Source organism: Rattus norvegicus, chromosome 4, assembly GCF_021556685.1.
Source record: "Rattus norvegicus strain SHRSP/BbbUtx chromosome 4, alternate assembly SHRSP_T2T, whole genome shotgun sequence".
NCBI classification, from domain to species: Eukaryota; Metazoa; Chordata; class Mammalia; order Rodentia; family Muridae; genus Rattus; species Rattus norvegicus.
The window spans coordinates 26,897,733-26,969,821 of record NC_141537.1 but is presented as its reverse complement, the minus strand read 5'-3'; the positions used below and the strand labels follow the sequence as shown (position 1 = coordinate 26,969,821).

At 41.1% G+C, this 72,089-nt stretch overlaps 1 protein-coding gene across 1 annotated transcript; it reads left to right on the top strand.

The window, feature by feature from the left end:
- Positions 1-44,259: 44,259 nt before the first annotated feature.
- On the top strand, positions 44,260-66,718 carry Steap4 (STEAP4 metalloreductase). The gene is given in 5 exon segments (NM_001044265.1): positions 44,260-44,385; positions 60,406-60,863; positions 61,464-61,991; positions 63,463-63,627; positions 64,910-66,718. Coding segments are annotated over 4 exon segments (1,413 nt in total). The 5' UTR covers positions 44,260-44,385; positions 60,406-60,407; the 3' UTR covers positions 65,174-66,718.
- Positions 66,719-72,089: the final 5,371 nt, after the last annotated feature.

The window sequence follows — 72,089 nt, the reverse complement described above, 5'->3', positions numbered from 1 at the left end:
ACTTATTCCCAACAGCATATTCTCCTTTTTAACGCACCCAGTTCAATTTGTACTGACAATGGCCTCCTAGGTGTGGAGGCATCCACCAAAGCAGGGGGCACATCTCTAAAAACCAGAAAACAAGAAAAAAAAACTGAGATGTCATAAACTGCCAATAGGTCCTCATTTAGGGGTGAGGAGGGTTCATTAGCCTCTTCATCCATCCATGATGTTGATCAGCTTGATCTTGTGTGGGTCTTGCTCAGGCATTCACAGGTTCCATGACTTAATGAATACAACATATGTATCCATATGTTGGCTTATCCAGAAAATATAGTATGATGGTTTGTATATGCTCAGTCCAGGGAGTGGCACTATTAGAAGATGTGACCCTGTTGGAGTAGATGTGGCCTTGTTGGAGTAGATGTGGCACCATTGGTGTGGGCTTTATGACCCTCATCTTAGCTGCCTAGAAGTCAGTATTCTTCTAGACGCCTTAAGAGGAAGATGTAGTATTTAAACCTGCCTGGATGCTGCCTTGTTCTCTTCTTGATGATAATGGACTAAACCTCTGAACCTGTAAGCCAGCCCCAATTAAATGTTGTCCTTATAACAGTTGCCTTGGGCATGGTGTCTGTATACAGCAGTAAAAACCTAAGACACATGGTTTTGCTTGAATCTCTCCCATCCACTTGCTCTTACAGTCTTTCTGTTATGATCCCTTAGTATTGTGGGAGGGCAAAACACATGGACAATATACACTTCTCATTTGTGACTGAGCAACCCACTTGCTCTCTATACTGACTAGTTATGGGTTTCTGTGTTAACCACTATACGCCGCACAAAGAAACTTGTCTGAGTGCCTTCATAATCTATGTGAGGAGATACCAATCTATAGGACAATTTAATACTTTGTTTATTTGGCAAAATTAGAGAAGTAGGTCCACCCTGGCAACCTGTACTTTCACCAGTTATGGGTTCATGGCCAGATTTTCTATAGAAAACATGAGTTTCCTCTTATAGAAAGGGCCTTAAAGCCAATCAAAATCCTCATTTCCACTCATATCATTGGAATATATTGTCATGCTGGTCATTATTGTAATTTACAGGATTTGCAACTGAATATGACTGTTGATGATGATATTGTCCCCTCTTCCCCCAAAAGCCCACATAACACCTTCCATTACTACAAAAGTTAGTTAGCACAAAAGAGGTGTCTTGGTCAGCAGCAATTTGATTTTCCCATCTCCTATGGCAAAAAAAAGTATGGTGTTTTCAGCAATAGGGATTTTACCATCACATTCTAGCAGGGCAATCAAAATCACTGGGATTCATCTGCATTATTTTGGAGGTTAGGATATCCTTGACAAACAACTGGAGGAGCAGTGTCCTACAACTGAAAGCTGGCTGTTTATTTGGTACCTTATGACATCTGGGAAGATTATTATCCCCTGCGGAGGTAATTCCTATTAAACTTTAAGGTTGGGACAAAAGTGTTCCAAACAAATGAGAACAACATGCAAGCAGGCATACGGATTCATAATATCTGACAAAAGAGACTTCAAACTGAAATTTAATGAGAAGAGGCAAAGAAGGGTACAACATTATAATCACAGGATCAATTAATCAAGGAAATATCACAGCATCAAACCCATACACACCAAATTCTGGCTCGTCCAATTTCATAAAAAGCATAATAATGGAATTAAAGACAGATTAGCATAAACTCAATAACCGTAGATGATTTAACACCCCATTTCTTCAAATTTGTCTATCTGGACAAAAATTAAACAGAAAAAGTTCAGAATAAACAGAAAAGTTACAATAATCCCATTTATCCTAGCTGACTGTTGTGCAATATAACTTAACAGCAAGCAAACTCTAGTATGTGTATAAACTCAGAGATTAAATGATTCATTGCCAAAAGATGAGTGGATCAAAGAAGAAATCAACAAAAAGATTAAAATATTCCTGAAACTAAATGAAATAACCATTATGCAATATAACTTAAAATCAACAGCAAGCAAAACTCTAGTGCATATATAAACTCAAAGAGATTAAATAATTCATTGCCAAATGGTGAATGAGTCAAAGAAGAAATCAACAAAGAGATCAAAATATTCCTGGAACTAAGTGAAAATGAAAACATAGTATAACAATACCCTCAGGAGATACTAAAAGCAGTCCTAAAAGGAAAGTTTATAGCCTAATCACCTACATTAAAAAATAAAAAAAGACAAGTACACAAGTAAATGATGCACCTCAAGAATTTGGAAAGGTGAAAACAAAGCAAACATCAACCCAGTAGACTTGAAGAAACTTCAAAACTCAAAAACTCAAAGCATTTAAAGAAATAGAAACAGAGAACAAGATGAAGATTCGGTGAATGTAAGAGCTGGTTCTTTGGAAAGATACACAAGATTGACACATCCTTGGTGCAACTAACAAAGAAAGAGAGAAAGAGAGAGAGAGAGAGAGAGAGAGAGAGAGAGAGAGAGAGAGAGAGAATATTATCAGAATGAAAAGGGAGCAGAGGAACAGTAAAACAGACACCAAAGAAACACAGACTATTATAAGAGAATACTTCAGAAACTTACTCTATTAAGGTAGAAATTGAAAATAAATGAATGAATTTCTTGATTCTTCCAAACTACCAAAGTTATTTGAATATATATGTGTGCATGCACATGTGCATGAAGCTCATAAAATAGTATTTTCCATACAGCTTTACATTCATTCTTGGTATTAGTTTTCTCTCTCCAAATGCCTTGCCTCACACTTCTGTATCTCTCCTCTATGAAACTCTCCCTGTTATGCTCCATTTCCAGAAATAAGATAAATTTAAAGTTTATAACCTAACCTACTTGTAGAGCCAACAAAATAGCCTAACATGAATACACAAAAATGTCAGAGAACGAAGGACAGATACAGAAAGTCATGTGAGTATGGCTTGATCAGATGAATAGGTGGGGTGTTTTTGAGCATTTTCCCAAGTGAATCTGTGCCTTCAAGTCCATAAGCAAGTAAGTCTGTTCTTGAAGAGTTAAGTCTGTAAGAAATTCTATTCCCCTAGGCTGTCCTGAAGGACAACATCACAGTGTCACTTCGCACTATGCAGTCATTTGGTACTTTTAGCTTCTTTGGAATCTATCTGCTGTTAAAGTTTCTTCCTGATTTTATGTTTTGTGAAATTTAGTCCGCTTAAAAATATTTCAACAATGGCTAGAGAGATGGCTCAGAGGTCAAGAGCACTGACTGCTCTTCCAGAGGTCCTGAATTCAGTTCCCAGCAACCACAGGGTGGCTCCCAACCATCTGTAATGGGATCTGATGCCCTCTTCTGGTGTGTCTGAAGAGACCAACAGGGTACTCATGTACATTAAATAAATAAATTTAAAAATACTTCAACAAATAGGTGTTATGTTTGTTGAATATTTAAGGTCCTGTGAAATATTTTGATTACAAATAAGACCAAATCCTATTATTAAAAATTATATTATAAATAAGGGGGACAAATTCTAAAGGCTTCCGTAAGATGCATGTTTCTTGATACTGTTAGAAAAAAATGAATGAAATAAACTGTTGCAGAGGAATGGAATGATTATCTTTGTCAGCCTACCAGTGTGGATTCTTGGGTATCTTTTAAACAGTAAAAGCAGCATATGGACACTATGAGATTAGAATGTTAAAACTAGAAGGGAAGTAAATATCATCTATTCTAGTCAACATTCCATTTTTTCATGGATGAGAAGGCTGAGGCCGGAAGAGATGAAAGGACTTCCCAATAATCACAGCAAGAGAAGGGCAGATCCAAGAATAGACCCAGGGTGTCCCAATTGCTACTCTTGGTCTTTCCAAAGATTGCACATTATGTGCTGTCCATGCACCATATCCCATCTTACCCACTTAATGGGCAAATGTGATGAAAGCTGAGTATCTGTCTTTGCTGAGCTGAAACAAAAACAGAAAGGGCCTCGGGCAGCTGTGGGAACTTCACAATCAGCCACTGGCATAGGCCAGCCATATGTGAACAGAAGAAAATGTAATCAAATATTATCCAGACTGCAAGGTTTTGATAAGAACCCCTCCCATGTTTTCTTCTCCTTGTGATAAAAATGGAGGCTTTCAGATAAGCCATGTTAGAAAGGACTGCTGGGCTGTGTGGTAAAGCTTGGCAGAAGTATGGTTGTCAAGCATGCACATCACATACACATTTTCTCTCCTTGGTCCCAGAGAAAGTAAGAAAATGGGGAATAGTGAAAAGAGAAAGGGAGGGAAGAAGGAACAGGTAGGAAAGGGGAAGGTGGGGAGACGGAAGAATTGTGTGGGAGCAGAAGGGAGAGTTAGCCTTCAGTCGTGATCCCAAAGAACTTACACAGAAACAGAAAATATTTGGTGTCATAAAGACAGTTTATTAAGTAAAGCAGCAATCTTAGAAGTCATAAATTCTCAGAATTCAAATTACAAGTTTAAAATTTAGGCATTGGTAAATAAATGTGGATCTGACTTTAAGAAAAACTGACTAGCACAGGCTAAGCTGAGGTTCTGGACTGGATCTCCATGCACAGTCAACAGCAGCTGAAAAATCCAGCATGGGATCTTACCTTCTGACCACCCCCCCCCATATAACCTAACATCACTAACAAATGTGAGAATTCAAGGTGAGCATCTATGAACATTCAAAAGTCTCATCCAAAATTCAGCCATAGATCTCAATCTCAAAGTCATGTGATTTAAAACTATACAATTTTACCCATCACGTGCTTAGAATTTAAAATTATGGTGACTCCCTGTGTCCCAGGTGGTGATAAAAGATGCTCTTTTATAGTTTGATTAAGCCATTAAGAAAATCATTCTATTGATTCTTTGTGAGTTTCACATCACGCACCGCCACCTCACTGTCCTATTGTATCTGCCCTCTACCCATGCAGCCCCATCCCCAAAATAAAACACACAAACAGACAAAAATAAACAAAACAAAGCATAGAAAACACCTCTTTGTGGAAGCTGTAATGTGTCCCAGGGTGTCCCACAAGATACCCTTCTGCCCACATCTTCACTTGCAAATGCTCAGTGCAACGTGTCATTGGTTTAGTTTGAGGCCTTTGGCTTCTGTGACGCCATCAATGTTGTGTCCTCTCTGGTATTCCTCTCTGATATCCTGCTATTGCCCTATGCCATGGATGTGCTGCAGCTTTGGATCAGCATGACCATCCCTTTCACACAGTTCCAAGATGATGTACCCTTTGGGGTAGACCAACTTAAAGCCCTGGTTCTGGACCTGTCTGGCAGCTGAGCTGGTCAATATGCCAGGCTCCCTCATCCAAACCACTAGGGCAAGCTCTCCAACACTACTCTGGATAGGCTACCCACTGCCACCATCAGCAGGACATTGAGTAGCTCTTCCTCTCTCATGCCCTCAGGCTGGCTTGCCAGCCCCCATGCCTCCAGAGTCAGCTCAGTTTTGCTACCAGTCAAGGTGAGGGGCCCACTCTCCCAAGTGCTGCAGCTAGAGAGGGGCTGGGTCCTGTCTAGTATCTAGTATAGTTAGTATCATGGTAGTATTTAACTGTGGCCCAGAGACAATAAGCAAATAGGAACCTGGAGAGATGGTGCAGTCATCTTGCAAGCAGCAGGACCTGAGTTCAATTTCCAGCTCCCATGTAAAACGCTAAGCACAGCATCATACTCCTATAATCCCAGCACTGGAGAGACAGATAGAGAAGGATCCCCATAACTCACAAGCCAGCAAGTCCACCCAAGCCACCAGTAACCAAGCCACCAACTCCAGGGTTAGTTGACAGACCTTCTCTCACAAAATAAAATGGAAAGCAAGTGAGGTTTTCCAAGTAAGCTCTCTTTTTCATACATACATATGCATGCACACACACAGAGCAGGGAGGAGAGAGAGAGAGAGAGAGAGAGAGAGAGAGAGAGAGAGAGAGAGAGAGAGAGAATGAACATATGTGGAAAGAGAGCAGGACATAATTTGCATTATGAGCCTTCTTTTCTTTTAATTTTACAAATAATGTAATTATCAATAGCAAGAGACAGACGGATGGATGGAATTGAACTGAAGAATTTGAACAGACTCAATAGGGGTTTCCCCAGGGAGGTCAGCTGGGTATGGACAGTTGCACAGGGAGTCCTGGGCAGGAGAGCGGCTGTCAGCATACATGGAGGACCACAGCAGTCCCAGAGAGAGGAGAGGCAGATGCTGTCCAAAGCAAAAACAATGAATTCACAACTGGGCCTGAGACTGACAGGGAAGAGGAGGGTGGTCGAATTTGGTCCTTTTGAATTCTCGAGTTTCTCGAATGCATGTTGATACAGAATCCGGATCTATAATCAAACCAAGCAGGTCTTAAGACTAAATTTTCATTTTAGTGAACCACACGCCTGCTTCAGGCCGATAAGGTGAGCTGTTGACTGTAAGCAGGTGTGAAAGCTAGTGCAAATAGATCCCCCCTTAAGAACCAATACACAGACTCCTTCGGATGTACCTAACAGTCCTATCATAGAGCAAATGCTGTAAATTCTACATTTCTATTTTCATGTAACTCCAGAGAAACGTAAACTTAACAAAAAAAATAAAACTAAAAACTAAAAAGTATGCATGATTTTTGACAACCAACAAACTAACAATGGCAATACTCTATCTTATGCTCGGATGCTATTTTTTTAAAAATTCCACGTAGACAAAGAGATGGGACCACCGTTCTCTGCAGCAGGGGTAGGAAGAAAACAGCATAATTTCATTCCCAAGGTCTTTGGCAGAAACAGTTAGACATCCCTAGAGACTTCCGGGGCTGTTGACAACTTGTTTCTCTCTAAACCTAAATGCTATTTGCTGTTTTAAAATAAAGTCAGTGTGAGAGTTATGCAATTTACACTTCAGTTACTTTAATCATAATTTTGAAAATATGCCAGTAAACTTTATGGGTCTGAAAACAGAAGGGGCCTTCGCATCACCCCCATTCCTCTCAGTATGTAGCTTAGCTGTGCTGCTACGAGTTCACTGGAGAGCAGTGTGTTCTGTCTGCTGTCCACCAGAGAGATGGGTAAATACATACCTGTGACGAGGCAGGGGTGTCTACAGCAAAGACCATTGGTACATTTTGTTGTTCCAGTGAGTACATTTTGTTGGTTGGCTTATTGGTTGCTTGGTTTGGTTTGAAACCGGATTTAACTGTGCAGCTCAGCTGCCTTCAAACTTACCACACTTCTGCCTCAGCCCTGGAAATACTGGATAGGTGCCACCACTCCTGTCTCCACAGGTTACGTTTTGCTTTTTAAATTTTAATATTATGCACCTCAGAAGGTGGGAGGTGGGGGCACCCTCTATAATGTGCCAGAGACCTGGGAGATGAGAGACTCTCAAGACTCAAAGGGAGAGACTTTAGATGAAATGTCCAACAGGGGAGAGAAAACTTGGAAAATCCATCTCCAGCAGAAGGATAGGGCATCAAGTGGAGGGATAGGGTTGCCATCCCACAGTCAAAAACTCTGACCCAGATTTCCTGTCTAAACGAAGAAGAGACTGAGGGAAAGGCAGTCCAGTGAACGGCCCATCTTGGGATCCATCTCAAGGGGAGGCTCCAAGATCTGACACAATTATTGATGCTACTGTGTGCTTACAGACAGGAACCTAGCATGGCTGTCCTCCTCCAAGAGGCCCAACAAGCAGCTGACTGAGACATACACAGATACTTACACTTAACCAATGGACTGAATTCAGGGACCTCTTTGGTTGAACTTGGGAAAGGCTGAAAGAAGTTGAGGATGAGGGTGACCCCATAGGAAGATCAGCTGTCTCAACAAACTCAGACCCCTGAGATCTCTCAGACACTGAGCCACCAACCGGGCAGCATACACTAGCTGGTCTGAGGTCCCCGACACATATACATCCTCTTGGAAACAGGAAGGAGGAGGAATGGTTGGAGGAACTGTGGGAAGGCAGACCAGGAGGGAGGTAACAACTGGACTGTAAAAAAAATAAAAGTAATAAAAAACACGATACTACCCTTAACCAGTAAATCTATTAGTATTCTAGGTCTTCCCTAGAGGTGGGTTTTGGCCCTCTGCCAATCTAAGTACATGTGACACTTTCTTAAAAGACAATTGGTTGTTGCAGCTTATAGAGAGCAGTACTGGCAGAGTCCTGAACATCCAGTGGCTAAAAGGTAAAGTCGTACTAGACAGAACGGTATCTAAACAGAGGATTATCTGACCCCTCAGTCAATAGCACTGACTATGAAAAACCTCCACCCTGTGTTGTAACAGAGATAATTGTATTTACATTTCTCAGATTTGGAATTCTGGCTAGAACCCACACAGGAAGAAAGCTTCTGTTATCATATCTATTCCAAAGCTTAATTACTATTTTAAGTATATCTTGACTACAATGCTTTAGAAAGTAAAAATGTGATTGTGGCTCTTTTTTCTTTTTTTTTAATGTGCTGGAGTTTAATGTGGTTTGCATTTTTCACTAGGAAGCAGTTTTGTTTGCTCAAACTTCTAAGTCGAAAGATTATGAAAGTTTTAGCAATAAAAACTGCTCGAGAGTTTACAAATTCTTCTCTCATACAAATCACAACCAGAACTGTCCTTAGCCATGACATGCTTTTCTGTGTTGTTGGATGCCTTCTTTGAGGCCATGCCTCAGAATTTAGTCAGATAAATTTAAAGCACAATTAGAACTGGCAGTCATTTTCATCCAGGATGGTTCATTATGTGAAAACACAAGCCTCACCAGTAAGTGTTCACACTCTTATTATAGCCTATTAGTGAAACTGTAATTAAACAAACCAACCAAACATTTTTGTTTGTTTGTTTTAGATTTTAGGACTTAATTTGGGTTTGGTTTTGTTTTGTTTTATTGGATTTTTTTTTATTTAGATTTCAAATGTTATCCCCTTTCCCGGTTTCCCATCCATAAACCCCCTATCACATCCTCTTCCCCCTTCTTGTATGAGGATGCTTCCCCTCTCTAACCACCCACCCCTTCCCACTTCCCATCCTTAACATTCCCCTATCCTGGGGCATAGAGCCTTGGCAGGACCAAGGGCTTCTCCTCCCATTGGTGCCCAACAAGGCCGTCCTCTGCTACATATGCAGTTGGAGACATGGGTCTGTCCATGTCTCTTTGGGTGGTAGTTTAGTCCCTGGGAGCTCTCCAACCAAACATTTTGAACACCTTGAATCTCTCCACCGTTACGCAGAATTTTCTGATTCATGTTTACCGTTCTGAAACAATCTTGCTCTTTTCCAAATAATTTCTCTCGCAAAACAAAAACAAAAAACAAAACAAAACAAATTAAAAAAAAACTTGACAATTTAATCTGAGTCAAGCACAGATAAAAAGTAAATAAAAACCTGACATGAGAATCCATTGACCCCCTTGAACGCCCTGGGGAATCCAACTAAATGAGACCAGTGGGAAAGATAAGCGTGGGAAAACTCAGAACTCTAGACTTGGCGATCTAGGGAGTAGTGCCTCTGGTAAAATAGTACATTCTAGAAGCAACATTTCATTATTGTGTGGAAGGAAGAATAAGTACGATTTTTATCTAAATCTGCCATTTTCTAACATGGAGGTTACAAGTTTAGAAGGAAGCCTTCACAATAACGTGGAGATAACCTGTGTCAACTTATATTAGAATATACTGTTTATATTGATGTCCATGCACATGAATTATTCACAAAATCCTTTCTAAATACCTCCGTGTGCTTAAAGCAGCTTCGTCTTCCCTGGGTTTTGAGCCACACACCACATACTTCACTTGCCTTTGGGAAAAGACTCTCAGAGAGTATCACGCTTTTTTCTGGTTACACTATCCAATGGGTCTTTTCCATGACTTCTTCGCCTTTTAGATGTTGGTCCTGATGATCAGAGCTCTTAACATTTGAAACTAGCTGGCCTTTTACACATAAATCAGTCAACTTATGCCTGACCTATATTCAGAGCCCCCTGCAGGTGCTATCTTTTAAATGGCCCTCTGTCCAGGGATATATACCCATCATGTCACTGACCCTGAGGGACACTGTTGTTTTTCTTACCCTTTGTAGAGTATATTCAGTTCAGTATATGTGAGCTGGATTCTTTCTCGGAGCCAAAGAGGTGTAAAAGCCAACAACAGAAACTTTAGAAGGACATCAGCATGCCCTGTGCTATTTTGTTTCTATGTCCACTGAGATTTTCCTGGATTCAACATTAAAGTTTGCTGCCCTTTTCAAGACTGACTAGAACTTGTGCATACTTTAGCTATTAAGAAAAAAACAAAGGAAGCAATTCTAAGGACAGTGATATCAAATCACTTTTTTCTTGGTTTCAGTGATAATCTTTCTAAATTGTTTATCTGTTAGCAGTCACATACACAGTGACTTTTAATGAGTTTCATGATTAGCCTCTCTAATCATCATCCCTCTCCTGCTGAAAGCTTTCTTTCCAATAAGGGATGCCCCCATCTTGTTTGTGTGTGTGTGTGTGTGTGTGTGTGTGTGTGTGTGTGTGTGTGTGTGTGTGTGATCTGTAAGGTTTAATTATGGTTGCTTGCATGAGCATGAGTTGGGGGTTATTTACCACAGCAAGTGCCACTCTGCAGTAGCGCCACCACTGAAGAAACTGACACCCCAGTCCCCCAGCAACCATTAACTGCCAATAGTCCCTTAGGGATGGGCAGAGTCTCATAAGCCTCTTATCTTTCCATGATGAAAAGGTGAGGGGACTAATCTTATGCAGGTGTTATGCAGGTAACCAGAGCTGCTATGAGTTCCTAAAAGCAATGGCCATCTTGTGGGCGGAAGATGTTTCTGCAAGACAACTCCCCATCATACATTTTTTTAACCCTCACTCCTACCATGTTTGCTGATCATGGAACAGTGACCTAGGTGTCCTGTTTGGGACCGATCCCTCAGAGGTCACTGATTCTCAGTACCTGGACCAGTTATTCATCTCAGCATTGAATATCACTCACTGCTTCTCTGGTGAATGCTGAGAACAGCACGGATCTGTGGCTATAAGCATGAGTGTTTAGAAGGCAGTTTGTCTATATGTCTACTTAGCAAAACGATAGCAGTAGGTCTGTCCCCAGGGCCTATGACCTCTGCAACCTACCGGCTCTTTACCAAGTTTACTATATAAGGCATGAGGTCTCTCCTGCGGTCCAGGCCTCAAGTCCAGTAAGCAAGCTAGCTCTACAATGGTTGTACTACTCTAACAGCTGTGGGAATGTCTTGCTGGCAGGTCATCCTTGCTGAGGTCATCATTGTGTCTCACCACATTCATATCTAGATAAGATATGACTTTTCTCCCCAAGAAACCTGAATGGCACTTTCTACACTATGAAAGTTAGCCAACATGGTTTAACTTCCAGCTCTGTCTGTGTTGCCTTCTCCGTAGGCTGTGACCAAAGAGTGTGGTGGGCAACTAAACAGTAGCAATGGCAACAGTACCCATTGTTTGGGGGTCACTGAGATCTTCTGTGACTGATAAGAGAACTTCCCTACAGTTAGCACTGGGACTTTGTAACGAAACATATGACTTCTGGGATGTGCTTTAGCCTCAGAGTACTTCATTCAAATTTTGTTTTAATTGCATTTTTCAATAAGCTGATTAAATGGCTATGTTCTTTAATGTTGTTTATCACTCCACCTGCTCTGGCCCTTAGGTCTTACTCTCCCGTACCATACCCCACTTAACTGTTTCCATCCCAAGTGTCCCCTTTTCCACATTTACTGTGTGCTGAGGCAGAAGTTTCTGGATAAGTCAGATGATGCAGACTCATGTGATGTTTTGCTGATACAGACTCACATGGTATTTTGATAAGGCAAGACCCATAGGAGGACATGTGATGTTTGGAGAGAGTATAAAGAGGACTGGATAAACAGTTACTGATTGCCTGCATAGTTAGCACTGCAACGTTTTATTGGTCTCACGTCTTCATCATCAGTGATTTTCACTTTGTTGAGAGAGGCACAGCAGAGAACTTCTTTAGGCATTCCAGCTGGTCCCGGTTGCTCCCATTGACTCTGACCAATTTGGTGGAGGCCTGGCTGTTTCTGCTGGATTGTGCTACCGCTGTTGATTCATGTTTGGTATGCTGAGTACACCATCTCTTGTTCTCTGTATTTTGATTGGTTGTGGTTTTTCTGTAATGGTCACAATTTGTCACAAAGCAAAGTTTCTTTGATGAAGGATGAGTACCACAGTTATCTGTGTGTTTAAAGATAAATATTTAGAATGTAGTTAGAGATTATACTGGCTTAGTAAACTTGTAGGTTCTCCTGACAAATGGAGATTGGAATTGCCCCAAGGAACATTTCTAAACAGGTCCACATCCCCTTGTCCTTTTTACCATCTGTCTTAGTTATGTTTTTACTGATGTGAACAGACACCATGGCCAAGGCAACTCTTATGAAGAACATTTAACTGGGACTGGCTTACAGTTTCAGAGGTTCAGTCCATTATCATCAAGGTAGCATCATGACAGCATACAGGCAGACATGGGTCTAGAGGAGCTCAGAGATCCACCTCTTGTTTTGAAGGTAGCTAGAAGAAGACTGGCTTCCAGGCAACTAGAGTGAGTGTATTAAAGTCCACACCCACAGTGACATACCTACTCCCACAAGGCCACAACTCCTAACAGTGCCATGCCCTAGACCAAGCATCTACAAACCATCACACCACCATTTCTCCCCTACCTTTGGATGGTAGGTCCAACCTAGAAGGGGGGTTGAATCATTTCAGAACCCTTATTAAAAGTAGGTTTTGAAAAATGGAAGCCTAAAGTGTTCTGACACCCCCTCTCTCTTAAGAACTTTTCCTCCCCTTTCCTCATGGCTTCTACAGGCACTCCAGATTGTTCAACTACTCTAAGAATTGATTGTTAAGTTCTACGTGTGAGAAAGAACACTTGATGTTTGTCTTTCTGAGCCTGGATTACTCAACATTACATAATATTTTCCAATTCCATCCATTTTCCTGATATTTTTATAATTCCATTTTCTTCACAGCTGAATAAAATAGCTTTCCATATATGGACAGCATTTTTCTTATCCGTCTTATCAGTTGATGGACATCTAGGCTGGTTCTATGTCATGGCTATTATAAATACAGTAGCAATAAAGATGGATCTCCATGTATCTTTGTATTAGGATATAGTCTTTGCTGTGTATGTCCTGAAGTGGAATAGGTACTTTTAGCTTTCTGGGGGACTTCCACACTGATTTCTACAGCAGTTAGACCAGTTCACACTTCCACCATCAGTGAACAAATGTTTTCCTTCCCCCAGGTCCATAACGGCATTTGTTGTCGTTTGGTTTCTTAATTCTAACTAGGGCAAAATAAACCATCAAACAATTGTGATTTGCAGTTCCCTGATGGCTCGGAATATTAAACACTTACTAAAATATTTATTGGCCATTTGTATTTCCTCTTCTGAGAACTCCGTTCAGTTCAACAGTTCATTTTTTAATAGAGTTGTTTGGTTTGTATCCTTATTTCTTTTAACTCTTAGTATATTTTATACACTGATCTTCCAGTAGAGATTGTCCCATACTGAAGGCTGCCTCTTCACTTAATGGTTTGCTCTATAGAGGTTTTATTATTTCATAAGGTCCAACTGTTGGTCTTATTTTATTTTCTGAGTGACTAGGGTCCTGATTGGTTGGGGTTTTCTGTAATGGTCACAATTTGTCACAAAGCAAAGTTTCTTTGATGATGAATGAGTACCACAGTTATCTGTGTGTTTAAAGATAAATATTTAGAATGTGGTTAGAAATTATACTGGCTTAATAAAGTTGTAGGTTCTCCTGACAAATGGAGATTGGAATTGCCCCAAGGAACATTTCTAACCTTTACCTATTCCTCTATCTTCAAAAGTATGACCTACTCTTCCCTCTAGAATTTTCTGGGTTTCGGGCCTACCATGGAGACCTTTAGGAATTGTAGAAACTACATTTTATTAACTTAGTCGTCGCAATTTTTAATTCAAATTTATAATTACCATATAAATTACTCATTTTCTCACTGCTACCAGCACAATCAATGTGATTTCTGAACAAATGAAACTCAAGACGGATGATCAAAATATGAATGCTTCGCTCCTTCTTTAAAAGGGGAACAAGAATACCCTTGGCAGGGAATAGAAAGGCAAAGATTAAAACAGACACAGAAGGAATAGCCATTCAGAGCCTGCCCCACATGTGGCCCATACATATACAGCCATCCAATTAGACAAGATGGATGAAGCAAAGAAGTGCAGGCAGACAGGAGCCGGATGTAGATCGCTCCTGAGAGACACAGCCAGAATACAGCAAATACAGAGGCGAATGCCAGCAGCAAACCACTGAACTGAGAACAGGATCCCCGTTGAAGGAATCAGAGAAAGAACTGGAAGAGCTTGAAGGGGCTCGAGACCCCTTATGAACAACAATGCCAAGCAACCAGAGCTTCCAGGGACTAAGCCACTACCTAAAGACTATACATGGACTGACCCTGGACTCTGACCTCATAGGTAGCAATGAATATCCTAGTAAGAGCACCAGTGGAAGGGGAAGCCCTGGGTCCTGCTAAGACTGAACCCCCAGTGAACTAGTCTATGGGGGGAGGGCGGCAATGGGGGGAGGATGGGGAGGGGAACACCCATAAAGAGGGGGGGGGAGGGATTAGGGGGATGTTTGCCCGGAAACCAGGAAAGCGAATAACACTCGAAATGTAAATAAGAAATACTCAAGTTAAAAAAAAAAAAAAAATATATATATATATATATATATATATATATATATATATATATATATATAAAAGAAAAGAAAGAAAGAAAAACCTCAAACTAAAGACTTAACATGAGAAAAGCCAAGCCTGTATATCTTCTCTATATACCTCAAACTACCTTTACCTCTCCAAGGACATTTCTTCCCCTCAAGAAAGCTAACCGGAAGCAGCGATCTCTCAAAGCTACACAGAGAAGTAAGGGAAGGAGCTCAGTAGATGTTTGGCAGGCTCACAACACTGCTTATTTAGAGCCACATTTTAAATGAAGTTTGATGATCTAGTTTGGCTCAGCATTTTTGGAAACGAGAACACCGTGACTCACAGGAATTGGGGGATTTGCCCACACATAAGCTAGTATGTAGAGCACGGCGAAATTTGAAGTTTTCAAAACAAATTCCTGAGAAAACCAGATCCTTCTTTTCCCTACCCAACCCTTCCCAGGCAAAGCCCTTGCAACTGAAGGCCTTATTGAAGTTATAAGGAAGTTTAGCTTCTCCCCTAAGATTCCCTTAGTCTCTGTAGGTGCTGATCCCCAGAACCTCCCACTCACAAGTCACAGTCTCTAACTCCAACCCTCCCAGATGCTAAAATTAATATGGTTTCCTAACTCCAAACTCCATGCACTTGGCACACCATTGCATGTGAACACAAGGGAAATTTTCTTCACAATAAAGTTGTATCCGCCTGCCAAGTTATCAGGAAATCTTTTAAGAATGCAAAACAGAACCTGTAATTTTAGATCATTGCAGGACAGCCTCAGGATCATGAAGAACAGAGCCTGAAGCAAAATTAAACACCATAAATATTCTCTTCTACTTCGTGTGAAGAGTTGCAAAACTGAGATAAAACCAGTTCCTGCTTGGAAGGACTCTGCAACCAAAGTGCCTGAGAGATCGACTTTCAGGCTGAAGACAGCAGATGCAGGGCTCATACCCAGAAGCCCCTGGCTTAGGCCTCTGGCTACTATTAGCAAAGTGTTTCACCAAGCAAAATGATGCGGTGAGTGTCCTCCCGACCGTTCCACAAAATGTTGCCATTGCAGCCTTCCATCAAGACCTGTTCTCTTGACACACAGACCTCTCCATGCAGGCATACTTCTGCTGCGTTTGCTCCCTTGAGGACACCTAGAGTAAACTGAGCCTCTCACCTTCTTTCACCCAGTAATCTGGGTATTTGAATCGAGGACCCAGAGTGTCTTGATCTCAATAATGGGACACTGCAGAAAAGGAACCACGCAATGTCTGCTGAACCTTACAGCAACTATGCTTCCTGAGGCCCAGATGTATCATCCTTGAGCTTTTTCTATTTTAGTTAATAATTAATTTTTAAAAACCAAAGAAGTTGGCTGGAGCAGTCTAAGTAGAACTCTGCAATATGAAACCAAAAGAACTAAAACTGCCCTGTGCCCTCTCTGAAATTTTCTATAATCTCCAGAAATGTTGATTCTGGCTTTTGGCATAATGAATGTCTATATAAACTCTTTTCCATAAGGAGATATGGAGATATGGAGATAAAAATCAAAAGAAAACTTAAAGAGGAAAAAAATCCACCTGTCTCAATTACATACACTAGGATCACAAAATCACAGAAGTGGGAAAAGTCTGTATCCTCAACAGGATACGTCAGAGTCGATGTCACTGCTTCCCTTTTCATTTCAAAGATTTCTGTGCTTGAAATTAGAGTATAATTATATCATTCTCCCCTTTCTCTCCCCCGCTTCAAACATTCCCATGCACCTCCTCCTCCCCCCCCAGCCACCGCTTACTCTCAAATTCATGACCTCTATTTCTTTAATTGTTGTTACATACATATATTCATGTGTGTGTGTGTGTGTGTGTGTGTGTGTGTGTGTGTGTGTGGTGTTTATGTATCCCAAATATATAAATATAACGTGCTCTAAAACACAATCAGAGCTTCCCAGTATATTTTAAATTCAATCCAGTCTTTTCATTGGCTGGACCCAAATCCTAACTGACCTGCCCTTGGCTACCTCTAACCTCATCTGTGTGGATGAGTTCTTGACCCAGCTCTATGCACATATACTGCTTTGTTTTTCACCCTCAAACACACAACTACATCTGGATTTTTGCATTTGCAGATCTCTACTGCACATTGATATAGCCTACAAATAGCTTTAGAGTACAGATATTTTTCCTTTGGTCTAACTCTTCGGAAAAGCCTTCCCTGAACTCCTACCTAGAAAAATAATATCCCTATTTTATCTTCATATTCCAGTTCATTTCTCTTGGCACTAACATTGTAAAAACTGTTGGCATATTTGTCAATTGTCTGTTACCCCCCACACACAGGATTACAGTTTCAATTATGGTCATGAACTTGCATGCTTTTGCTCACTGTAGACTTCACAGCATTTAGAAGTAAATGATATGTAGAAAGCTCCCACTTTATTCGTTGGATAAAACAAAACAACAGTTGCCTGAAATTTAACATAGAGACATTTCCATTTCCAAGTGCCATGTGAAAATTTGGACTGTGATGACAGTGGTTCAGTCCCTTCTGTTTGGGCATATACAATAGTAGAGGCACAACTCTAGGGGAAGAGTCTTGGGCAGTTTCAGTACACAGGGTTCTCCCACTCCAGTCCTTTCTCACATACACTTGCTATGGACAAGAGCACCCAGCCTTTATAAAGGGAAGAGAATCTGTGAGACACAAAGTGGAGAGGCTCTAACGGCTGTAGCTAGAGCAGTGCAACACTGAGGACTAATAAAGGGCATCCTGACCTTGAGTGCAGAAGGGGAAGGGTAGACTGGAAGGGTCAAAGAAGTTAGACTGATTCATTATCTTGAAGCCTCCATGCTGACATTGTAGGTTTTGTTCTACGTGTCTCTTTCCAGTGTTAAATGGTTTTAATAGCACTGTAATGAGTTTATCTAAAGTTGCAAAAGATTGTTTTTCTCCACCAGTTAGAAAAATAAAAAAGCAGGGAAAGCTAAGTCTTAACACTCACCTAGGTTTCATTAAAATAATAATTGTACATACACACACATATGCACACACATACATACATACAGAGAGAGAGAGAGAGAGAGAGAGAGAGAGAGAGAGAGAGAGAGAGAGAACAACTGGAGACAGACTCAAGAAGGAGGGAGCCCAATGGGAGGAGAAGCCCTTGGTCCTGCCAATGCTGGATCCCCCAGTGTAGGTAATATCAGGGTGGGGAGGTGGGAAGGGGTGGGTGGGGAGGGGAAGCACCCTCATAGAAGAAAGGGGAGGGAGAGGGGAATAGGGGTTTATGGATGGGAAACTGGGAAAGGGGATAACATTTGAAATGTAAATATAAAAATCCAATAAAAAAAGATAGGAAGGGAGGGAGGGAGGGAGAGAAACAGAGACAGAGACAGAGACAGAGACAGAGACAGAGACCAAGAGAGAATTGTCTGTGCCCTTGGATAGTCTAACACTATCCTTTCATGTAACATACTTTAAAATAGGACCTGAATTTCTTCATTTAATGTGTGTTTGTGGCATTTGTGTTTGTAAGCCTTAACATTTTTAGATATGAATCTTCAAACATCTGGATAGAAAGCCCTGGATGTACTCTGTGGATAAAAGAAACTGATGACCATCTAGGAAAACACTGCACTCTTCAGTATTTGAACATATAAGTAGTTAAATATATATATTTGGAAACTTTCACGCAATTAAGATGTTAAAATAAAAACATGAGGACTGTTTCAAAAAAAATAAGAGGGAGCCCAAGTCTTTGTCTGGAAGAGAGAGTAGCAGCAGAAAGTCAGCCATCTTAAACGGCTAACTGAAAAGTACATTAATCTACCCAGAACCTCCTTTTCTTGTCTGCCTAAATGTCAGTGGCTTGCCTATCTTCAGCCTATTTTTCCAAAACTTCTATACACTTTCACCAAGTGAATTCCCTTACAACTACAGTATGAGGTGGGGGAGAGTTTGGATCTGTCTCCTTCCCTAATCTCACCCCACCTGCAAACTAGTTTCTCTTAGGATCAAAGGAAAAGGAAACTTTTCACACATAAAGTTTTGTCTGTGAGTTTTCCAACTTTCAAAACCCACTTGTAAGACTATTGTTCAACTGTCATTTGGATTTACACAGCAATGGTAAACTGGTCTCAAACAATATGATCTCTAAACAAATCTGGCTAGGATACAACAGAGGCACTCATGCCACACAAGATCATGTTCTTCTCCGGCCATGCCTACCCACCCCACTGGGTTCTTGAGTACTTTTGAACAAAAATAGTGCAAAGGCGGGTAGATAAATAGACCTGTATCCTAACTAGTTTGAGGATCATACAAGTTGAATTATTTCACAAAACAACAAAAACATTAAAGATGAATTTTATTCTTATAGAATAAAAAAAATGACTATAATCTCTGATGAACAAAATGTCTATCAAAAGGCTTTAAAATGTACTACTTTCCAACCTAGCAGTTTTACTTCTGGAATTTTTGTAAAGACACTAATCACAGATGTGCAAACAGATTCTGTTAGAAGAAGGTTCAGTTTGCATGTAATTATAATCATGAAAAATTGGAGGTGTCATAAATGTTTCACAATAGGTGCTGAGTGGAACTAGCTGTGAACAAGCTTGCAAAGAGGTACAATGGAGTCATTAACATGATGTGAAAATATTTAGGAGGTTGGGAAGTAATTATAGTATAGTCTTCTATGTAAAATGTATTCTACTTTTAATGCATCATGATGCAAATTTAGTTTAAATAAGTATGTATTTGTACTCAAAAGAAGTCCAGAGGGTAATATAATGAATGTTATTAGATTGCCCTTAAGTATTTGAATTGTATATAATTTTTGTTTGAGTGTATTTATACCTGTACTTCGAAACCATCCATAATGATTGCATATTACCATTTAATAAAAATGCTACGTATTTCAGCATTGTATGCTAAAGAGCATGGCCTTTATGTGCAGAAGATTGAAGAGAAAAGCATCTGTTTACACTGTGACAGAAAATAGTTTGTGTGATACTTCTCAAAGATATGGTCCTGTCTTGCCACCTTGACCTGATAATAAATAACAGTCACTTTTACAATGAAGCAGTGTCAGAGGGCTGTAAGGGGGAACCAAAGCAATATTAATAGTCCAAAAAACACACATGGCGCAAGTGTGAGCATTCTTGACAGAAGGATGCTGATGGAATATTATACAAGGAAGACCAGAAGAATGCTAATAACGATGCCTTCTGAGGTAGCATTCCCAGGCTATGTTTTTGAGTATTAAGGTACTAATTGCTGCACTAATTTCTGGTATACAGTAATACGTTTTAAAGACTAGTGCAACTATATTGATGTAACAACATCACAGGTGGCTCACGAATAAAAATCTGGAAGACATTTCACATTTAAAATCTTATTCCCATCAAATAACGATTCATAAAGGCTAAAAAATTTAGGGGGTAGGCATATCCAAAAATATAAGAACTTTCATTTCTCCTTCTCACAACTTTGACCGTTCCTCGATTTCTTTCCTTCATGTCACTATCATACCAAAAACTACTCTTTTTTTTCCCTGTTTTATGTGGTAAATTTATGGATCTCTTCTCACCTAGCTATAGTACAGCCTATGGTATCTATTTTTTGCTACCTATGGAAAAAAAACTAAAGGAAATTGAGTCTTTGACTCATAAAGCCACTGCTAAGCTTATGAACTCCTTTTCATTCAAATCACACCAACCACGAATCGATTAAAGCAGAAAGGGCTTAGTCTCCGTTTCTGTCTCATTTGTTGCAATGAGGGATGTGATCAGCTGCACTTCGACTGAACCCAAGGGTAAATTTCCTGAGACCTAAGAGTTGGCTGTCAAGGTGGGGAAAGCAAAGCCTCTGCTTTGTGCTGGAACCTGGGAAACTTGGGAGAGCATTCTACCCAGTGAGATTATGCAAGCAGATGCTGGTGGAATACTCCAATGGACAGCAGGTTGGTTTTTCTCTGCTTATTTAGAGTCCCATAACAACCTACCATTGGTGTGTTTTTCTAAATAAATAGCTCCTGGGCAAGAATTTAAATAAATATTAATGGAGAGGCTCAGGAAACTCCAATAATAGACTAGGAAAGGATACAGGAAGGGAAGGCAGCAAATGAGAAACATTGAGTCAGTGTTTTAGGGTTTCTTGTGTAATAAACACTTAGTGGTTAAAAACAAACTTGTATACTCTCTCAGGCCTCTGTGAGCCGTCCATACTTCTGTCTGGGCCTGCTCTGGAGAACTCTACTTTCAGTTGGAACTCTGGAAACTCTAATTGCTCTTCACTATCCAAACACAGTGATTGGCCTGGGGTATTTTAATGAGAAATTCTCACCTTGATATCATCTCTCATCTTCCAAGAGAATGACTTAGACCAGTGGTTCTCAACCTTTCTGGTTATCTGATTCTTTAATACAGTTTCTCATGCTGTAGGGACCCCTAACCATAAAGTTAGGTTTCGTTGCTATTCCATAACTATAACTTCACTACTGTTAGGAATCGTAATGTAAATTATGTGATATGCAGGATATCTGATATTCAACCAAACCTCCACAAAGGGATCACACAAAGGTTGTATACAGCTAGCTTAGACTCCCAGAAGCACTCCTCCCCCCAAAAAAAATTGAAAAAAAACCTTAAATAGCAAATACTTTTCAAGACTCTAATTGGGTTATGCCTGCTAATTGCCCAAGGACAATACAAGCCATGCTGACCAGGTTATACTCTTCAGACAGGGATCTGCAATTGTGCATGAAAAGAGCAAGATTTACCACAACCTGACATACTGAATGATTTGAGCATAATCTGATAAGGGAATTGTGTGTTAAACTAAACTTCAGAATTACTCCATTGGCTATTTATACATGAGCTCCAAGACACTGGAAGGCTTCTCCAGGATGGCAAGAGGACAACCATTGTAGAAGACATTCGCAACTAGAAGTCTCTTAGGGAAGCTGGGCACACAAAGACCATGCTCTGCACTGGCATTTCCTTAAGCTCTATGAGGAATGGCCAGTGGATAAAACCAAACAAGCCAGGACTTGGGTGCTTACCTACGGTAGTACAGGCCTCTCAGAAGAAAGAGAACACCCAGAATCCAAGGTCTCGGAACCCAGGGCCTGGCGTCAGATGTACAAGAGTTTAGCATGGCTACATTCAAACTACTATAAGCACAAACACTCTCACCTCAGAGACACCAGCTTCAGTGGCCTATCTGTGGAAGAATACAAGCTGATAGTGTCTGCAGACACTTTGGGAGAATTTCAAGAGATAAACAAAAGCATGTGGAAGAAACTTCAGAGGTTTGCACCCACAAGGCCCTAGGAGAAGCATAAAGTCTGTCGGCCCACATACATGACAATCGGAATCTTCTGATGCTCATCAATTAAACTTTGCAGTTTCTTACACCCCAACCTCCCAAAAAAGAAGTCTCTTAGGGCAACAAGAATTTCTAAGTACCAAGGATAGTTTTGGGACATAGTATAAACTATGAAACCATGCAAATTTATTGTTAAGACTCATTCTGATATCTGAGGTAAATAGTGTCAATTACTTTCCTTTTTAACTCTAACTCACCTTGCCTTCTTGTTCCTTCCTTCCTTCTTTCCTTCCTTCCTTCCTTCCTAACTTAGGAGACAGTAAAATGCTAAAAGAAGCATTGATAGCCTTCACCTTTTTGTTTAAAGGATGCCATAGTCCCCAGCAAGATCCCATTTCAAACCACCTAAGAATTTAAACTAAGAGTCCACTTAGTTACTAGATACTCTGATGTTCATATATATTGTTCTTCACACAAGAGTGCAACTCTGAGCGTGGCTTGGAACAGTCACACTAATATTTCTGTCATGCCAATGACTATGAACAAGGCAAATACCTCCTGCATGGAAGCAGTACAGAGAATCCTGGTAATATTAAAGCAAACAGATTTGAACCAGGTATTGCCAACTGACCAGTTTTGCATTAGAAATGTAAGTATATCCTGAGAGACACAGCCAGAATACAGCAAATACAGAGGCGAATGCCAGCAGCAAACCACTGAACTGAGAATAGGTCCCCTGTTGAAGGAATCAGAGAAAGAACTGGAAGAGCTTGAAGGGGCTCGAGACCCCTTATGAACAACAATGCCAACCAACCAGAGCTTCCAGGGACTAAGCCACTACCTAAAGACTATACGTGGACTGACCCTGGACTCTGACCCCATAGGTAGCAATGAATATCCTAGTAAGAGCACCAGTGGAAGGGGAAGCCCTGGGTCCTGCTAAGACTGAACCCCCAGTGAACTAGATTGTTGGGGGGAGGGCAGCAATGGGGGGAGGATGGGGAGGAGAACACCCATAAAGAAGGGGAGGAGGAGGGGTTAGGGGGATGTTGGCCCGAAAACCGGGAAAGGGAATAACACTCGAAATGTAAATAAGAAATACTCAAGTTAATAATTAAAAAAAAAGAAATGTAAGTATATGTGTCTTCAAAATTGCTTCTATTCATCGTGGTGGAACTGTCAGGGTTATGAACTCTGAAGCCAGATGTGGAAATTTAAAACTTGACTGACAACAGCCCAGCTTGGAACAATTCACTTCAGTTCTTGGGGTCACACTTTTCCTTCTGTAAAATAAGGGCGTGAATATTTGAGAACCAAAGAACTGTAGTAAACATTGATACTTTTAGTGCAAGACTGCACAATATGGTAAGTACTCACGGTTAGGAGTAGGAAATTATCCTTCCTGCATAATGACTGACAGTTATGCTTGAGCTAATAAGAATTATTTTAGGAGCAAAATACTGGAAAATACATAAATATGGTTTATTTATATCCAGATATTAGCTAATATCTTGGGAAAGGTGACTGTAAAAATTGGAAAGAAGTGGTATTGACCTCAGTGGAGTCTAACGTTTTTCTTAGTGACTCTTAGTAAGAAGTAAATTCCCCAATGAATACAACCATCAATTTACAATACCCACATCCAGACCACGTAAACAAAACAAACTCACACACATACACAGAGAGAAAGAGACAGAGACAGAGACACAGGGAGAGACAGAGAGACAGAGACAGAGAGAGAAAGAGAATGAGAAAGAAAAAGAGACAGAGTGAAAGACATCTCAGAGAGAGAGAGAGAGAGAGAGAGAGAGAGTGAGAGAGAGAACTCAAAATAGCCTTATCAAATAGCATTCACTGTGGTATTTTCAACTCTCTGGTATTTCAGTTTATTAAAACATCACCAAGAATACTATCTTCACTGTCTTGACCTTCTTGAAAAAAAAATACCATAGAACCAAGTCTAATAATTAGACAATTACAGAGGGGGAAATATGCCTTTTATTTCCAGATGATCTTCAGCCAATCTTACCCTGTAGTCAAAGTCCTTTCAGTATGAAAGGGAGTAGAGGCTACTCTTGCAAGCCTCCTTGCAGATCTGTAGCTACCATGGCTACCATGAACACTAGTCTGGTTCCTGGCTACTCCATTGTTCTCAGTACAGAACATGGGGATCAGTGCTCTTGCCTAGAAAAATAGAGCTTCCTTTGATCTAATGCTCTCTTGTCTGTTGTGTACATGGAAGGCATGGAGCCGGAGCAAGGAAGGCTTTTTAAACTTCTAGAAACCTATGAAGAGCCTCCTTCCAGCCCTATCATAAAAATCATGATCCCCTGCTCTTTTATCCAAGTTGTGGTTAAATCAGCATATGGTACAGCATATAAATTAGCTCTTGACAAAGAAGCATGTGACATATTGGGGGACATCAAATACAGGTTTCATTAAGTATGTTTCTCCATGATAAGCGATACCTGGGCCGCATAAACCACCTGAAGCCTGATTCATTTGCCTTTTCAACCTGTGCCAGCTGCACATCAGGAAATTCTAGCTTTAGTCCTGGTGCATGTTTCTTATGTTTCTTAAGTTAACTCTACTCTTGGATGCCCACACTTGCTAAGTTAGAGACCTCACGGGATAGCATTAAACAAGAGCTTTGAGGAGAGAGGTAGAAGTTGCTCACTAACATGGATGTGGATGAAGATTAAGATGCCAGTCGCCTGTATATTGAAGATGACTAAAATATAAATGTCTGTTATTTTACATGATTTTAAAAAAACAAAAAATTTAAAGTACCAAATAAAAGTTATTTTGAGGATTCTGGAGACATGCCCAGTGGTTAAAAGTACTTGCCATTCTCAAAAAGGATGGCGCTTTAGTTCCAAGCGCCCGTGTGATGGCCTACATCTACCTATAACTCCAGTTCAAGGGGATCTGGACCCCTTTTCTGGCCTCTTCATGTACCAGCCACGCATGTTGAACAGTTACATAAGTGCAGCGAAAATGCTAATGCAGGTAAGAATAAAAATAAAATATTTACAAAAATTGTTCAAGAATTGCATTTCTTCTTATGCTTCATTTGAACCAAAATAATTAATTACAAAGAGGTGTCATTTTTATAGTTGCTCCTAAAAAGTATTTATTTAAATGTTCAAATACCTCTCCTGCCTTTACTTCCTGCCTTTTGCAAGTATGTGGACTGATCGGCAGAAACACAAATACTGTCCCTCTTACTCTCTTATTTAATCAAGAGTTTCTGAATATTTCTCCACTTTACCAATGGTAGGGTCTCCCTAACAAACGTCATCTATAAACAAACAATTACTCTTACTAATTCTGGAATTTTGTGCTGAAATGTATTGACTTGAAGCAGTCAAAGGTCATAAAAATACCTGTAAAGAACTTGAATAAAGGGGGGTTGGAAACCCTGACCAACAATTTCTGCTTCATTGCACTTTGATCAAGTGAAAAAAATGAGATTTTACTCGGGTGCCTTTTTTAAATTGGGTGAAGTTTTAAAGCACGGCCATGGTGAAAACGAATGTAGCAGTTCGTTTAACATGTGTCTCTCACTGACCTTGTTGCGGCACACGTCTGGTTCGCCCGGCACATCTTTAATAAAGGATGCTGCACATGAGTGTGCTTTCTTACCTTTGGATGTTTATGTCCTTAGAAGGCACTCAGGCTTCCCCTCTGTGCTTAATGTGTCATGAGAATCTATTTCCAGTCATTCTGTAGCTAGGTCTGCTGCAGCCTTCAATTACCATCGTACGTGTACTTCCTTCCTCTTCCCATCCTATTACCTAGGCAATGCGTTTTGCTAGTAAGAGCTAGGTTACTTCGTGGAAGACTTATTTATAAAAATCTAACTTCAGGCTTTTTATTCAGTCATTGACTATTGCCTTTAACATCTTGGGCTTAATTCTAATTCTTGACATCTCCCTTATTCAAGCACAATACTTTGCAACTTCATCCCACTTGATTGTCAATCTTGTAAAACTAAGGACATAAACTAATGTATACTTTGTGACATTAACTTAATCTAGCACCAAAATAAGTTTCTAGATGAATATCGGAAATAGAAGTTTCTGGGAAAGGAAGAAGTCAAAATATCACTATTTGAGGATGAAATGATAGTATACATAAGCCACCCCCAAAATTCTACCAGAGACAGCTAATAGACAACCTCAACAAAGTGGCAGGATATAAATTAACTCAAACAAATCAGTAACCTTCCTTTATACAAATGATAAAACAGGCTAAGAGAGAAATTAGGGAAACGACATCCTTCACAGTAGCCACAAATAGTATGAAATATCTTGGTGTAACTCCTACCAAGCAAGTGAAAGATCTGTATGACACGGATTTCAAATCCCTGAAGAAAGAAATTGAAGATGGCCTGTGAAGATAGAAAGATCTCCCATGCTCATGGGATTAATATAGTGAAAATAGGCATCTTACCAAAAGCAATCTACAGATTTAATGCAACCCCTATCAAAATTCCAACACAATTCTTTTCCAACATGTAAAGAACAATTTACAACTTCATATGGGAAAAAAAATCCAGGAGAGCCAAAACAATTCTCAACAATAAAAGATTCTGGGGAAATCAACATCCCTGACTTCAAACTGGACTGCAAAGCAACAGTGGTAAAGACAGCATGGTATTGGTACAGACCCAGACAGGTCGATCTAAAAATAAAAGAAATAAAAAAAAAAAAAACCAAAGAATCTTCAATAAATGGTGCTGGTCTGATTGGCTGTCTGTATGTAGAAAAATGAAAATAGACCCATATTTATCACCTTGCACAAAGCTCAAGTTCAAGTGGATCAAGGACCTCAACATAAAACCAGATACACTGGGTCTAATAGAAGAGAAAGTGGGAAACAACCTGGAACTCATTGGCAAGGGGGGAAATTCTCTGAACAGAACATCAATGGCTCAGGCTCTAAGAATAACAATTAAAACAATGGGACCTCATGAAACTGAAAAGTTTTGTAAAGCAAAAGATGCTGTCAATAGGACAAAGTGGCAACCTACAGATTGGGAAAAAAAAACTTCACTAACCCTATATCTGATAGAGGGCTAATATCCAAAATAGTTAAAGAACTCAAGAAGTTACCCTCCAGGGGGCTGGAGAGATGGCTCAGTGGTTAAGAGCACCCGACTGTTCTTCCAGAGGTCATGAGTTCAATTCCCAGAAGTTACCCTCCAAAGAAACCAAATAACCCAATTTAAAAGGTGGGATACAGAACTGAAGAGAGAATTCACAACAGAAGAATCTTGAATGGCTGAGAAACACTTAAAGAAATGTTCAAAGTCCTTGGTCATCAGGGAAATGCAAATCAAAATGACCTTGAGATTCCACCTCACACCTATCAGAATGGTTAAGATCAAAACCTCAAGTGACAGTACATACTGCTGAAGATGTGAAGAGAGAGGAACACTCCTCCATTGCTGGTGGGATTGCATGCTGGTACAACCACTCTGGAAATCAGTCTGGTGGTTCCTCAGAAAACTGGAAATAGTTCTACCTGAAGACCCAGCTATACCACTCTGGAACATATACCCAAAAGATGCCCCACCATATCACAGGGACATGTTCATAGCAGTCTTATTTGTGATAGCCAGAAGATGGAAACAACCTAGATATCCCTCAATGGAAGAATGGATACAGAAAATATTATTTATTTACACGATGGAGTACTACTCAACTATTAAAAATGATGATATCATGAATTTTGCAGGCAAATGGGTGGAACTATAAAATATCATCCTGAGTGAGGTAACCCAGACCCTAAAGGACAGGAGGCATAGCATGTACTCACTAAGTGGATATTAGCCAAGAAGAACAGAATACCTAGCATACAATCCACAGACCTTAGGAAGTTTAACAAGCAGGAAGGCCCAAGTGAGGATGCTTCAGTCCCACCTAAAAGGGGGAACAAAATAATCACAGAAGGATGGAGGGACCTGGGGTTGGAGGACAGAATCAAGTATAGGGAGGGGAACAGAAGAAAACCCCAGAGGGCCAGGAGAATTAATGGGAATATGCAGCCCTGGGGGAGGTGGCTTTAGGAGGTGGGGAGACCCTCTAGAAAGTACCAGAAACCTGGGAGCTGTGAGACTCTCAGGACTGAATGAGGATGACCTTAGCCAAAATGCCCAACAGTGAGGAGAGTGAACTCAAATAGTCCACTTCCAGCAGATAGACAAGTCCTTAAGTTGAGAGATGGGGTTGCCAACCCAAGATCAAACTTTATGACCCAGAATAGTTCCTGTCTAAAAGAACTACAGGGACTAAGGGAAAGGAGATCTAGTGACCCGCCCAATATGGGATCCATCTCAAGGAGAGACTCCAAGGCCTGGCACTATTGCTGATGCTATGGGATGCTTGCAAACAGGAGTCTAGCATGGCTGTCCTCTGAGAGGCCCTACCAGCAGCTGCCTGAGACAGAAGCAGATACTTACACCCAACCATTAGACTGAAATCAGGGACCCCCATGGAGGAATTAGGGGAAGGATTGAAGAAGATGAAGGGAAGGTGACCCCATAGGGCAATCAGCATTCTCAAGTAACCTCAACTAACCAGGACCCCTGGGAGTTCCCAAGACTGAGTCACCAACCAGGCAGCATACACAGGCTAGGGCAGTGGCCTCTCTCTCCCTCCAGGCATATATGTAGCAGACGACTGACTGGCCTTGCCTGAGTGGGAGAAGATACTGTTAATTCCTGGGAGTCTTGAGACCCCAGGGAAGGGGGATGCCTGGTGGGGAGACGGGGAGCACCCTCTCAGAGGCAAGGGAGAGGAAGAATGGGATGAGGAACTGTGGGAGGTAGAACCAGGAGGGGGGTAGCATCGGCTGGAATGTAAACAAATAAAATAATTTCAAAAGAAAAGAAAAAAGAAGTTTCCAGTAATTCTGTGGTTCTGGTGCATAACTCCTATACCAGAAGGACTTGAGAGAGACAGTCAGATATACAAAAAATGTCAAGAATATCACAATGGTCCAGGAAGTGGTGGCACAAGCCTTTCATCCCCAGGCTGGTCTGTAGAGTATGGTTCAGAACAGCCATGGATACAAAGAAAAACCCTGTTTCAATAAAAGAAAGAAGGAAGAAAGGGAGGAAGGAAGGAAGGACGGGAGGGAGGAAGGAAGGAAGGAAAGAAAGAAAGAAAGAAAGAAAGAAAGAAAGAAAGAAAGAGAGAAAGAGAGAAAGGAAGAAAGGAAGAAAGAAAAGAAGGAAATAAAAAAGAACAAGACAATGCAAGCAGCCTTGAGTGGATAATTCTTAAAGCTACCAAAGTCTGAATGGTAAACAACCATGATTACTATGAAGACAGAGGGTGAGGATTAAAACACACACCTTGAAAAGTAAAGCGTTTCCGCAAATAAGGAAATGTGAGCCTTGGAACCCACAATCTCTTTGCAAATAAGGAAGGCATTGATGGGATGTGATTTGCACTAGCAAAGGGATGGCAATAGCTCAGAAGGGGGAAAGACTGGTAGCATTCTGTAAGCTGGCTCACTCAGTCTTCTCTTCTTGGGCTCCTCCTGAAGCCTGTTGGGCCCGTATCCAGGGAACCTTTCAGAGTGACTGACACATGGGAAATTCTTATTGCTATAAGACTATATGGCTTCATCAAGTGGCTTCCAATAACTATTACTTTCTCAACCCCAAAACTCGCTCGGATTGTCACAAAAAGAAAAAACGGAAAGAAAGGAAGCAATGCTATTAAATTAAATTAAAATTAAATTATTAAAGTAAGTCAAAATACCTCATCGTATTCGTTCCTATTTCCAAAATATACTAAATTTGATAGCCAAACAAATAACAAATTTTTCCTAGCACTTTCTGAGGTTCTATTAAAAGTCAGACATTGCCCTAAACACATTATAAATACTAGCTCCTATTATTCTCTGTGAAAAGAGAACTGCCAACCCTCCACTCTGTAATCAAATGTTAAGAAGTAACTTGACTCTGACCAAAAGGCCAGCAAATTCCAGGTCCAGGATGCAACTGGAAACACACACACACACACACACACACACACACACACACACACACACACACAAAAGAAAACAAAAAACCTACTAAAAAGCCCAAGTTTTAGTTTCTGTGTAAGGGGCGCACAAACCCCATCTGCTAATGAGTTCTATTTTATGCTACAAATTTGTAGGGAAGGTAAATCATGAGGATTCATTCCTTAAGCACTTATGATAGATCGTATGCATGCCCTGCCTTCAGCACTCTAAGGGAAAAGAGAAAAAAAAAGAAATCCTGCTCCAGTCCAAAAGCAAACAGACACCACGGTATACGACGCAGTGCTTACAGAACCGTACCCAGAGAGCCCGAGGACACAGAAGTGGAGAAGATGAACAATTTTTTTTTTAAATTTTCAGGGTGATGCCCAGAAAAAATGGTAAAAAGTCAAATATCTTGAGGAACAAATAAACCTTTCCAAATGTAAGTAAGACAGAAGAAAATGACGATTGCCCTTGTGCTTGGAAGGGTTGTGGTTTCTGCTATCACGACTACCACCATTTATCGTGGGAACTATAGGCAACGGCGCTCCACACTAAGAATGTGTGTCAGAAGACCTCTGCCAAGACAAGATTGGAACAGATGCACATGGAAATTGGGAGCGACAAACTAATCTGTAGCCCCGCTCAAGCCCCGTGAGAGCTAAGTATTCTTGGAAATGTATTGCATTTCCTTCGTTTTGTTAATATTCCGTTTGGTGTCCATCGGCTAAATCAAGCCAGGTCTTAAATCCTAACTTCAGAATCTGCGCAAGGCCAGTTAATTGTAACCCATTTGGTAGGACGCAGCAGCAGAGAGGACGGAAAAGGAAGGAAGAGGAAGGATAGGGGAAAAAAGGAAGAAATGGTGGGGCCGTTATTTTATTTCCTGTGACTGCTATCTTATTTGCCAGTTCTCAGAGCCCCACTCTACGCCACCATAGTGAAGGAACAGCTCTATAGCTGAGTTTCAGCTGTGTGCGTAGTGAGTTTGATGAAATGTTTTTTCCAGACCAATATTAGTGCTTTGCTGCTCTGGGGGGAAATGTGGAAACTATGAAGGATTTAGGGTCAGAGGGCACATTCAGGAAGGGATCAGGAAGGAGAGTCATTTGGGAACTGAGAATGAGAGCTGCGACCGTGATGGGAAAAAAACAAAACCCTGGGAAGGAAGCCTGACAGTCACTTAACATCTCCATGACTATGGTGAGATGGTGAGGAAAGGAGATGTCCATGATCCTGGTACCAGCAAGTCTCCAAGAAAAGCATGGGACATGAAGAAATCCAGACAGTATTATGGTGGTGGCGCTGACCCTCTTTAAGGAGGTTGTGGGCAAGTTGTATGTATATCGGAGAGGTCCTGAGAATTGAAAACTGGAGAACAACTACTAAAATTTCAGATAGACTCAGAAATTCAAATATTAGGTGATTTATCGCATAGTTTTTTGACAGAGGGGACATCTTGGTAACAGAAGGGAAAGTGGGTAAAAGAATACAGTGGATGATGGAATGATTAACATATTTTATGTACATGTATGAAACATTATTTTATATAATTAATATATGTTAATAAACATTTAAAAGACGTAGCTGAGAATCTTCATCAGGCTCATGAGAGACAGAATATGTAATTAGGACCAAATAGACAATGAGACCAAATAAGAAGAAATGCTTTACCGGTCCATTGAGAAGGGAGATCTGATCACGACTTTTGTTTGCTTTGCTTTTTCTCTGTATTCTTTTTCTTCTTTTCTTCCCTTTATTTCTCAAATACTTAAGACTTAATTTTAGCAGCGGGAGATTAGGGAAGAAAAACAAAAATCTGGAAGGAGCTAAGAAGCACACACGAGGCTAAGGGGGGAGAAGAGACAGCAGAGAGCACCATGTGGTCCCTCTTCCTGGAGTTGGAGATGGGTCCCTGAATGTGTCATAGAGGGAAGAAAACCCCTGAAAGAGGTAAGGATGAAAATCTGAAGATTGAGTTCAACCAGGATCACTTCAGAGAGTCTGATGAGTGTCTGCATATTCAAGACACAGTGCAATTCGGGGAGGAAAAGGTTTCCAGGCAACAGTCAGTCCAATCAGTCCAATACGATAAGGAAATTCCTTTACAAAGTGCATGTGAGCATGAGGGTGGGTTCTGTAGCTCAAAGACCTAGAATCTAGTGCAGTCTCTGACTGATAGCACAAAAGTCAGCAGGCCATGAAGTATTTGTGACACATACCATAAGGATGGGTAATGGTCTAGGAAGAGAAGGGTCTGGAACAATCATTCTGGGAATTAGAGTGCTGTCCCTACAGGGATCAAAAGGTCACCAGGTCAAGCACCTCCTCCAGTCTCAGCTTTCTGCATGGAACGCAGGTATTTGGTTTTATCTCCTCCGTTGTGCCTCCAGAGTTGACCACATCCACAGCCCAGGCCTGGGGCACGGTCAGCACTTAGGTAATACTATGAATGAGTCAAGGATTCTGCAGCACAAGGTCATATGTATAAATATACATTGGATATTTTTTAAACTAGTTTGAAAAGAAATAGCATTCTACAGCCGTCAGCCCTAAACAGAGGCAAAAAGAACAATAAGCTTTGCTTACACTGAGCAGCCTAGAAGAGGATCCTAACTATGACATATTGGTTCATTTGACCACAGTCAAAAAAACCACGCTACTGGCAGAATAATAGGATACTGTGAAAGCTGGAGTAATATAAACACAGAAAAAAGTCATTTCCACTGGGAAGGAAAAAGCCCTATGCTACCCTTACCACCACATGATTTTCTACTGCCAGAGTTCTGCAAAATTCATGGTGCCTCACAGTTCTAATGTTCAGAGAGTAGTATGCTTCCTGTCTTCAGCAACAGGAACAAAAACAACCAAAAAAAATCACATAAGACCAAGCAATACATGAACAAGGCAGAGTTCAGATTCTCACACGGGCAAAACCAAAACCGGAAACCCGCTTATGAGCAGATTTCTAATGATGAGGATTATAACCCTATGCACCCTTTGGCAAAAGACAAAATAGATAAAACAAAATTTTAAAAACAAACATCTTCACTTTGACAGAGAGAAAAAAATTGAGTTGTTAAACAAAATGTAAAGTAATTAAAGCATACAGACCACAGATCTTCCGAGGAAATGGGAATGTTAGTTACTGTAACTTCTCTCTGCCTTTGAACAGAAATAGAAGAAATAACTCACTTTCTAAAGAAGCAGGTAGTTTTGCTTGAGGCTTTGGTGGTCTTTTTAAAAAGTTAACACTAGTGTTAGCATTTCCGGTGCCGTGTGTGTCTTTGGCAGTCTGGTCTACTCCTCAGAATTATATTGACAAGAACAAAAAGTAGGCTTACAAAAGCTACTGCAGTTGGACTGCAGTTGACAAGCAAGTGAAATACTATCTGAAGCCAGATGTGGCGGTACATACCATAGTCCCGGCATTAAGGATGCTTAGGCAGAAAGACTGCCCATGTTCAAGGCTAGTCTTAGCTACATAGGTGGTTTGAGACCAGTCAAGGATACTGAAGGATCTCTAGGCAACTTGAGCGAGGCAACCAAGGCTCTGGCAGGGCTTCCCTTCTCCCTGATTCCCTCTGCCTTGCTAAAAATCGTTAGATTAAGTTTCTAAAACTGGCCACCAAGGTCTATTATTCCCTTATTTAGCCAATTCCTCCTCCTGGGGCAGACTACTTAGCTGTCAAAGTATTGAAGTCCAGCAATCAAAAGCCCACTTTGACTCACCTAGTTAACATGCCCAATTAAAACTAAACTCTTTATCCTAGCACAGGATTTTCCATTTACCCTTATAAACTACCATTTGCCTATGAGCTCTGTCTGTCTCCTCTCTGTCCCAAGGCAGTTCTTAGTCCCACTCTAGAACAAATGTTACTTACCCCTCTCCTTTGTTCCTCCCCCCTTCTCCCTCATCCTATATGTCCTGTCTTTGTCTCTTAGTCCCTGCTCTTTGTCCTTCTGATACAAATAAATCTTCTTTGTGCTGAGAATTTGGTCTCGGGTGTCTTAAGCAGATATTTTCCCTTCAAGTTCTGAGTTCAAATGTAATGTACTGTGTGTGCGTGTGCATATGTGTGTGCGTGTGCACGTGTGTGTGCATGTGCGTGCGTGTGTGTGTGTGTGTGTGTGTGTGTGTGTGTGTGTGTGTGTGTGTGTCTACATTGCAAGTATCTATTAGCAGAGCATAGTTCTCTGTGGTCTGTGATTTAGAGCCTAGTTCATAGCTAATGAAAATTCTCAGTTGTGGTCAGAGCTTACTGAAGAATCTCCCCATCTGAAGACACAAATGCTAAGCGTTAGTCAATTGACTGGTGTCAGTATTGGGTCCATTTTATGCTAAAGAGTCACAGAAGTGACCTTTATGCCAGATAAAGTCAACACTTGATGACACGTGTAATAGGAAACTCCCATTAGGTAACTGGTGGCTGGCAGTGGGAGGGGGTCTCGATGACGTCATTCCAAACATCCATCCAGTGTTTTCATCTCCTAGAGTTATCGTAACAAATTACCTAAAATAACATATTTACTCTTCCATAGCTCTAGAGGCCAGAAATTCCAAGTCACCATATTATCAGAAGGCAAGCATATGCCTTTAATTCCAGCTTTTGAGAGTAAGAAGGCCAGGGATATAAGTTCAATTCCTGGTTGGGCTACCTAGTTGGTTCAAAGCCAACCTGAATACCTGTCTCAAAAACCAAGAGTCAATATGCTCATTCAACATTAGAGCATTTACTGGTTTGTTTTTGCATCATGATGTCAATGTACCAGCAGGGTTGTCTCCCTCTGAAACCTAGGAGAAATCTGTTCTATGCCACTTCCCTGCCTTCTGATGACTACCAGACACTCATGGTATTGTACTTCAAAGCCACGAAAGCTATATTATTGTTATATGCTCTTTTCTGTGTCTTTGTAGTTCAAATATCTCTCTTCCTTATCTTACAAGGATACCAGTAATTATATTTAGAATCACTTGAATCCAGGATGACCTCCTCTCCAAGTCCTTAACTGATTATTACATCCATAGCTCTTTCCAAATAAGATCATTCACAGGTATGCCAAATCCTGGTACACAGAAAATTCACCAATTACAGTAACTACAGGATTTCCTCAAACTTTCTATAAAATGGTTATCCCGCACATGACGACGTAGAAGAAATTCATGTCAAATAAATTTTGCTCAATATTGGTTTTCACCTAAGCAGCTATGCAGAGTGCATTTGGGGAGTTTAGTAAGCATGGTGTCTTATTGTCTTGATTTGAAAACTGAAAATTCTAACCATGTTTGCTTTAAATACTATTAATATAAGTAATAATACTATTAATATAAATATTAATAGAATCCATTGCTATTAAATACTAATAGTGGCATTTGTAATTTATTCTTTAACAACCTTTTATGGGTAGTGGCTTTGAGACTATTATTGTTAAATATTCTTTCTTGTTGGCTGTGATGACACAGGCCTATAATTCTAGCTACTTGGATAGCTGGGGCATGAGAATGCTAGATCAAGGCCAGCCTGGGCAACCTACCAAGACCATATCTCAAAATTAAAAATTAAAAAAGAGAAATAGCTCAGTGATAGAGCACTTACTATCATACTCAGGGCCCTAAGTTTGATGCCAAGCATTGCCCCATAATACGATAGACCCCTTCCTCTGGGTTTTAGGAAGAATCTTTTTTTCAAATCCAAGAGCTTAGGTGAGTATGCTGGGTCCCTTGTGTTTCCTTCCCTCTGCTTGCTTTACTAAGGGCATCTGAGTCTTTGCTCAGGAGATCAGACATGTGGGCTGTCACTTCCCACTGATAGCGACAATAACCTGTCATTCCTAGAAAGGAAATTTGGGTGAGATTTGACAAACTACTTCACACCAAAAACTACAATAAAAACTTCACTTGCTGTGAATGCTCCTTTTGGCGAACACCTATTGTGCAAAGGCTGCTGAATGTAAGCCCAGTGTTGAAATAGTTGTGATGTAGGGTTTTAATTCACCGCACCAAGCCATAGATACTATAACGTAACTCGCCTCTAAAGATGTTTACCTTTGTGGCCTTTCTCATGTAATCACAGATTACAAAATCCAAGAAATTAAGAAGTAGGGATTGTTTTAAAAGAATCCTTAGACAATAGCCCACTCAAAGCAGATATTGGAAGAAGGCTAGGAGAGTGAGCCAATTAGTTTTGTCCCCTCTCTTTGTACTAAAGTGTATTTTACTCCCATCAGTTGAGAGTGCATGCCTAATCCCCTCTTCCGGCAGTCATGTACAAAACAGAGTTGCCAGTTTCAAAGAATCAGAGCTCTCTCCATGGCTGCTGTACATTTTCCATGGCACGAGGGGACACAATCATCTCTTCCACATAATGAATTATGCTCGACATCCTTCCATAGCCTGCTTACAACTGCGGTCTCCCCAGACTTAGGGGAAAAAACTCACTACATAAATGGTTTCAGAAGGGAAAGGCCCAGGAACTCTATTGTATTTTCACAAAATGCTTTTGCAGACATAGGAGATATGGAGTTGAGAAAGAAGTAATTAAATGAAAAGGTTACAGATGAAAAAAAGAAGTCTGAAGAAAAAAAAAGGAAGCAGAACCCTGGGAATAGCAAGAGATAAAGTAGCTAGAGGCATTTGGCCTTTTCTGAACAATTTTAACACAAGAACGTTTGGCAATTGGAAGAGGTGGTTACTGGAGCATCCTGCTTCTCGGAGTGAAGCGAGGCTTTAGTTTCACGAGTGTGGTTTTTATTTAAATGGTTCTCAAAGGCATCAATTTGTACATTATTTTTACATGTTTCTATCAATCCATTGCTACACTTCATTCATTCTCTCCTTCCCATGTATTGAGACCCTACTATGTGCCAGCCACCATTCTAAGTGTTTTATATGTGGCAAGATATAACTTGTATGGAAAATGAAATAAGCATTGTTCTCAGGGCTCCAGACTGCCATGAGAAAGACAAGCAGTAGAACTGATAAGTTGGTTACACTCTATTGAAAAGTAAGATTGCTGTGCACATAAGAGAGAGCATGGGAAGGAGCTGGGCACATGGTCTGCCCTGAGACCTGCTTCATTAGAGTAGCCCAGGCAAGGTTGACTGGCTGACTACTAAACTGCCTTACTGTTTGGGTACATGGTGTGTGTGTGTGTGTGTGTGTGTGTGTGTGTGTGTGTGTGTGTGTGTGTAAGCACCCACATAATAGAATGTAGAGGCCAAAGGTCACTGTCCTGCATCTGCTTCATTCACTCTCCATTTTATTTTTTAATTTCTCCTTCACTGTTTAACTCATGTGTACAGGTGATTCTGCCTGTATGTATGTCTAGGCAACAATTGCGAACCTGGTACCTGTGGAGGCCAGAAGAGGACATTATATCACCTAGAACTGGAGTCATCCACAGTTGTGAGCTGTTGTGTGGGTGCTAAGAATCAAACCCAGGTCCTCTGCATGAGCAGCTGGTGCTCTTAACTGCTAAGCCATCTCTTCCGCCCTTCTCCACTTTAACTTTTGGAAACTGCATATTTCACTGAGTCTCAAGCTCACCCATTAGCCAGGCTGGCTGGCCAAGTACCTAGGATCCTCCTAGCCATTTTGGTACAGGGATTACGGACTTATGCTGCCACACCCAGACCTTCACATGGTTTCAAGGGGAATCGGTCTTAGGTCTTCATACTCAAGCAAATTTACCTACTGAGGTGTTTCCATAGCCTTCTCAACTTGTAGGTATTTTTAAAAAATACTCACGTATGTCCATGTATCAGTATGAATGTGAGTGAGGTATGGGAATCATGGGAAAAAAAACCTCCAGTGTTGGCCCTTGCCTTTTACCTTGTTTGGAAGAAGAGTATCTTATCATGCACTGCTGAATATGCAGGGCCAGCTGATCTGCAGGATTCCAGGAGTTCTCCTGCCTCTGCCTCCGCTGCGTTGTAGGCATGCTGGAATTACAGAGCTTGCACCATATCCAGCTTTGTAGGATCTGAACAACTATTCTCATGTTTGCAGAGCAAGTGCACTATCCGCTGAGCTGTCTTCCTAGCTCTCCACTCATATTTGTAAGACATAAGCACACAGGCTTTTATATGTACTAAAGTAACTTCATGAATATAGCATCACCACGTCTTTAACATAAATAGGGGTATTCAGTGTCTGGGAGAAAAGGCTTTCTAATCCTTAAAGGAATGTTCCTTAAAGTCTTAAATTTTACAACTGCCCTTAAGTTCACTAAACACATTATTACTTTTTTATTTATAAGAATATTATAGGCATAGAAACAAGCAATAATGGTTAAGTCAATTGTTTGGGAAACACTAAGACTGTAAATGAATCATCGATATCTGTAATCAGACCAAAGACTGCCATCAGGAGGGCAGGAGTGTTACCATTATCATTAAAGCAATTCCCTACCAAAAATAACTCTCAGCAGGTAACTGGTCTTTACAGTCTAAAGGCCACAGGAAAGACAGCCTGACACTGTCTCTGGCTGGCCAGTTATCTCCCCTCCTTTGGGCAGTTTCATGACAATTTAACCTTACTGAGAGTTCAGAGGACCACACTGGCCAGGGAGGACATTTTACTTTGTTTTGGTATGGTTTCATTTTCACCTCTTCTTTCATATGTGAAAATCCAACCTTCGGTTACTGGCAAAAGGACAAAGTGGCTGAACTGGAATTGGCTCTACCAATGACAATAGTTCCAGTACAAGCAGTGGCCACCAGCCAGATGGATTCAAACATCCCCAAGGAGTTGGAAGCATGGCTATATACCAGGAGTGTGGGGCAGCACTGAGTTGATCTGTGTTCAGGTTTTTATACTACTTAAAGGACGCTTTGATCCATACCAATTTCATTTATCAAATAGGTAACCTAAATTTTTCCCTACCTCTACAAACTATTTTGAACAACTTGTTCTTTGATAAGATCCTGACTCCCTTTGAGGTTAGCTGGCACTCTTTGAGCCACCTTCAGATTGTTACTGATGACGTTACTGGTGATGCCTTGACCATTGCTGTACCAGTGGTTCAGATGCCTCCGAAATTAACAGACTCTCAAACTGGGGAGTTAGAGACCCACAGGAAGGGGACAAGGCTTCACTCCCCACTTTTATCCAAGAAGTAACTGAAGCCGTTTTCCTCTCTAGGTTTTATCATTAAAGAAACATGTATTTATTTACCCCACAGGCTCAATTGGAGTTCTTTTACCTTCTCTTGTGGCATAGTCTAATTTCTCGGGACATGTTCTATTTTTAAATTCATCGTTGCTCTTCCTGACCACCATCCAGCCCAGTGTCTGATACTGTCAGCATCTGGCATATTTCCCACCAACACTTTTTTTGGATACAGGTGGGTGGCAAAATGTTTGGTTTTGCTTTCTGGTTGGCATTGAAGTGAATCCCAGACATGGTTACAGTTGGGTCAAAGGGCTAAATGTGTTATTATATCCTCTGCTGTTTCAGAGACCAGAGTAATGGGGGAAGGGATTTCTTTTGGTCACTTCCCCATAATGTAGGCAAGAAGCAGAAAAGGAAGTTTACTGAGACAGGAAATTAAACTGCAGCTATACTGGGAAGGAGCTGAGAATTTTCAGCTGTTTACTCAAGCTTCAGTTCAACTAAAAAAAAATAAAAAAATAAATAAAAAATAAATAAACAAGAAAGGATGGTTTGGGTCACTGTTGTTTTGAACAACAACTGTCATCCTCATACAGACTATGTGTTGTGTTGACCCCATCCATCTCAGTGGGAACACGTGTGGTCTATGACCAGAAAAAATAACTGAGCCCATCCAGTGCCCATCCTACCTAGTCGACTTTATTAGTTCAGGAGTAGCAAGAGTCACATTTTTCAAACATAATAAGTAAACCCAGGATGGGGCTGGAGAGATAGCCCAATGCTTAAAGTGTTCTTCCAGAGGTCAGGGTCCAATACCCCACTATCTACCTGTACAGATCTACGACCATTTGTAACTCCAGTCCCAGGAAATCTAAATCCCTCTTCTGGTTCCCACAAGCACGAGTACATACGTTGTGCTCATAGCTACACTGAGGCACACGTACCTACACACAGGTACAGCCTACCCTTTAAGGACAATGCTCTCTCCCTCCTTGTTCCTGCTTCACATAAGCAGCTCCTTTCTTGGATTCGCATTCTGCTTAAGGTGACCTGGAGTCATAATCTAGGGACAACAAAGAGTGGGCTGCTTCCAGGGCATTCCAGGAAATACTTTATCTACCCACTTGGGCTACACGCCATCACAGAACCCACAGGTATGGGCAGTGCTCCATGCTTTGACGCATGACGATGAATGTGTCAATTCATTATAACCCACAGGGACCAAGAATGGACAAGGATAATTATGACTGGAAAATGAGATATAGTAAATCAAAAAAAAAAAAAGGGAAACAAGGCAAGAAGCAGAAAAATGGATTTACTGAGAGAGAATTATTTTAAGTTTTCAATTTTAAAAATATTTTAAAGGAACTGAGACACAGCTGCATCTGGAAATTCAAATGACAGAGGAACGCTTGTCCTCTGCAGGGCCTGGACTGCAAGAAACCCAGTAAGGTGCCAAAGAGCAAGAAAGCCAAGCAAGGAAAAGACAAAAGAGTCATTACATCGCGACGCAAAAAAATATCTCCAGAGGATATGAGCTTCACAGTAATCAGAGAGCCATTTCCTTGAAGTAGGCAGAAACATCTCCAGTGGTATTTTCATTTCTCTTCCTTTCTCTTCTTCCTTCCTTCCCTCCTTACTTACTTCGAAAACAGATAGAGGGCAAATATTCAAGTGTGCGTGCTTCCCACACGTGGTAATGATGGACTACCCTCTCCAATGCCAGAAACAGGAATGACTCCAGGCACAGTCAACATGGAAATCCCTAAGCAGGAGCCCTTTGATGGAGTACAGCATCTGGAAGGCTTATCAAAAGATCTGATGGTGCAGCTACAGGAAGAAGAATGAAACCTGCCAACACCAAATCCTTGGGTATTCAGGTTGCTGGCATCTTTTGGAAACTTAATTTTCCCTTACAGCTAGGATTTAAAGAAAAACTAGGAGAGTTATGAATTGTGTGTGCCTCCTTAGGCCTAAAGGGATAATCAATCTTTTAACCGCAAGATAAATAAGTCAAGTGCCTCTCAAGTTTAATACTAATAAAGGCAATTTCTTCCATCCTTCATATCCTAGTAATTTAATCTTTCTTTTCTGGGACTCTGGATGCCCTCAGCAAAGAAAAGGCCTTACATAACTGAAATAGATTTGCCTCTCATAACAATAAAATTCAAAATTTTTTTTCATTTACCTAATAAAGATAAAATGCTACCGTTTGGAGACTACATTTGAGACTATGATTGTCCACAGTATCGGTACATGATGGAGTCAAACCTGGTGTAGAAACCAAAGGTCGTACTCCACTGTATCAGTGGCCTGCTCCTGGTGGCAGACAGGGAGTTACACTATGCTTTACCAAGAAGAGTTTAGTTACTCAGAGTCTCGAGACGAGTAGGTCGTCATCTGTTTGACCAACACTTGTGTCGACCAGGAGACAAGGGAAAAGTAATAAGACCTGAGACAAAATAGGTAGGCATCTCAGAGAAAGAGAAAACTCTGCTTCCTTTTATTTGTGTTTTGTTTTCATATATTGTTTGTTTTTCTTTTTAAGACAAAAAATCTCACTACATAGCTCAGTCTGGCTTGGAGCTCATGATCCTCATGGCCTCAAACTCCAAGTGTCAGGATTTTAGACCTGCATCACAATGAAAAAACAAAATTTTACTTTCCTTTATAGTGAGGGCTTAAGGAAAAAGCAAGGAGTTATGAATTGTGTGTCTGTCCTAGACCTAAGGGAAAATCAATCTTTAAACCTGTCGACCCAGGTACCAACTCTATACAGAAAAAAAGGAAATAGTTTATTCCAAGCCCAATATGAGCAACCAGACCTCGGGACCCAGATTCAGTGTTCCACCACAGCAAAGGTTACAGGGTAAAAAAGCCATAAATCAATGTGTTTACAAACTACAGCTATGGGATCTTCTGGTAGGCAGGCTGTCGAATGTCTGGGAAATCCGACATTCAGTGTGGTCTTTACACACTCTTAGCTTAGGGGTTGGTGAGTCTAAGTGTGTCAAACTTGTGGAGCAATTTCAGGAGTTTATCTCAAAGTCACTAATGTTAGGAGAGGTAAATAAATGAAGAGTAAGTGGCTGTTGAAAAAGGCTAAGGATAGCCCAAGATGATTTGGGTTCTTAATCTACACAATGAAAACATTCGATTCAGCCAAAGTCAAGTGGTCTTCACAGAGGGTCACTGACATAGAAGTAGCCTCCTAAGGAGACTATGGTTCACAAACCACAGGATGAATGAGTCAAGTATCTATCTGTTTACTACTTGGCCATTAATTACTATTATTTACTATTGTAAGTTATGTCATCACAAACACAACAGATCCTTTTAATCAGAACCAGTTATTCTTGGAATCTTACAGCTTACTTCACTATCATTGAACAGCCTGCTGCACATAACATGAAATGCCCAGAAGAAAAGAATGCAGTGGTGAGAATGTCTGGTGCCCTTGGCAACTGTCTCTTTATAGTAACTGGGATTCCATTGGCAACTGATAAGTCTGCTTTCTACATGTAAATGACGGTATGTCAAGTATTAGGTCTCCTTATCCACAAGACTTAACCTGGATGCTACCCCCTGACAAATCTTCAGGACAAAGCACTTAGGCCCTCCCTAATCCTGCACTCTAAAACCCCAATCTTCCCAATCTCTCACCCAGCTATCAAGTCCACCAGTCATGAGGGTTCTTAAAGATGCAGCTGATGTATTCTTCTCTAACAACATACCTTTCTCCTACAGGTATCTTTAAACTCAGGAAATTCAATGTTACAAAAATCAATGGGTCTTTTTAGTTTTGTCTAAGTTCTTTTCTGCCCTACAAATAGTATCAGGATGAACTATTTGCAAAATTCAAGAATGGGGAGTAGGTTTACCCACAAGCCCAGTAGCTATTTGTGATGTGGTACTCCATTAGTGTGGAGTACTTCCCCCAAAGAGCTACAAAGGTAGCAAGTCTCTTAAGGAGTGAGATGCCCTAACCAAGGCACTCAAAGAAAGAAGTTATTTAATCACAACTATCTGACAGGACAAGACTTTTGGGGAGATACTGACGTCTCAGCTCAGTCCTCAAGACGTGAAGGGAGAGTCCGGTTCCTAAGTTCTGAGAACACGCTCCCCTGAGATGGAATCTGAACTTTGGCAAGAGTGCTACGGAAGTCGATCCAGATGGTTGGGAGAAAGACAAACTTGAAGAATTCTGTATTTTAGACTGTAAAAACAGCAATGGAGGGACGTGCTTTCCTTCAAGTTGTCATGATTCTTTATGTCTTAAACTACCATAGCAGTGGATTTGGTTACCTCTATAGAAAGATACACCGATCCAATTGTATACGTGGTGGTCAGCCCTTCACAGCCGTGTGTTTTCGTCTGTGGTTTCAACAGACTATAAATCAAAACTATTTAGAAAAAAAAAAGTTTCCTCTTTTCTGCTTGTGTGGGCAGGTATTGTTTGACTTGGGACCTTTCTCTCCCAAACAAAGAAGTGCGGTATCCACTTAGGTAACATTTGCATTGCATTGTTACCATGTAGGGGTGGAAGACACAGGAGTAGATGCACTCATTATACAAGAGGCTTCCACCTGCCTGGATGTACAGTATCCTTGGAGCCCCAGAGTAACCCTGTGAACCTAGAGACACATCTGCATTTGAAATGAAGACCTGAAACTCTCAGTCTTTCAAGCTCTGACTCTGTTAAGAATCAGAGGCTCCTGGCAGGAGAAAGATGCCACTATTTCATAAGAACAGAAGCAACTAAGAGGAACGCCTAAGGTCCTTGCCCATGTACTGTTTTCTTTGCTACCCAGAGTCTTCTAGCTCCAAAGGGAAAAGAAGTGATTTCTCTGTCCCTCTAGGCAGCAACTGGCCTGTGATGCCCCACCCCAAGGGTTCCGGAAAATCCCTTTAAAACCCTGTTTGCCAGCAGAAAGCGGCCACATCTGCGAGGCAGAACTGCACAAAAAGTTCTGGTCCTTCCAGCTGCGCGGGATTCCCAGGTTGAACTCTTCCCGGAAACTTTGCTTCACTGCTCCTCTTGCGAAATCAAGCAGGGCCCTCCCTCAGCTCTTTGGCTTAAAGGCGAGAGCCTGGAGCCGTCGCAGAGCACAGGCTGCCTACCTCACTCTACAAAGCTAAAGGGCAGAGCCCACCAGCAGCTGCGTGCGCCAGACCAACGGCCCTCCGGGGACCTCCCGCAGGTGGGTCACTTTACTGGCTTTTTTGCCTTGTCACTTTTTCTGTCAGCCCACCCCCAACCCTTCTTTTCTGGACTCTACTTTCCAGCCAGCTGATACTGAGATATTATAAGCAAACTTGCCCCATAGCCTTCTCATACAAATGTCACCCAAGGCTGCTTCGGGATCAGTTAAGCCTTTCAGCCAATCATTACCTTCCTGAGCTTGTATTACTCATCAAGGTGCATAGGACTCCTAATAAGAAAGAACCAGGGCTGGGTTCTTTCTGTCTAACTGGACTCGTACAAATCTGAAGCGCCCAGGGGAAAGCAGCCTGGAAGAACTTAGGTGTGCAGCCCAGCAGTATAAGGCTACATCTAAGGACTTCTTCACACAGAGCTGAAACTGGGGAGTCTGTCTTCCTTGGTCTTAATTTCAATACTCTTAAGCAGCTTAGCGATTGCTTTTCTAGAGGCAGAAAAGCTCTAGATGCAGTTTGCTGCATGAGGGAAAGAAACCAGTCCAGAGGCAGATGGTAGGTGGTTTGGGGTTTTTTTCCCCTTTTATTATTTGTCTCTGCATAGCACTTTAAAACATGAATGGTGTGTCCTGGAAAGCAAGTTGCCTGAACCGTGGAGTCAGGGTGTTTAGAATTCTATTCTTAGTTCTAACAGTGGCCTATTGGTCCAAGAGAATTCACACTATGCAGAGCCATCAAGGTTAAAAAAAAAAAAAAAAAAAAAAAAAGCCTTAAGGTGCTGTGGCTGTGAAAGGTGTTGAAAGTCTTGCTAATGTTCCAGGTATAACTGAGTAATTACTTTCCATAATAACACAAGCTTCGTTTTTACAAGAAAACTACCCAGCCGTTCTCACAGGAACATCTAAAAGTTTCACCACCTTTATCATTCAGAGAACACTCTAGGCTTTCAAACCATTCTTCAGCCTTGCTGTGTGAGAATGTCCAATTCCGAATAAATGGCAACCATATAAATGTCACTCACATGAAAGAACCTTTTTTTTTCTGATACAGTAGGTGTAATTTTATAAAATGGCACATTTATTTGAAGCAGTAACTTTTTTGAGATATGGCCTTTGGAGTTTCTCAGAACACAGTGATTTAGCGAGGTGTGAAGTCCTACCCAGCCCCAGCAAGCATTCTACCGGCATGGCGAACGCCACCAGCCCAGGAAACAGGATGGAGCGCTCTCGAGTGTCAGAACCTCGGGGCCGTAAAGTAAACGGTACATGTGTACATCAAAACTGGGTCATCGAATTTTCTCCATTTGGCCACATTTATGATTCTGTTGAAATTCACATAGCACTGGCAGTTCAGAAACGAGCACCCACTAGGCCAGACCTCTGACTTGAGCATGTTTTACAGACATCTGCCTTTCATAAGCTTACTAACTACTGTTTAGGGGGGAAATAGATTTTCATAACCTTTTGTAAAAAAAAATACACTAGAAATATTAAGTTCTGCAGTGTGTTTCAAGCTACTTTAGAGAAATAGATTCATTATAGAACATAAACAGAGTCTAATCACCCACACTGCCTTGTCTCTTGAAGGATTACCCTTAAATTACCTGTGCCATCCATGCCAGTATTTAAATGGTACAGATTTTGCTTTGAAAGAAGACATGGCCGATTCCGCAATCACGAAAACATATGTCAGCTTTTCGTGGTTGTCACTCTCCAGTTCCCTTCATAATAAATTCAAGGACTGGGGAGGTGGTTAGTAAGTAGTATACTTGCCCCCGAACCATGAGGACCCAAGTTCAAGTCCTCAGCATTCTCCATGGCATACACCTGTAACCTCAGCACTGAGGTGGCTCCAGGAAGGACCCCTGGAGCCCACTGGTCAACCAGCTTTGCCAAATCGGTGAGCTCCAGACTCCTTGGATAGGAGGAAGGCTGGATGGGAAGAAGGAGGATTCGAATGGGTGGGACGGGATCAAGTAAAATTAATGAAGGAGGGGTGAATATGTTTGAAATGCATCATGCACGTGAATGAATATGTTATAATGAAACACGTTATCACGTATAATTAATGGGTGCTAATGAAAACATACGAAAGGAAGCAATCCAGCAAGATAGCCAGCATTAACCTCTGGCCTCCACACACATGTTCACACACACACACACACACACACACACACACACAAATGGGTACATGTGCATACACCCCATGCATACAATTAAATTTAGGTATGTTTTATCAGCTGCTGGAAAAACCATATTCTTAGAAGTCTTGAAAAGACTGGCAAACTCCTGGTGAGAGGGAAACAAAGGTAACAGCATCGCCCTTTAAAGTTGGAAGGCTTATTAAGGTGCTCCGTTGAGTGGCCTGAGATCCAAGGAGGCCACTTGTTAAGCATCTGTAGCTTATCTACCATAATCCCCACCACAAGATGGAGGGATGGGCCGTGCATAGTTAACTGCCCCCTCGGGCTTTAGATCAGATGAGAAAATAATAGAAATGAAATTTACAAAGACAAGACCTCTGATGTTCCCTGTGTCTGTTCACATCCAAAAAAGAATGGCTTGTTAGTTAATTATGAAGACTTCTCGAGCAGTACTCCATGATATGTTAAACCCACTCAGATGGTTCTCCGTGACTTTTAGGTCATTTCCAAAATGGTTTTAATTAACACTTGTTCTTTTGTTAAGAAGATAGCAGCACTGCAAAGAATCAGACTAAGTAAATAACTAAAGGATAATGAATACATAAGGCATTATTTGAGAAGAAAATTACTTGGCCTATATAGAAATAAGTTTTCTTCCAAATTTGTTGAAGAATAAAGAACAAAGAACGCTTATGCTTTTTAAAGATTGTCTTTTAGGAACGTGTCCTTGAAGAAAAAAGAATGCCCTGGACTACTAAAAAAAAATATTTCCACTGTAATTAAGCAAGCAGGACATTGACATCCTGATCTAAATTCTAAGTTCTGCACCATGTTCAGAGTTTATTCAGCCGTGTTCGGAGAGGTCTTTTGACACTGTACTGTGTCAGGAGTGTTTCTGAAGGGTAATTTTGAGAGATGTGTGGTTCTTTTAAAAGACATCATCATTCCTTACTTCAGAATAAAGTTTACTTTTCTTCTTAAAAGCAAAGAAAATGTATGGGAAGGGTAATTTTGAAAAGTTAAGAGCTGTAATTATGAATTAAAAGAAGACTAAGAAGTAACAACCTAATTATATAGCACATCTCTAAAAAGAGTTCTTAGCAGGGCTGGAGAGATGTTTCTGCAGTTGTAGCTAAAGCACAGCTCTCTTGCAGAGGACCTGAGTTGAGTTCCCAGTAGCCATGGCAAGAGATTCACAACCACTTATAACTCCAGCTCCAGGGTGATTCAATGCCTCTGGCATTTCTGGTACCTGCACACACACACACACACACACACACACACACACACACATACACACACACATACACACACATACACACACACATGCACACACACAAACACACACACATACACACACATGCACACACATGCACACACACAAACACACACACATACACACACACATACATACACACATACACAAACACACACACAAACACACATACACACACACATACACAAACACATGCACACACACAAACACACACACACATACACACACACATGCACACACACAAACACACACACATACACACACATACATACACACATACACAAACACACACACACAAACACACATACACACACACACACATTTTAAAAAGCAAACCGTTTTAAGTTGTTAGAGCACAAACTAGATAATCTGTTCGGTCTCACCACCCAATATTAAGGAAAATAAAATACATTAAGAAGGAAGCTGTATTTCCTAGCACACTGCTGTTAGGCAAAGCTGTGGACTTAGGGGACCGGAAGAAAATTAATGCTCAGTGGGAAGCACGTATCTTGAATCTACACATGCTCTTTTTACAATTTGGGGACACTGAACTCAGCTTTTAACCTGAGTAAAATGGCGGCTGAGGCAACTCTGGCAGGATTTAATCCATGTTCTCCTCCTAGCAGATCAGTGTCCTTGATGTGGGCTCCCAGCATCTACACATCCCTGTGCTTGACCCTCACACATGTGTGCTAGTGGTTTGGCCCTAAGCTAGCTTCTCCCTGAGACCTGAGCTCCCTGGGGACAGGGACTTTCTGATTCCCCACTTCATCCCTTTGCCTAACACAATGCTTGGCACAAAGTAGCTATTGTAAATATCCCAGAAATATGAAACTTTACCAAATCACCCCAGACAACACTGATTTCTGTGTTGGAAAGATGTGGCCCAAGGATGTCCATAGTCAATGAGAATGAATGGTCTATTGCTTCCCGTTAACAAAATCAAAGTCCAGATTTTAACCCTGCTGGTTGGAGAGACATTCAAGATTCTTTTGTTTTAACATAGAAATAGTCAAAATTATTATACCAGTTTAGTTAATAGAAGACAGAATAGAAGTGGTATTTGTTTTACTTTCTTTTGAGTAACATTATGGTAGATTACTGGCCCAGCATGAAGTCTGAAGCCCCTGAACAGTATTTATACTGTATTCTCTCTCTCTCTCTCTCTCTCTCTCTCTCTCTCTCTCTCTCTCTCTCTCTCTCTCTCTCTCCACACACACACACACACACACACACACACACACACACACACACTACTGTCTTTCTAGTTGATTCTTGTTCATCCCAGAAGTTCAAAGGTGTCTTATTTATCATGTTCAATTCTGTGACATAGAAATAGGAAAAAATAGTTTAAGAAATGGGTGGAGGGAGGCTGACACAGAAATCATCTAGGAAATGGGACAATGTGGAAGCAGAGTTTATCAGTCAGCTCACTGCAGTTAACAGTGATATGCCAGTTGTACACTTTTCCTAGGTCGAAATCCTAAACTCTCCTTGCTGGATTTCTGAGTCAGGTCTGAGAAACCGGAAGATATTTTTGTTGGAGTGAGTACAAAAAGACTCCCTTTGGGAAGCAGGAGTCCCAGTGTATTAGATTTACAGCCTAAATGTGTTGGCCCAATGTGTGAGGAAGACAGCGTATGCGGCTTTTATTGCTGGGTTGTTTTCTAAATTAACCTGGGAACCTTTGGGGAAGGGATGCCCCTAAGGAAAGATTTAGACATAAAATACAATCAGGATAAGAAAAGTGGTCTCATCTATCCACCCAGTTGCTTTCCCATATTTGCGAGAAGATGAGATGAAAGGTAGTGGGGTAGCTGGTGCTATGATAACTGGGTCTCCAAGGGAAGTCAGTCCTAATGTACATCGTTTGGTGATTTTCACAATGAAAAACCCTACCCATGTCTGATTTCAAGCTTCTACCCAGCAAGCCAGCTCCAGCCACTAGAGGGAGCCCAAATTAAAATCCTAGGTATTAAAAAGGAGAAACTGATTTTCTAGAAGTGATGACCAACTAGCACTGTTCAGAAGCTGTGTATCAGAGTATAATGAAAGGATGGTGGTGGAAGGTCTGTGTCCTTCTGATCCTTCTTTTAGAGCCACTGGACCCATTCCTTAGGGAGCCAATTTGGGAGACAAATGCTATCCCAAAGCTGAAATACTAAGCAATCCCCAGAAATTTCTTAAAATGGCAAAGGTATTTTAAAACAGAATGGAAGGCCCTATGAGAAGGGTTTCGGAGGAGGCAGACAAGAAGGTCAGATACACAGGAAATTTCTATCTCCTGACTGGTTTAGCAGTTATTGATATCTAGACACTAATTACCAGTGACATGCATGACTATTCATTTTTGTATTTTTTTTCCCAGAGCTGAGGACCGAACCCAGGGCTTTGCACTTGCTAGGCAAGCGCTCTACCACTGAGCTAAATCCCCAACCCCATGACTATTCATTTTACTTGGACAAAGTTACTTGAAAATTAAAATTATTAACCATGTCCTAAAGATCTCTAACAAACCCCCAAAACAGCCAAACTCACCAACTGACGCTAAATGTTTGGTGAGTCGTTATAGACAGCAAATTAATCAGATGTTCATAGAATGCATATTAGCCAGGTACCCTGTAGTCGGCCAGTGGGGAAAAACGCACTCTCTGCTGGTGGCGATCTCTGAGTCTCATCCTACAACCACATCACTGATGAGCTACAGATTTTTAAGGCAGTGCAAATTGAAAAGCCCAGTAGTTGTCAAGGTCAATTAACCAAGGCATAACTGAAACTCTCACCATCCCCTGCACACTAGGTTTCAAGGAAATGATCGAATAAGCCCAGGTAGCAGACACTGAACCTGCATGGCCAAGAAATTACAAAACTATCTTAACTTACCCTGACAGAGAACGCTGAGATATAACTCTAACGCCATGCACCCATGCGACGCTCAAATGAACTAAAACATCCACAAAGAACTTACCAGAAATGATTTCCCTGTACTGGAATTAAAATATATAACAGGCCTACATTACTATGTCATCGTCCATCTCTGGAAGGGAGTGGGGATTCTGTCTCCTGACAGGACCACTGAAGTTCAGTTCCCACCACAGCTCACTGGTAGGTGAGCATTAGCAGTTCATGTCGAAGTCTATAAACCACACAGCATTAATGCAAAAGCTATCTCTAGTTACATTCTTGTGCACTAAGTTTTGTGTGTCATTCTGTTGGGTATTAAGAGAACACGCAGATGAGTCATCGAAGAGGTTTCCCTGAGATACACAGCATTTCTCACAAAATAACTCTGTGATCTATTTTTCAGCAACTCGCAGTTGCATAAATGAGGGGCCAACCTCGGCTACATGGCAAGTCCTAAACCATCCCGGAACAGCATGGCAAAACTGTTTAAGAAAAGCAGCAAAATGTCTGTGAATGCATGATATTAGTCATTTTAATTATCAGAAGATTTTTTTTGTAAATTACAAAGTGGGATGCGTCCTATGTGTTTGATATAATTTTTATCTCAGCTGGCGTGTTAGCAAGAGAATGGGCAACCCATGACTCTGTGAGAAGGATGCCCATCTCAGACGAGAGTGTAACTCAGGTGGTATAGTGTCTGCAGGGAATGCACAAAGCCGTGGGTTTGAATCCTAGCCTACCCTGGTAACCCCAAACACTCAGAAGGTAGAGCAGGAGGATCAAAAGTTCGAGGCCACCCTCAGATATATGATGAGCTAAAACTTGCCTGAACTATATGAAATCTGTCTCCCCAACACAAAAAAGTTATGCATATTAGATGGGGGGGTCTGAAAATTAGTTTTCATAAGCTCTAAATTTCTGTGAAGTCCCCCTTTCCTTCAGAGTATTTTTTTTCTTTTAGTAAGTTTTGTGTGATGAGCATGGGTATTTTCACTCTATTCTATGTCATAATGGATTACTATAGTTTTATGATTAGTGTTCAGTTAAAAATGGATGCTGCTAACAGACTGAGAGTTTCCTCACAGATAATCCCTCATATTCTTCAGTCATCTCTCAATCACAGAGATCTACAAACACGTGAAAGCATCTAGTAGCCTTCCATTTCAGATACACCACAAAGAAATCGGCCAGGAAATGCCAGATATTGCTTCCCTGTTGAGCTAGTTAGGTGTCATTCTTGCTTTTTGAGTCAGGGTCTTCCTGTGAAACTCTGGCTGGCCTGTTATTCCTCCAGAGCCTAGGTGTTTACCTCACATTCAGAACAGTTCTCCTGCATCACTGCTAAGTGCCAGGGATAATTAAACTATTTTAAGTGATGATTTTGTAAAGATATCTCTTAATACCACAACAGAAAACATACACAAACTTGCTTTCCCCTCTGACTACAAGTGAGTTGCTGAGCAAGAGATCGTGGCTTTACTTTGTGAGAAATGCTATCTATCTCAGGGAAGCCTATTTGATGACTCGTCTGCTGGTGGCGATCTCTGAGTCACTTCCTTCAACCACATCATTGATGAACCTACAGATTTTTAAGGCAGTCCAGATTGAAAATCCCAGTAGCTGTCAAGGTCAGTTAACCAAGGCATGACTGAAACTCTAGCTTCTCCCAAGTTTCAAACAAATGATCTAATAGCTCAGAGAGCAGATACTGAACCTACATGGCCAAGAAATTACAAAACTATCCTAACTTTTTATCAGCTTGATAAAAGAGATCAGATAAAAATGCACCATCCCCAACAAACCCGAATTCCGTAGTATAAATATTTCGGTATGACTGTGCTTCAGTCTTTGCAAAGGCTACAGTTGCTCTAAACGTTACTCGTTAGCTGAAATTCAAGTTTAATTGGCATCCTGTGTTTTTATTTATTAAATTTGGCAGTCCTCATGTACATGCTCCTCCTTGCAGAGCTGACCAGCATTCAAAATTTTACTGCCTCTCTCTCAGAGCAGTTTTTATTCTGTAACCCTCTTCTGTATCCTCTGGAGCACCTTCCACCTTCTAACCCAGCTTATTTATTATTAAATGTACATTGTCCAATTTTCTATAATAATACACAGACAGGTCTTGAAGCATACAGAAGCAGAGCTTTGACTGTCTTCTTTCAGGGAGTCAAATACTTTATAAGACATCTGCATTCTTTGTCTCTTCATCCTCAACGGGGCCTGTGGGCTTGTGGTGTGTATCTGGGTGTGCGTCCAGGGTGAAGAGTTTCTGAAGGATTGAGATGTTTGAAGCACCATTCTAGAGTCTGAAGCTGAACTCACAAATGCAGAAAAGGGCGGCAAGACTCTAAAGGCTGTTTCATCTAAATTGCGAACCAACTATGGTGCTTTCCTGTGTGTTGCTGTTAAGGAACTCCATGGGAGACGTGGGTGGTTTTCTCAGTTTGGGGAGCAGCTCTGTAATATCTCTCTGACAGGACAACAGAGAAAAGCTACCTGCAGTCTGATGCCAAGTCTTGAGTCTGACATTCTTGGACTCTGTCTCTTGTGAGATACGCACACCCCTACCTCATTCAGCCTTTGGTTTTTTTGTAAACAGAAAGATTCTAATCTTCAGTCAAGACTACAGGGAAAACTTGGGAGGAAGGTGCAATGTATCAAGAGTGTGGTCACTCAGTTTTTGTGCAAGCTTTCAACCTGCTGTAAATGGAGATGTACTAATTCTCATAATAATACTTTACAGAAGTATGAGTTTTTCCACAGTCCCTTAAGATCCCAAGAAATCTTTAATGACTGAAGTTAGGAAAGCATGATGGGAAAAAAGATACCTGACTCTACTCCAGAGTCCCCTTCTCCTCCTCACTCCCCCAAGATCTCTCTGGGTGGGCCCTCTCTGCCCAAAATATTAGAAGCCCCATGACATTTCCTTCTGAAACTGAAAGTTGTGAAAGTCGCGTGTTGTGTCAAAAGCAATTTTCTCTTTAGATTTGCTTTGATCGCACCCAAACTCTTTCACATGAAATTTATTTTTGCATTTTCACTTTACATAAATACATAAATATTTAGAGTTGATAAATAAGGTAACTCCAGCTGTGTATAAATAATGGACAGTCAGTGTTTATGTAGATAATTTGAATTTTCTTTGAAATTTTCTAATTAAAAATGACAGACACAGTCATGGTGGCTACTTACTCCTTTTTAAAATATCTGTATAGACAGAAGATTTTCTTTCATTCCCTTCTAGAAATGGCATTACATATACAAATATTAACATTTTTTCCTTTTTATTCTACAAATGGTCCGTTTACTAATCCTAAGAGGTGACAGTACCATGTTTTAGAAGAGCCATGATTAGATCATTGACACTCTTACTGAAGGACCTGGCAAAGATATTCTCCCCCAAGGTCCTGACAGTGGTAAAATGTGCCATTTGATACCAGAGTTCTAACACACAAATAACTGCAAGCTTTGAGTTATCTTTCAAATGAAGTATATGTTATCATCTATCATATAACTTTTTTCTATTCATTAGCTATCTACATGCTACTGTTGCATAAGTTGAATATGTGTGTGTGTGTGTGTGTGTGTGTGTGTGTTCGTGAGAGAGAGAGTAAGAGAGAAAGAGTAAGAGAGAGGAGAAAGAGGAGATGGAGGAGAGAGGGGAGAGAGGGGAGTGAGAGGAGAGAGAGAGAGAGAGAGAGAGAGAGAGAGAGAGAGAGAGAGAGAGAGAGAGATCATGCACACAGGAACATGGGTGTGGAGGCTACATATCAATGGAGAGTGTAGTTAAATAGGAGATCACCCATAGAACTTTAGAAGATCTCACCATATCCTAGTGTTCACCAAGTAGACTAGACCTAGAGAACTCCCTATTTCCACCTCCCTCCCTGAGATTTCACGTGAGTGCTAGGTCCACAGGATTACATCAAGCAAGCACTTTGTCAACTGAATTGTCATCATCTTCACAGCCCAGACAATTAATATTTTTAACACAGCTCATGTATTTAAGCTTCTAACATGTTAATCTGTGTCACAAAATTTAAATTTTTAAGACAATTCTTTAAACTATATAAACACTTAAAAGAAAATATTGTGAATATGCAAAGTTATTGAACAAATTCCCTGGAGAAAGGAGTTAGACTAGCTATAATAATTTTAAAGAATACATTAGGTAGAACAACTATCGATTTTTTAGACATATGTATATATGCCTAAACATTACATACACATACACACATACATGCTTATAGTTATCAGTATTGTGTGGTATAGACAAAAAACAGATACATAGATTAATAAAGCAGAATAAGAGACCCCAGAAAATGAGCCACACTTACGTGAATTGTTGATTTTTAACACGGGCGTAAAAGCAATTAATCAAAAAGGATGTTATTTCAACAAATGAAGGATAAGCATTTAGTTAATTTATATAAGCAGCACACACACACACACATACACACAACCACACACACACACAACCACACACACACACACACACACACACACACCACACTTACCTACCTAAGCCTTAAACTTTGTAAAAATGAGCTAAAAATAGATCATAGTTAATTTAGAACCCAGGGCTTCATGCAGAGAGTTATTATCAAAAGAATAATCTATAAGAGAAAAGAATTAATAAATTAATGTCATGAAATTTTAAAATTCTTTTTCTATGAAGATCCTGTAAGACATTAAAGGCTAGGAGAGCATATTTATAAATCAAATATCTAGCAAGAGTCTTATATCTAATATGTCTATACATATATGTGAAATACATTGCCTAACTAAAAAAAGGCAAGAAGCTGGGTTTGGTAGCTCATACCCATAATCCCAGAACTTAGGAGGGTCAGGCAGAATGATTGTACAAGTCTAAGACTACCCTGGACTATATAGATGTCTACCAGCCTGGGCTAGAGTAAATCTTTGGGAATGAAGGGAAGTGGGAAGAAAATAACAAGGGACAGAGGAAAGGAGGAAGGGGGAGGAGAGGGACAGAGGGGGGGATGGGCAAAACACATGGAACAATATCTCACCAAGGATGATATACAGAGGCCAAGGAAGTACATAACGAGATGTTCAGTATCATCAGCCTAATTAAAACCACACTGGAATAACAAAATGGCCAAAATAAAAAATACCGGAACTCATAAATTACTCAGTAGGAATGTAGAGTCGTGTGGCCACTGGATAGTACTCAAGAAGTTCCATGTAAAACTGAGCAGAAGTTGCTGTATGACCCAGTTGCACTGGAGAATCTTTGTCCCAAACAAATGGAAACTTACTGTCACGCCAAACCTTGTATGTGAATGTTTATTGCAGCAGGCCAAGTTAGAGACAACTTAAAGGTTCTACATTAGATGAAGTTAACTCTAGGACAGGCGGTGTAACTAAGTGGTATATTGTATGCTTGGCATGTGCAAGCTTTGGATTTTGTCTCCAGAAGCAAAACTTTTTAAGTGAGATTGTAATACATCTCTTCCATGAATGGAATACTGCTCAGAAATTACATGGAAATACTGATAAACAAAACAGCTTTGATGAACCTCAGGGACATTGTGCTGAATAAGAAACAAACAAGGGGAAGAACAGAGGGCTCTCGTCGGCTTGTTTATATAGTGTGAGATGCCATTTCTGTTACATTCTCAGAAGGACAAAACTACAGAGAGCCAGTTAATGGACTCTAAATCAGAACCCACTCTGGAGAGAGACGGGTGTGGCTCAGAGGAGAGGTGGCATCAGAGATGCCCAGTGCTGGGACAGTCTGCATCTCTTTGCCCTTTGCTCACATAACTCATACTCACGGGAGGTGTCAGTGGGAGCATCTTTAAAGATTGCTGCCTCAGTTCCTAATGGCAGGGGTGGAATGCAGAGACCAAAGATTACCTCAGTGGCAGCTGCCTCTGTGGCCATCGAAGTTACCTTTGTCACTCTGTGGCCTATGTAAGCATTCCTGTGGGATCACTTCACCTTCCTCTCTATGGAAGGTGTTTCCACAGGAAGTAAGCCACACCTGGAGCTTCTCCAAGCTGGGAAATTCCTGTTCTTTCTAGTTACCCAGCTGATGGTGTGTAGTGCCCACAAGACCAAAAGAAAGAAAACACAGTTGTTGTCACTCTTTAACCCATTTTACCTTCGGTAAATACTCTTCCCGTTTGCTGCCTATCTTACGATTTCCTGTTTCCCTGTATTTCGTATCTAAGAGTAGGCCAGGGAACTTTGAAGAGTCTAAGCAAGAAACTCTACCACCTTTGTGGACCCATGTGTTCATGTAGCTATTTTGAGGTACAAATGTGCCTGACATGGGTGTGGTAAAACTCTTCATGAAGCACTTATTGGAAAACACACCCTATGCGTGCATCCTATTTCTGTGAGCATCTATAATTATAATATTTTTTTCCAAGAGCTCTTAACCAAATCTCCAAAGAATTGCTAACATTTTCCCACATTATTTATTTTTATCACAATTCTGAGTAACCTTACAAGCAGGGGCATAACAAAGGCTTGTGTGCCAATGATTTACTAGAGACCTGATTCGGGGGAGCCGGAGAGAAAGGCAAAGGGCATGGCCAGGGAACATGGGAAAGACAGTGCAAGAGGGAGGGAGGTTAACCGTGGTCACAGATAATGAGTGTTCTGGTCCACTGGGGCCATGTGAGAAGCCTAAGGAAATATGTCAGATTGAGTGCCGGAAGACAAAGGAAACACAAAAGAGAGACAGGGTTCTCAGAGGCCTGCCCTCTGTTGGTTTGTGGTGCCCCCACGAACCCTGCACATCTGAATGCTAAGCAGACAAGGGTCTTAGAGAAGTCCTATGACAAGAAGCGAGGGATGCAGTTGGAAGACCCAGAACTAAGTTAATAGTGGGCAGTGTTTGCTGAGCAGAGCTAAGATTCTGCCTGGAGACTAAAAATAGCACCAGGAAAATTTGAAGTGAGTCTCAAGCTGTGTCCATAAAGTGTAACCTTAGAGTGACTGCCACAGCCATCAGGAAGTGCTTAAGGAATAAGTAAGCTGCATTTCCTTTTATTGGGTCAGTCAGTAATATTTTAATATCCCCTTACCAACTTTTTTATATCTGCAATTTACTCAGCGACGTCCCTGAAGTTTTGAAAGTGAAAACGAATTTTAATGGTTGGAGGAGCCAGCATCCCAAGGAGGTTACCTTAAATTGCCAAGCTATATCTTAAGAGAAGAATAATGTAAAATGTGAAAAAAATACAAATGAGAGAAACCCATACTTCATCCATTTCTACATCTGTGTTTTGATGTGTTTCTGGTCTACAGCCATTTCATATAGGATGTTATTTATAAAAAAAAATAAGTGGAGAAAGTAGGCACATTCTAATCTCTGGTTCAGATTATTTTTATGTACTTAAATAATCACAGTTATGTAGGCGTGATTGCTGCTCAAGTTAAATGCTTTACATAGATATTATATAGATACAATTAGTGGGTTAAATTCCTTAGATAATAAATAGATTAAATGACCTAATAGTGATAAACTAGCATTCATGCCTAAAGAACTGCTTCAAGATACATAAATTAATCTAAGCCTGGACATCTTGTAAGCAGATGCTATCTCTCATCTTAAACATGACAAGGCTGAGTTTGAATAACCTGCCAAAGGCCACATTGCTAGTAATTCAGTGCAAAAGTGGTCTGAGGAGATGGCTCAGGCAGGAATGTGCCTGTCTTACAATCACAAGGACCTGAATTGGATTCTCAGACCCATGTAAAAGTTCTAAGCATGGAGGGTTTTTATAATCTTGGAGCTTGAGAAGTGAATATAAATGGACCCCGGATTCACTGGCCAGCTGACCTAGCCTTGCTTCTGGCCCATAGGAGACCCTGTCTCAAAGAAGGTAAAGAGCCTCCCTGAGGATGACACCAAAAGTTGTTCATAGTCTCCACAAACATACACATATATGCACCTGTACACCACACACACACACACACACACACACACACACACACACACACACACACACTGCAGTAATTTCCAACCCCAATAAGCCCATATAAAAACACACAATCCAGGTTTTTTTTATATTTATAAGCTTAATTATTACAAAACTTTACAGAAAGTTAGAATACATCAATTCATATCAGTCAAATGGCCCAGATCACCTGGAATTGCTGCGTTTGTAACCATCAATAGACTGTTGCTGCAAAGAAGTTAGTCTCTTATTGCTGGTGGATTTACCAGTTCTATAATTTCTGTACATAGTAATCTAGTGTGAGGGGAGAAAAGCACTAGAATAAAGTATTGGGGTCAAGTGAGAAGACGGGTAGTCAGTCCTCTGGCACACAAAGCAGTTATACAGACAGAATGGTAAGTGTATCGGGTGACAGCCTGAAGATTTGCATTATGAAAATGGTTGTCATTTGGTGGGCAGTGGAGGTGCATATCTTTAATCCCAGCACTCAAGAGGCAGAGGCAAGTGAATCTCTGTGAGTTTGAGGCCAGCCTGGTCTACAGAGTGAGTTCCAGCAAATCCTGGACTACACGGAGAAATCCTGTCTTGAAGAGGTCAATATATACAGATACAAACATATATAGTTATATGTAATATATATGTATGTGTATATTAACTGATTAACAGCTAACCAAATTTGCTAAATACTAGTTTGCAGTCACAGATGCTAAGAACATGTAAAAGGACAGCCCCGTGCTTGCACATGAAGAACCATGTTCAATCACAGATAGTTCCCATATGTGTTCATGTCCTTCCTGATACCTGCTGAGGGCATCTCCTGATAGTTCGTAAGATGATTCAGTTACGCTGATTAGTCACAGTTTCTAGAGTGGTACCGGAAAGTCCTGTATTTCTTGTCTCTCTCACGACGCCTACCTGAGTGCAATGACCTGCACGGCCCGTGTGTACTACAGTTGCACAACTCCGGTCTGGCGCAGCTAAGGTGTCAGGGCTTTGTCTTGAACTAGACAGAGAAGGAAAATGTGCAAAGCTCTCTCTTTTTAAAAAGTGCAGATATGCATGTATGTGTGCACGTTTCATGATTGATATAAAAGCTACAGTGTAAGGACCAACACTGTCATAGCTGGTGCGGGAGCTGCACATCTGACTCACCGATTTTACTGCCAAGCCACTTGAATGAGAGGAGTCCTGTCTTTGGCAGCATCCTCTCCTGCAGCCTCTCTCTCCCCCCTGCATGTTGGTTATCTTTAATTATTCAGCCTCCTCCTCCTCGTGACTGCGCCCCGACTGCACCCCGTGTCTGAAACACAGGGAGGACCCTGCTCCTTCTGTCTCTCACATTCCACCCTGCTCGGGCTTAACAAATATTTGCCAACTGTCTAGCCCTTGATAGACAGTGCATTTCTCAGCACGGAAAAATAAATCATTGAAAATCAGAGTCCTTCCCCACCCATGGGGGAAAAAAAGCCTTTACATTAGCTGACAGTTTCAAGTGGAAGTTGAGAAAATATTTGAAAAAATTTATTCTGAAAGAAGACATACTATTCCCCCAAAGAATAGAGAGTGAGATAGATTACGGTGCGAAGCTATAAAAAAAAAAAAAAAAAGAAAGAAAGAAAGAAAAAGAAAGAAATGCAGCTTCCGAACACTAATTTAGCTGGATTCCCAGGCAAGACGTTCAATTGTTTTTGTCAGCACCACACTTTTTCCCTCAATGCCTTGCGGTATCTCAGTTATGAGCTGATGACCTATAAGTCCTTTTGAATTTCTACACCTCTAATTCCTTTTGTTTGCTTTTCAGTAATGGAGAAGACGTGTGCAGATGAGTTTCCTCTGACTGTGGATTCCTCAGAAAAGCAAGGCGTTGTCTGCATTTTCGGAACAGGGGATTTCGGGAAATCATTGGGGTTGAAAATGCTTCAGTGTGGCTATTCTGTTGTTTTCGGGAGTCGAAACCCCCAGGTATCCAGCCTTCTGCCCAGGGGAGCAGAGGTCCTGTGCTACTCAGAAGCAGCATCGAGGTCTGACGTCATAGTCCTGGCCGTGCACAGAGAGCATTATGATTTCCTCGCAGAATTAGCTGATTCTCTCAAAGGAAAAGTATTGATAGATGTCAGTAACAACCAAAAAATGAATCAGTATCCAGAATCAAACGCCGAGTACCTTGCTCAGCTGGTACCAGGAGCCCACGTGGTCAAGGCATTTAACACCATCTCAGCCTGGGCGCTCCAGTCAGGAACACTAGATGCAAGTCGGCAGGTAAGATTAAACGAACTTGCATTCGGCCATTTAAAGGCGAATGTTTTAATCCGTCCTTACCTGAATATAGCTCTAAAAAAAATTCGCTAGTAAATGTTTAATTTTTCTTACTGTGCTAAGGACAATTTTCTTGGGTTTCATTGAGAAGTGTAGTCGATTGTGGTTCAAGTGTATTAGTAGTTCAATGGGACCGAATGATGTCAGAGTCTGGAGTTCTATTGCCAGACAGGAAACTAAACCAATTCTTGACTCCGTTTCCACTTGTGTGAAACTAGGTCTAATTGGGTCCCCAGACGAGCCATACATAATCATAGGTGATGTGGTTCCCATATTCAAGAGAAAGAGGACTACTTGTGCTTCAGAGAACCTCATCTTATAGCAACATTACGCGCCTAACACCACCCTCAACCCAAAAGCTTGGTCTTTCACTGTCCAGCACACACATGCCAGTTCAAAGCATCATCTTGCTAGAAAAAAAACCCTATATCTCTCTTTCGAAAATATTTTATTATTGTGTTTTTATGTGTTGCTTATATGAAGCTTAATGATAATTATTGAATAAAGGAAACAATAAACACGGACTTAATTGTTTTAACTCAGGTGTTTGTCTGTGGAAATGACAGCAAAGCCAAGGACAGAGTGATGGACATTGCTCGCACTCTTGGGCTCACTCCACTGGATCAAGGATCTCTCGTGGCAGCCAAGGAAATTGAAAACTACCCTCTGCAACTATTTCCCATGTGGAGGTTCCCTTTCTACTTGTCCTCTGGGCTGTGCGTCTTCTTCTTTGTGTACTGCGCTATACGGGAAGTGATATACCCCTACGTGACTGGGAAGACAGATAGTACGTACCGCCTGGTTGTTTCCATCCCGAATCGTGTCTTTCCTATAACAGCACTTACCCTGCTGGCGTTGGTGTACCTCCCTGGTATTCTCGCCGCCATTTTGCAGCTCTACCGAGGCACAAAGTACCGCCGATTCCCAAACTGGCTTGACCATTGGATGCTTTGCAGAAAGCAACTGGGCTTGGTAGCTCTGGGATTTGCCTTCCTTCACGCCATCTACACCCTTGTGATTCCTATTCGTTACTACGTACGATGGAGGCTGAGAAACGCGACCATTACTCAGGTAAATTTCTTCTCCTCTGTGTTTCTTGGCTTCTTAAACCAAAGCGCAGTCTCGTTCTATTCCAATCCATTTCACAAATGTGGAACATTGTTCCCCAAAGCTTGTCCTTGTTCTGTCTTGTGTTTCAAACAGTTTACGATTTAGGTCTAGCTGACCTCAAATTCATGACCTTCCTGCCCTGAACTCCCAAATCTGGGATTAGGAGGGTGAACTGTCACACCCACACGGCATCTTCACTTCTTTAAAGATCAATAATCAGAAACCCTATCCTGGGGCTTGCAAATGGATCCGATTGTGATTACATAGAGCTACTGAGAATAAAAATTAGAGTCCAAACTCGCTCGACTCTAGATCTATAACCCTGGGCTCACAGAGACTCTGACCCATTGACAGGTCTAGGTAAGAGTCACTAAACGTTTGTACACCCACCCTCATGCTTCGAGCTTCTGTTTTTGAAGACTGAACTACTGTCCACTAAGTATAGAGTCTGACCAAACATGCGCCACAACACTACAAACAAATTCACAAAAGGGTGCTTATAAGTCCATTAATGTTTGACGTGTGTGAGGTTGTCCTGGACAGATGGAAAAGTCAAATGTTTCTCAGCACACATCAAATCCTATCTAATGGACACTCAAAGCTCAAGTGGTCTGTCAGCATTTACAGCAGAGATGCTACAGGTCTGGTCTGGTTTAGAAATTAATGGCCTTGCTATATCTTGCAACATTCTCAAAGGCCATTAGTCAATAACTCCCATAACTCACTGGCACTGCACCCACAAGTACCCTCACACATTCCCCCAACAAACGCTTCTTGAGTAAGGATCACACTACGTGGCCTGATTCCTCCCACGCTGTGATTTGGAAGATTTAATACTATATTAGGACATAATCAGCATAAAAGACCCAAACTTGTGAGTGAGTGTGTGTGTGTGTGTGTGTGTGTGTGTGTGTGTGTGTCTAAGAGAGGAGGAGAGAGAGAATAAACATTATATAAAAGCCAAATTTTGATGGGATAACGCTATGTTTTTGTGTAAGAAAAAGAAGGCCGTGTACTAAAGAAGATTAGCACAAAGATTGAGTTTGTTTTACTATATGTAGGGTGAATTAAAACTTCCTATGTGACTCCTAGAATTGTAACAGAATCCCAGGAGAGTCAATTACCTTTTCTGCTCAAAACATTCAAATGTACTTTTCCAAAGTGGTTCCTAAGCGATCGATAAGAAATGATATACAAGGGTTGGGGATTTAGCTCAGTGGTAGAGCGCTTGCCTAGGAAGCGCAAGGCCCTGGGTTCGGTCCCCAGCTCCGAAAAAAAGAACCAAAAAAACCAAAAAAAAAAAAAAAAAAAGAAAAGAAATGATATACAATTTGGTTTGTGCAAGTAATGTGAGAGAGGTGTGTTTCGCTCCCCTCCCCCAAAAAGTAAAGTATAAGAAACATCTATTTTAATTGTTTCTAATTTTTCATAGGCCCTAACTAATAAAGACAGCCCATTCAGTTCCTCTACTGCCTGGCTCAGTGATTCCTATCTGGCCCTGGGAATTCTGGGATTTTTTCTGTTTCTTCTCTTGGGAATCACTTCCTTGCCATCAGTAAGCAACATGGTCAACTGGAGAGAGTTCCGGTTTGTCCAGGTAAGTGCCTCAAATGTAATGTCTTGACATTTCAAGAAGAATACGGCTTTTTACAAATGTTCCAGTTTTACTCTCACATCGCGCCTAAATTTCCATTAGGCTCCCTTACTTCCCTAGTCATATCATTAGCAGTTCACTCAGAAAAATGAACTCAGACACTGACAGGCAGAGTCGATAAGGGTGTGATTTCCTGCTTGGAATGGCTTGCCAAGCCTCCTGAGCATCCCCAGAGTGAAAAGCACCAGGAATTTATTAACTATGTGTGCAGGCACCAGGTAGAAAGGCTGAAAAGGACTCCAAGACAAAAATTCAGTCTTACAATCTGGACACATTGATAAGAAAAGGGAGATTTACCATAAGGATTAGAACTTCAATGAAAATTTGGTAAGTATCATCACCCTAGACTTACTCCTGGCCTATATGAGAGATTCATTTCTTTTCCCTGAGTATCAACCGCCAGACACCTCATTAAAGGTAGTTCCTATTCTGGGAGACCGGTGGTCCTCCCAGTATTTATCACATCCAGAGAAGCAGCAAAAGCATCACCCAGGGAACACGTTAGGCCACAAAGCCCCAGGCCCCACCCAGTTCGAGCAATGAGAAGCTCTGAAGAAGGAACCCAGCAATTTGTTTTAACAAGGCCTCCAGATAATCCCCATGCATGGTCCCTATGCACCAGTATAATAAAACAGACCATTAGTAATTGAAATTAGATTTGGTTATCAAATCCAGCAGTTTCTCCAAGGAGCCAAATGTAGACAAATTCAAGGAATTAACACAGGAAAACTGAGCTTCAGAATTCAGGGCCTCCACAAGCACAGCCTCTTAGCTTCTTACTTGCTTCTTACTGTAATAGAAAAGGGATAGCCTCTGGCTTTGACCAGTAACAGAAAAGAATCCAGAGCTTGTAGAAGTCATTCAGTTCTGAACTACTGTTAAGACGACCAATAATAGGAGCTCCCTCTGTGGACAGAACAGTGCATTCATGTCTCCTGACTTGAAGGAGTTTACTCCTAGGACATTTCTCTTTATCGAGTCAGGTTAATATAAAACTAGCGTGTTATCAATAAACAAATCCTTTTATATTTTTAATGAAGTATTTATCATCCTGAAGAAAGATTATAGTTGTTCCCCTGAACCTAGCAATGTTCTAAGTATTGCAACAGTATCATGAATTTGTGGTTGTAGACAAGTAAACTTCGTTGGCATGCAGTATTTCACTGTAAATTGTGAATGGTGTTGACTTCTATGGTTTTTTTTCTGTTTGTTTGTTTGTTTATAGTCCAAACTGGGTTATCTGACCCTGGTCTTGTGCACAGCCCACACTTTGGTGTATGGTGGAAAGAGATTCCTCAGCCCTTCGATTCTAATATGGAGCCTTCCTTCGGCCTATATTCTGGCGCTCATCATCCCCTGCACAGTGTTGGTGATGAAGTTTATCCTCATCATGCCGTGCATAGACAAGACCCTCACGCGCATCCGCCAGGGCTGGGAAAGGAAGTCAAAATATGCACAATCAACACTGAACGGAAAATCGGATATTTAAAATACGGTTGAATTTGCTGGGATTTCTGTACTACCTGTAGTGAGCGTTTAGAGCATAACGTGTCCAGTTACAAAAAAGCAATTTCTTGCGTCGTGGTCCTCAGTTCATCATCACGGAAGGACATGTTGCCTGACTCTGAAAGACGACCAGAATAGCAAGGGAGCACTGGTTACCTGAGTCATGTGATGACTCACCTCAGGCCTCCCTCACTTCCTTTCCCAGAAACCCCAGAGATGCCACCATGATTAGATTTACAGTTTCGTACTGCGAAGCTTCTTGATTTGGGCAACGTGCCTGACTTTTGAAGAGCTCCGGAAGAGTGTGTGCAACTTCCTTCTCTAATTCAAGGGCTGTTGTAAGTGAAAAAACAACACTGTGGTCATGCTAAAGATTTTGCTTGGCTTGCCCATACTGATCTGGGGGTATTCAGGGTTTGGCTGTAGTGCTGAGCTCAAACCTAGAGCCTTATACATGAGCTACATACACCCCAGTCCTGCCATAGTGAGTATGTAGTCATGTGTACCCCTTAATTTTGCTTTCTACCAATATGGATAGTATGGGGAAGTATTTTATACTGCAACAAAAATATAACAATTGGTTTGAAGTAACCGTTCTTTGGATATATGAAATGCTATGTAATTGTCACAAGATCCTTCCTCTATAAGGGACGGCTTGAGGGGAGGTGGGGTAAGAGTTGAGCTATCCTAAGTCGAGGGAAGATGGGGAAAGAGTGGAAGATCCATTGGGGTTTTCAAGTGCCATAAGCAGAGAAGGGTTGATAACGGCCTTGTACAGAAATGTCAAATAACCCAGAATTTTAGCTAGTAAGTAAGCAGATACAATAGAGTTTCACTATGCCGTTTGGTATCATTTAGGGGTCGTGGTGTGTTTCCTGCATTATACATTTCAGATACTGTCCAGTATTAAGCATCTGTGAAATTAACTTCTAGTATAAACATGTAGCTTCCATAATCTGTCTTTGTTATCATTGTAAATGGTGCAGTTAAAGGGAATCATCTGAAATCGTCGGTGCGAGGAGAAGATAGCTCAGAGAATTGTGGGACACTGGGAAGAGGCGAGCGGCAGTGAATCGGAAGCAACCGGCTCTGGCTTCCGGTGTGGATAGTGTCTTTCCCAAGGTGACCTTCAGCAGGCTGAACACCCCTAGCTCCAGCTTGGAGCTAAAAGGAGATTTTTTGCATAATCTTCCCACGTGTCACTGAAATAAGGAAAAGGCATCGGGTTTGATATTTTTCTGCCTAATCCACAAAGGCTGTTTTATTTTTCATTTTGCTAACTTTTATATCACACATCGCGTACACGATATCATACATTACACACAATACAGGGATTTTTATGCAAAGCTCTTATGTAACACAGACATTTATTTTTACTATTGCCCTAATAGATCACGCAGACCATATTCAGTTTTCACTAAGAGGACAGTTGAGGTAATGTCTTTGTACTAACAAAATATTTCTGTATTTTCAATTATTTCCTTGGAATATTTTCCAAGAGTTAATAAAATTAAAGAGTATTTGATAACATTTGCTGTGGTGCCAGTTTTTAATATGATTTTCTCAGTCCTCCTGATGCACCATTTCAGATTTGGGGTTTTACTTCGGTTGTGATTTCCCATAAACAGCTATAAGGGTCTGAAGAATATGCTTCTGTAAGTTACCTTGAACGAAGTCATGCAAGGATTCCGAGAACAGACGAACTCTGGACAGAGCAAAGGTATTGGGGTAGGCACGGCAGACCCTGGAACATCAGTAGAAATGGGGGGAAAATATGGCTGGTACCCCATGTTGCCCAAAACAAGCAATTGTACTGGGCTGATCAGAGTGTTGGCTGACAGAGGCTGAATACCATCAGTTTGGTCAAGGGAGGCATTTGGAGTCAACCACATTCCCATTATCAGTAAAAGCTAAAAAAAAAAAAAAATAGGAAGAAAATGAGATAGAAAATGCCATACCTAACTAAATACAGCATGTACAGTGAAAATTCTATTCTACTCTATAATCCAGTGAAGGCAGTCTAACTTTGTACTTAATGCAAGCAGTCATGAAGCCTGAAATGAAAGAGGGACCCGTTAGCTTTGGGCACAACTTGCCAAATGTTGAACCATGACTACTAAGGCTCCATGAACCACCAGGAAAGAACTACTATACTTCCTTTCCTCCCTCCTTCCCAACACCATCCCCCATGGCTCAAAACTCTGGACGAATCTGACCATATTAACAGGTAGAGAGTTAGGAATAGTAGCTGTAGCACTTGGGAGGTGTAGAAAGAGCAGGACGTCACGCATTCAAAGTTAGTTAGTTGTAAAGGAGGGAGATAGAACCCTTAGAATGAAAGGGAAAGTCTCAGGGAGAGAATAGAAATTATTTTCTGGAATTATCTTTTAAAGCATATGGGATGCAGAAAAATGAAATTCTCCTTTATCGAGACAGAGTGTTGGACAAAGAAAGACAACTATGAAAATACAGCCACATAATCTCACCTCAGGAAAGGGAATAACCATGAAATAACATCTCCTCATTGCTTATTAGGAGTAGAGGGTGAGAATTAAAGGTTGTTTTATCCTATATGTCAACTACTCTAAAAATGAATAAATAAAAAAACAAAGCAAAACAAATGAGAGAGGGCGGAGAGTAAGCTTTTCTGCTGGAGTGCTTTCTGTATTTCAGGGGGGAGAAATTTATCAAATTCATAAACATGCATTTTGTATGCTTTCTCCATTTGAAGGATGACAATTTTAGTAAATACATACTCATTAAACATTATAAAATATTTTCTAGTTTTGTTTAACTCTGATTTTAGCATCCCAAACAATATAGCAAAAAGGTTTGGAAGCACAGTAGTTACAGCTTCCAGGACTTAAAATACTTGCCTTCCAGGATAAGGGGAAGGGGAGGTGGGCATGGATCTGCAGCCTCATGCAGTTCATTCTAACATCCCATCGGAGCTTCACCATAACCCTCAGAGGTACTCACTGGCTGGATAGCCTTCCCCGGACTTCTCTGAGACTTAGAAAACATAGTTTTCCTTCTCCAGGCAAATGCCACTAGAACTAAGAGCAGACTCCTCATTGAACTCAAACCACATGACCCAGCATTGAGTGCCTTGAACACTGGACAACTATGGCCTTAATGTGTATTGTTGTGCTTTCAAACCTGACAAGGAAAGGGCTGGGAAACTGTAGTAAACTAGAAACAAATGCAACAGCCCCAAGCTTGAAGCCCATTTCATTTAGAAATTTATCAAGAATTCTTACCTCATCTAATACTCAGGGAATCACAAAAGAGCCATTACAATGATGAGCATGTATGTGCAACACATTGAATCTCTGGGAGTTTAAAAGGATTCCGGGCATCATCCAAAACCTGAGAGGATGGAGGTCAAGCTGATGCATTCAGAGGTCATGGCTTGCAGTATCTCAGCCCTGCCATTGTCCCCTGGCTGGGACACACACACAAACCAAGAATGCCCACATATGTACTTAGAGCATCCTATTCTCATTTCCTATAATGAAGATTACAAACTAGAAAAAGCCTCCACACCTCCAAAAGACATGGCCAGTAGAATTTAGGGAAACAGCATAGGTTCATATTCTTGCACTGCCTCTCCTCAAGCTCTAGACTAGACCCTGAGCTACCAAGCAAGACCTGAATAAGCAAGGGGACAGGAAAGGGAAGCACCAAGGGGTGTGAACAGAAAATAAGGCAGGAGAAGCAGGAAGGCACACCTGGCTGCAGCCCAGCCAATACTGAAACATTCAGTACTTCTTCCTGCTGTGAGGGCACCTTAGAAAGTGTTGTGTAATGTTTCTCATATAGTACTATGACAAAATCCTTTTATATATTATAAATATTATATACATATATTTCTCTGAAATACTCTAATTAATACTGTTTTTCAGGAACAAGCTGAACCCTGCCTGCATTCACACGACTAGTAGGGAGCAAAATTCCCTTACAGGCCAGGGCATGACCCAGAGTCCTCTCTCAACACCATGCAGACCTCCAAAATTTTCCCATGAATCCACAAAGTAGGCCAGAAACCACTAGCAACTCTGTTCTGAAATGTTTGGGGTTAGCTTTTGTCTTAGTTGAGGTTTCATTGCTGTGAAGAGACACCATGACCACAGCAACTCTTATAAAGGACAGCATTTCACTGAGGTTGGCTTACAGTTTCAGAGGTTCAGTCCATTGTCATCATGGCAGGAAGCATGGTGGCTTGTGAGTAGACATTGGTACTGGAGAAGCTGAGAGTCACAAGCAGCAGAAGCAACTGTAGATCACACTGGACACAGCTTGAACATATGAGACCTCCAAGCCCACCCCCACAGTGACAGACTTCCTCCAAGGCTACATCCACACCTCCTAATAGTCCATTGACTCCTTATGGGTCAATGGGGGCCATTTTCTTTCAACCACCTCTCCATTTTATTTTTTATTACATTTTTACTTATTTATTTAGGGTGAGCACACACATGACAGGTAAGGGTAAAGGTCAGAAGACAACTTGCAAGAGTCGGTTCTCCCTAGCATCATGTGGGTCTGGGGGGCATTGAACTCAGGTCTTTAAGCTTGGTGGCAAGTGCTTTTAGCCACTGAGCCATCTCCTAGGCCCCTGAAATATCCTTTAAAATGTAAGATTTTAGGCATTCCTAACTGTGCCCTCTCCAAGACATCCTACCAGGATCCAGTAACTAGGAACTGTAAGTTGCTTCCTTGTTGTTTTTGTGTTTTGTTTTGTTTTGTTCTCCCCCCCCCCCCAGAGCAACTACCCTCTTGGTCCAAACCCAAACACATTCAAATATGTTTGGCCTAGGAAGTGGCACTATTTGAAGGCGTAGCCTTGTTGGAGTAGGTGTGTTACTGTGGGCGTGGGCTTTAAGACCCTCTTCCTAGCTGCCTGGAAGCCAGAATTCTGCTAGCAGATGTAGAACTCTCGGCTCCTCCTGCACCATGCCTGCCTGGATGCTGCCAGGCTCCAGCCTTGAGGATACTGGATTGAATCTCTGAAACTGTGAGCCAGCCACAACTAAAAGTTGTTTTTATACGATTTGCCTTGGTCATGGTGTCCGTTCACAGCAGTAAAACCTTAACTAAGACACCGTCTATAGGTTTCAAAACTCTACAAGGGGTTTGGGACAGCAGCAAATGGAGGAGTCACTGAGGAACATGCTGTTCCTCTTCGGGGACCTGATGGCAGATGTTCCATGTTCCTCCTGTGTTCCTGCCTGTGCCCGTTATTTATTACCTTGTGCTTTGTGCCGGAAGATCCTATTTGTTCCTGGGTTATCACTGAGTAAGAAAGGCTTTCAGAGCATTAACTTTCTGAATCCCCCTCCATACTCATGATATAAATCATGGACAGAAGAAACAGGGGCAAGTTGTTACAGGTTCCAAGCACACACAGAGACTATCCACGTGGAGCTATGGCCTAACACCCAAGATTTCACCGTCCAGTAAAGAACGGTACTGAGGTATTAATGGGATCCAAAGGAAGCCAGTGTCCTGCTTGATTCATGATGTCTGAAGACAGGAATTACACCAGTGGATGGGCAAAACACCAAACGTTTGAACATGCACTACGTGTTGGGGCTGGGGACATTTATCCCAATGGCCTGATCTTGGCTGTGCGAAATAGAGCCACCCTGGTAAAGAAAAACTGGGAAACATATTTAGACATTAAAAATACAAAGGAAGTTTTGACCCTAAAGACCAACTCCTGAGACTTTATCATGCAGATATTCTTGCAAGGTTGGAGGTGAAAACAGACATACCTGTTTTCATGAATGAGAACATTGTAAATACAGACCATGGGCAGCAATCCAAGCTGCTTTGGATCTAGCTAAGCAAACAATGGTGGTTTTACCAGACAGGATTCAAAGCAACTATTCAAGACCAGTGAGAGGTCTTTAAAATGTGTGTGTGTGTGTGTGTGTGTGTGTGTGTGTGTGTGTGTGTGTGTGTAAATATATTGGAAAAATATACATTAAGTTTATTTTTTATTTTGCTTTTGGCCCCTTTATTTAATTTTTAAATTAGGTTGAGTAGCTTTGAACATGAGAGAATACATATAAAACACAATTTAATAATCAAGCATTCAGAAGAGAAATAGGAACTTATGGATTAAGTGCTTCCATACCAATATTGCCCTATATTGCCCTATTTTAAATAATAAAGGAAAGAAGGGCTGTATCAAAGCAGAACAAGGTTGAGCAGTTCTGGGTTTGGTGACTAGTGAATTAAACACGCAGGACTTGGACCAACAAATCATGTAAGAGATAACAAGGGACTTTAAACCATATGGAACTCTATCCTGATGGTTAAACTTCATTGTCAGATTGATGGGGGTCTAAATCAATGTAAGTGATAAAGTTCTGGGCATACCCAGGAAATGTTACCTAGCTTAGATTAATTGAGATAGCGTGCATTCACTGTGCTTTGCATCATCCCATGTGCCGGAGTCCTGAGGTGAATTAAAATTAGAAGAAGAAGAAGGAGAAGAAGAGGAGGAGGAGGGGAGGGGGGAGGGGGAGGAGGGAAGGGGGAGGAGGAGAAAGAAGGATAGATGAATGGATAGATAGATAGATAGATAGATAGATAGATAGATAGATAGATAGATAGATAGATAGATAGATAGATAGATATGTAGATAGATGGATAGATAGATAGATAGATAGATAGATAGATAGATAGATAGATAGATAGATAGATAGATAGATAGATAGATACCAATGCTCTGCTTTCTCTGACTCCAGGCTCAGATGCACTGGGAACAGTTCTGGCTTCCAAGTCTTCCCCACCTTGATGGGCAATGCACACAAACTGAGCCATGAGAATTCATTCCTTCCGTCTATTGCTCCCATCAGGATTCTGTAACAGAAGCAAGACAAGGAGCA